This window comes from Lepisosteus oculatus, chromosome 5, assembly GCF_040954835.1.
Source record: "Lepisosteus oculatus isolate fLepOcu1 chromosome 5, fLepOcu1.hap2, whole genome shotgun sequence".
In the NCBI taxonomy this organism is placed as follows: domain Eukaryota; kingdom Metazoa; phylum Chordata; class Actinopteri; order Semionotiformes; family Lepisosteidae; genus Lepisosteus; species Lepisosteus oculatus.
The window spans coordinates 52,924,579-52,996,667 of record NC_090700.1 but is presented as its reverse complement, the minus strand read 5'-3'; the positions used below and the strand labels follow the sequence as shown (position 1 = coordinate 52,996,667).

General features: G+C 41.1%; 2 protein-coding genes across 7 annotated transcripts; one reads left to right on the top strand and one right to left on the bottom strand.

Annotated features, from left to right (window-relative positions):
• The first annotated feature begins 12,014 nt into the window (after positions 1-12,014).
• Positions 12,015-32,006, top strand: rgma (repulsive guidance molecule BMP co-receptor a). 2 transcript variants are annotated; one of them, XM_006628987.3, is made up of 4 exons: positions 12,015-12,695; positions 17,054-17,169; positions 24,354-24,856; positions 27,265-32,006. In XM_006628987.3, the coding sequence occupies exons 1-4, from the start codon at positions 12,682-12,684 to the stop codon at positions 27,985-27,987; spliced, it is 1,356 nt and encodes a 451-aa protein (XP_006629050.2). In that variant the 5' UTR covers positions 12,015-12,681; the 3' UTR covers positions 27,988-32,006. The 2 variants fall into 2 exon arrangements, with proteins under 2 accessions (XP_006629050.2, XP_015199219.2); XM_015343733.2 differs by lacking the exon at positions 12,015-12,695 and adding an exon at positions 14,966-15,079.
• A 4,493-nt stretch (positions 32,007-36,499) lies between these two features.
• Positions 36,500-70,579, bottom strand: chd2 (chromodomain helicase DNA binding protein 2). 5 transcript variants are annotated; one of them, XM_015343539.2, is made up of 39 exons: positions 70,026-70,579; positions 69,542-69,654; positions 61,850-62,072; positions 61,281-61,367; positions 60,234-60,295; positions 58,967-59,122; positions 58,221-58,367; positions 57,882-58,018; positions 57,256-57,481; positions 55,955-56,055; positions 55,491-55,538; positions 54,750-54,931; positions 54,041-54,165; positions 53,283-53,499; positions 52,957-53,046; positions 52,541-52,731; positions 51,965-52,153; positions 51,687-51,846; positions 51,409-51,561; positions 50,554-50,625; positions 49,707-49,856; positions 49,405-49,553; positions 48,786-48,882; positions 48,491-48,583; positions 47,892-48,062; positions 46,704-46,873; positions 46,543-46,584; positions 46,182-46,321; positions 45,537-45,675; positions 44,856-45,006; positions 44,392-44,514; positions 42,994-43,116; positions 42,642-42,782; positions 42,341-42,457; positions 41,820-41,998; positions 41,072-41,171; positions 40,695-40,899; positions 39,915-40,164; positions 36,500-39,184 (listed from the first exon to the last, which is right to left on the bottom strand). In XM_015343539.2, the coding sequence occupies exons 2-39, from the start codon at positions 69,601-69,603 to the stop codon at positions 38,881-38,883; spliced, it is 5,472 nt and encodes a 1,823-aa protein (XP_015199025.2). In that variant the 5' UTR covers positions 69,604-69,654; positions 70,026-70,579; the 3' UTR covers positions 36,500-38,880. The 5 variants fall into 5 exon arrangements, with proteins under 5 accessions (XP_015199025.2, XP_015199027.2, XP_015199029.2 ...); XM_015343541.2 differs by having other exon boundaries at positions 55,491-55,535; XM_015343543.2 differs by lacking the exon at positions 58,967-59,122.
• Between the last annotated feature and the right edge of the window lie 1,510 nt (positions 70,580-72,089).

The window sequence follows — 72,089 nt, the reverse complement described above, 5'->3', positions numbered from 1 at the left end:
GTTACACATTACATCAGGCAAATGCCCCTATTCATGGATTTTAAAGCTAGAAATACACCTCCACCTGACAACCCTGTGCATTATAAACAGAGCTCTAACTTGATGTCATGAACTCCACATTTTCACACCAGTCATGCACAACAATAAATACACATTTCAAAATATTTATGTTATTTTCCCACAACTTAGTCGAGAGCAATCAAAAGCAAGATACATCCAATAATCATGGACTATTAAATAAACATTTCCTCAGAGAGTGGATAATATTTATTCATTTATTAATAAGCACATGTATTGTGCATTTGCTTCTTGCCAATATTCCACAATGATAACACAGCATTGTATATACCTTACATGGGAATGGAAATTACTTCTGACTGTTTATAGAGTGAGAGAGGAGTTATAGAAAATACAATATTTTTTTAGAAATAAAGCTGTTTAAAAACATTTCTGAAGTGACAGAAAATTGGTTTCCTGTGACTGCTGAAACTTTAATTACCTACAGTAAATGCTGCAGTATTTCTTGAAATATCTCCATAGCAATCTCTAATAAAATATTAAGACAGGCTGCAATTTTTATCTCCGTAAGACTGACCTGCAGTCTCAAAGCACAGCCTTATCTGCAGAGGACAAGACAAATGAAACTATGGTAAGGCACAAATAATTGGTTTGCAGCTACAATAACTTTTGCTTTCCCTGAAGACATAGTGTCAAGATATCAGTAACAAAGGAGCACAAACCACAATTATAATGCCATTCAGTCCAAAATGCATTAAGGGATGTTCTTCTAGAAATGCATAAAAGTAATAAAGCATTAAAGATAAGTTATTTATTTGAAGGACTTGACAAAAAATGAAAATATTTTTTTTTCTTTAAGTAATAATAATAATAAACTTTATTTTATATAGCGCCTTTAAAGGTGGCTTCTCAAAGCGCTTTACAGGATGACAATAACAATAAAATAAGAAGACTACAACAATAAATAAGAAAATTTCACAAGACAGGACACAATTATAATTACAACAATACAACAATAACAATAGAGGAGACCGTGGAAGATGGTATTAAGAAGAGCAGAGGGGTGAAGAATGGAACCAGTTAAGTAAAGGCTTTACTGAAGAAGAAAGTTTTGAGTCTGGATTTGAAGGAGTTTAGAGAAGGTGACTCTCTAATATCCTTGGGTAAAGAGTTCCAGAGCTTGGGGGCATAGCAGGAGAAGGCCCTGTCGCCCATACAATGTAGACGGGCTTGGGGGACAGTAAGGAGGGCAGAATTTGAAGAGCGGAGGTTGCGAGGTGGGGAGTAGGGCGATAAAAGTTCAGACAGGTATTGAGGTGCCAAGCCATGTAAAGCCTTGTAGGTGAGCATGAGGATTTTAAAGTCTACGCGGAATTTGACCGGAAGCCAGTGCAAGGACTCCAGGATAGGAGTAATGTGAACACTTGTACTAGACCTGGTCAGGATTCTGGCTGCTGAATTTTGGACATACTGCAGCTTGTTCAGAGTAGATTTAGATACACCAGGGAGCAGAGCATTGCAGTAGTCAATTCGAGAGAATACAAATATGTTGATCAGCTTTTCAGCCACAGTTAATGATAGCATAGGGCGTAGTCTTGCGATATTTCTAAGGTGAAAAAAAGATGTTTTGACAGTATGCTGTACATGTGGGTCGAATGTTAAGCCAGAATCGAATATAACCCCAAGGTTTTTCAATTTTGATTGAAGCTCCAAGTAGCAAAATATAAATCTCTTATTTATTTTACCAATATGGCCAGACGTTTTTAGGTCAAAGTATTTGCAAAAGAGTTTTTTTTATCAGACAAAAATATGACCTTGAGATTTAATCTCAGCCTCTGATTGTGATGACTGTGACGAGGCTAAGGTAACCTCATGGGCGCAAACTGGAAGTTAGAAACCTTGGTGTTACTTTTATCCTTGTGTTGTCATTGGAATCGCATGTCAGGAATGTCACAAGAGTATCTTTCTTCCACCTGTGCATCACTGCTCATTTCATACCCTCGTTGTACCCATACTGTACAACTCTGAAATACACGTCTGGGATATTTTATAAGATAGTGAACCAGTATGTCCCAGGATCTGTGGTTTTTGCATCCTAACTAAAACTGCTCTGCAACAGCACTTAACCCCTGTCCTGAGTATGTTGTACTGGCTCCCAGTGAAACTTAGAGTGGACTTAAAGGTTCTCATGCTCTTATGGAAAGTACCAAATTGTCTAGCTCAACGTTATCCTAAAGACTGTAGCCCTTGCTTACTTACTGTAGAGTCTTACTTTTGCTTAACTGAAATTATATTTTTTATTCTATACTTAACTGTGATGGCATATTTCTCCTTGGTATTTGAGTGGATTTCCTCCTTGTGCTCTGGTTTCCTCCAGGAGTCCAAAAACATACCAGTGGGTTGAAGTTCAAGTAGGTACAGTAGCTGCATGAAGAAGGTTCCACAGCCGAAATGTTGTGTCTTATTCCGTTTTCCTCTCAGCATGGAATAAACCTTTACCTGTTCCTGGTGGGTTAACTGGTTCCTGGGAAATCTGACCCTGGTGTGAGTGTTTATGTACGTACTGTATGTGTGCCCTGTAATGGACTGACGTCCTGTCCGGGGTCTATCCCTCCTTTTGCCCGAAGTTTGCTGGGATGGGCTCGGCTCTCTTTAAACCCTGAATTGCAAGAAGCAGTTAGAAAACGGATGGGTGGATTTATACATTAGGAGAGTATGCATTTCTCTGGATAAATCTACAATACACAATCAAAAGATTAGGAAAAAAACAGGCTTTCACTCTAATAACAAAGCTTAAAATAAGCTTGCAGCTCAGTTTCTCCTATTTTTGCTACTAGCACTTTATTAATCTACATCTTCATTAAGAGATAGTAAAATCTAAGTGATGAGCAGATTTCAAAGAAAGATTGTATTGATGTTATCTGATACTCTTTTCTTCTTTAGGCCTGGTTAGGGGATTCAAAGTAAGTATTTGCTCACAGTGCCGAGATAATGGATTGCCAGAATCTCAAGGTAACCATCCCCTCCTCTCCCCTGAATATGAGCTGGGACACTGGAGATTTTAGTGCTGGATTGAGGCTACTGTGAGAAGTGAACATTTTCACTAGCAATGATGGCAAAAAAATGAGTTTTTTCCATAATAAACCACCTAGGCTTCTCAGGTTGGATTTATGGTGTGGCTTTAACGGAGGAAAATTTGAAAGTACATGGTAAATAAGCTCTGAAAGTAATTAATGGACTGTGAAGGATTGTTTGGCTACCCAAGTATAGTTTTCTGTCAGATTCAGTGGGGTCAAAATGCATTCCTGGTGAGGTTTGTGCCTGTTTCACCACACACACCTCATCTATGGAAGCTGTTTCCAAAAACAAACACAACAGCACTGAAGGTACATTTATCTTTATGCTCATTAAAGAGACTTGCTTGTGAATCCCCATGTTTCGTTTCCATTTTAACAGAGCGCATTTTATTTTTTGCATGCAATTATCACACAGTCATTAACTGCGTGATTTAAGCTGGAGCTGTCAGAGCTCTCAGGTATACCTGGTATTATTAAACTCCATTGAAGAAAAAATGAATAAATAAGTGATTTACAACCTCACACTGTATATCACCGTATAACTGAAAATCAGCTCCTAAACATTGTCATGGCTATATAAATACTCTTACAGAAAAGTAATTCCTAGGCCCACTGTCACCCATATTACATCTAAGTTATTAATATTTTATGTAGCAAACAATTTAATAATAAATCAAAGTAAACTGCTTAAGTTTATTACAGCTAGTAATATTTGCAGCATAAAGTGAAGTGAAAATGAATGCCAACATTTATGGGATAAATTCCCACTAAACAAAAAAAAATGGATCTGTGTTATTACTAAAACACTTCACTAAAAGCTGCAGATTGTACTGAGGAATTGAAAAACAGAAAAGGGGAACTTAGCCATTCAAAGTCTCATCTCTCTTCTGTTCTTAGACATATTCAAGACTTAGAAGTAAACATGTTCATAAGTATGATGTGATGTCTGCTAATGCATTCAAATAAATTAACAACCGGCTTTAGAATAATAAACACATTTGATAACATAGAAACCTTGTAAACAGTAAAGGTAGGAAACTTGAGGGGTTGGGGCAGCTATGTGTTCATCTTCCTATCTTCTGTTAAAATTCTGTTCTGTTCCCGTTGAAACCATTGGAGCACACTGCTTAGAATTATTGCATGAAGGTAGGCAAGTAATTAGTAAGAGCTGTTCTGTATTTATAGAGGCATGGATAGGCCAAGAATAATTACAACCCTAATTTCTGGCTGCATTTTCATATGTGTAGCTGTAATCACTGAGAAACTGCTGTTATAGATAGGGGCTAATGTATTATTCATTAAGTCTGTGTGTCTGGGGATTTTCTAGTTAAATATTTTGAGTAAGAGAGAAATTGTTTTACAGAAACAGGTGAAATTAATTTTAAAAAACAATCAAAATTGTTGTGCAGCTGACTTTCTCCGGTGCAGTATCCTAGATGAGCCTTCTTAGAAATACTCTCACTCCTTTCATTCAAAGCCTACATGAAATGATTTGTTACCAATCTTTGTTCCTTCTGGTTTCACTGGCAGTTTCCCATTCTAAATCTTGAATCAGTAACACTCCTAAAGCCCGCCTGAAATACCTATTGATGAAGACCTGTTCGGGTTACGTATTCAGAACCCTCAAAGGCACTGCCAGTGGACTGCTTCAGAATCGACACTGTCACACGAACCAGAGGACACAACTGGAAATTAATTGAAACTGCAGTTCAAGCTGAGAATAGGAGTTGCTTCTTTACGCAAAGGGTTGTGGGAGTCTGGAACATGCTGCCCAGCCACACTGTCCAAGATCATACCCTGGCTTCTTTCAAGAAATGGATGGAAGGGATCCTCAGCTTAATAAGCTACTAAAAAACAAACAAACTAGATGGACAGCATGCTTGCCCCTTCATTAGTAAAAAGTTCTTATATTTGAATTATTATTACAGTTTTTTACTGCCATTCTCTTGGAATGTCTTGACATTTTTCTCTCTTTTTAACCTAACAGATTAACATTCCAGACATTTGTGTGAAAGAAAAGCAATGCAAAAAAATCAGACCGCGTCCTTGTTACTGACCTCTGACTCTTTTGATGACAGCCGTTGTTTACAGTTGACAGTGCCCATATCCTGTTTCCATTAACCCTGAGCAGGGGTGAAAATGAGCTCCAGACTTGTCCTGCAAGGTGTCTGAATTGATAAACCTCTAAAGGTGCTGATTCAATTTACCATTGCAGCTAATGGTGCATATTAATGGTCCTTTAAAAAAACAAGTGAGTTTTACAGCCCAGTCAATTTTTGTCAATTAGATCAGGCTACTGTTTTCCATCATAGCCAAGGTGACACCAAAGAGCAAATTTGATTTTCATTCATATATTGGCGTTGTTTGATAGAGGAATAATAAACTGGTACAATGTGCCAAAGATAAAGTGGAGACAAGGGTATTTAAAGTGCTGGGATCTAGTTTATAAGCCCTATTATAGTTTAATTCATACATGCAGACAAGTGCTGATAAGGTCCAAGCTGTCTGGAAAGAGAAAAACAGAAAGGTTGTCCAGCCCTATGCCTTATCTGCTACATTGCACTTAATGCAAAGAAGATAAGATAATGCGTCTTTGAACACTAGAGCTATTTTATCCAGTGCTCCATGTGATCTTAATAGGTGTGAACAAATCAAGGATACTGCAATGCAGCTGTCGAAATTCATTTTCATATCCCCCAGTTTTTATGACCATGGTAGTCATGTCTGCCCTTTTTAACTACATCACAGACAAAGGTATTGGAAGCCTCAATTTCCAACAGTTATTCACTAATTTCTCCTGCAATAAATATTTTTAAACTCTCCTACTCTACAGTGTTTTCTCATCAAAGTTCATTGAATGTCTATTCTGGAATTCAGTCCTAGCTATCTGGGATACAGGTTATGAACCCTTACAGTATTTCCATGAAAAGCATTGGAGTTGCATAATCCTGTATCTCAAATGAATTGATGCACAAGAAAATGTAAACTTATCACACAGTGTCAGATACATGAAATAAGGAATCAAAATACACTGTTAGGTGTGACAAGTACTATTTCTTATGTCTTTGTATATAAATCTTTCACCAAATCTGCATTAACAGATACCAATGCAGGGGGTTAAAATTCTAATGTTCCAGTTTTAGGAACCATTTTAATAATTATTATTCCACGGCTCACTCCTCATTCCCCATCAATGCTCTGGATGTTACACACACTCTGGCCCGTTTTCACCTCGGATTTCTGCTATTGACACGCTGCAAATGATAAGTTCACAGGGCTGTCACAATCAAAGTAGTGGATTAAAAGAAACATAATGAGATTCTCTTTCTCCTGTATTCAGGGGCGATGACAAATTAAAGGAAATCACTGGGATCAGAAGGAGTCTTATTGATTTTTCTTTCCATTGTGGTAATAATAGTTACATGGCGCTGGTTGATTGTGTCTGATTTTGACACAATGAGAGCTCAGATGAAGAGAGGTCTGCACTGCTAGCTATTAAGCATTACAGTGCATGTTTGGCCTTCTGCTGCAGGCTCGAATTAAGGATTCCTCTGATCCAATAAAGCTTTTGGCACTGTAGTTAGAAAATGATGCAGAGTAACATTATTAGGCCATTGCATTTTTAGAAGTCACTTTGAGGAGATATAGTTAACTGACACATTTCTAAACTTAATATAACTTTAATGACTTGGATAAACTGACCATTCTGTACTCTATATTGTCAAGACGTTATATTTCATTGTGTAATTAAAATCCCAAAGCCTCTCTTGGGTGCACAGTGTTTGTCACTTCTTAATTGTTACATTGGTTTCCTACCTCACTCAATAAAGCATTGTTGTGATTATTATGGTGCTTCCAACAGTTCCTTGGAGAAGATTAAGGATACATTAATTGATAGTTTTAATAATATTCTATTGTGCCTTTGATCTGTTCCAGATCTTGTACTGTGAGCAGTATTCAATATGTATTGCTTTAACACAAATTCACCCCATATCACCACAAATACCTTACTAAAACTTGTAGACCACATTTAATTAGTCCTTCTCTAACCACAGTTTAGAAATGGGAGAGTGTTTCTCATACTGTTTCTAAATGGGTTGTGGATTGTTTTATTTTACTCTTTAGTAAACAAAGTATTAATTTAATTGCTTTAACAATTTAGCATTCCTCAAAATCGATCCAGTGGTTTTAATCCCTTAAGAGCCAGTGAGTGCACTGTATAGAATAAGCAGCTGTGAGGGTGCCAGGATTTTCTTTTAAAGATATTCAGTTATTTTTATTGATACAAGGGCAGCAGAGTTAACATTCACAAAACCCCTGTCAAAAACCTATCTAAAGATCTGCTCAAGTCCTAATCAGTTTTAGGATTAATAAATTGTTGAGGGTTTAAATTAAATCACATCTAATTATTTATTTTCAAAGATTTGCAGTTTTACTATGAATCTCCTATGAGTCATAGCAGCATTTATATTGTAGAAGGCAGAATATCAGACAAGATGATTTCTGTTAAGATCTCAGTGGATCAGCTTTAAGAGGCAAACTTTTCTTTCAGGTAATGTTTGATTCAGGCAATGGAACATTGTTTCAGATCTCGAGTGTGCGCAATGCAGAAGAAGAAGTTAGAAATATAAACTTTACCAGAGGCCACTTCACATTGTCTTCTATTATTTTAAAAGCATAACTAAATCAAAGGGACTTGCATTTCACTTGGCAGAGATGCAATGTGCTTTCAGAGCCTGTCATTGAAAAAGTCCACACTTTATTGAAGAGAACACCCCTTGCTATTTGCTATGAGCCACTGTTTTGATCAATTCAGTAGACCCTCATTATCTGTCTCTTTGATGTTGCGGCTGCACCAACCCCCCCACACCAACACACACACAGAATATCACACCCCTACTAAGAGAGAGGTAGGTCTGCAGAGCTCAGGTCTTATTTCTCCTGTGTCAATTGGCCTTCTGCTAACATATGAAGACCCTGCTTGTTTACCCCAGTGCTTGCGTACTCTCAGCTGTGTTTGAATCTGAGACACAGAATGCTGCACTTTTTAGCCATTATTTCTTCACACCAGGGTGTGAAGGAGCTCTTGCACAAGTGTGTTACTGTACAGTTTTCGTCAGCAGCAACACAGGTAGGAATGAGCACCCAGAGTTAACACAAAGCAATTTAAAGTGATAATAAAATTAATTACCATAGGGAACTATGGCAGTCTTGCAGGTAGTACATCATAAATTGTACAAAGGGTATGAAAATCTTTGCTTATGTTTCACTTTTCACTAGATGAAAAAAGATTTAAAATAATCAGGGACTGAGCTTTTTAGAGCAGCAATTCAACAAGCAGGACAACCAGTAAGTTTACATGAAAGTTTACCTTGGTAAATGTGCAATAGTTACACTGTGGCTTCCTAAGGATTTGACAGATCTTCACTGTGTCTTTCTCAACTAGACCATGGGATACTTTGACACATTAGAACAAACACTCCTTAGAAACAATGAGAATGGTATATTGTGGTGTTGTCATGGTTCGGTTTAGTAATGCACAGTGAAGGTTTGGAACCCAAACATATATATGTATATACAATACATTATATATAGGGTGGCACAGTGTTTAGCATTGCTGCCTTTGCAGTGCTGGGACGCTGGGTTCAATTCCTGGGTTGCTATCTGTGTGGAGTTTGCATGTTCTACCCATGTTTGTGTGAGTTTCCTTCTGGTGCTCCAATTTTCTTGCACTGTTGAAAGGCATATGGGTTGGTTAAATGGCTTCTGGGAAAACTGTGCACAGTGTGTACGTGTTTGTGTCTGTGTGTGTTCTGTGGTGGACTGGCGTCCTGTCCAGGGCGTGTTTGTGTCTGTGTGTGTCTTGTGATGGACTGGCGTCCTGTCCAGGGTGTGTTTGTGTCTGTGTGTGCCCTGTGATGGACTGGTGTCCTGTGTCTGTGTGTGTTTGTGTCCGTGTGTGCCCTGTGATGGACTGGCGTCCTGTCCAGGGTGTGTTTGTGTCTGTGTGTGCCTTGTGATGGACTGGCATCCTGTCCAGGGCGTTTGTGTCTGTGTGTGCCCTGTGGTGGACTGGCGTCCTGTCCAGGGTGTGTTTGTGTCTGTGTGTGCCCTGTGGTGGACTGGCGTCCTGTCCAGGGTGTGTTTGTGTCTGTGTGTGCCCTGTGATGGACTGGCGTCCTGTCCAGGGCGTGTTTGTGTCTGTGTGTGCCCTGTGATGGACTGGCGTCGTGTCCAGGGTGTGCCCTGCCTTGTGCCCATTGCTTGCGAGAATAGGCTCCAGCTCCCTGCGACACTGTACTGGACAAAGTTGTTAGAAAATGGATGTGTATTATATTTAGGTTTTTAACATTAAAGGAAAATTGAATCTACACTTGTTATACAGAAGCACAAATATCCCGCACATGAGGTGGATTCGACTTTAACATAATTTTATGGCATTTGTATCGCTGCAATCAAGACAGGAGACTTAGTAAAGAAAATAAAGGTATTGATTTTGGTCACAATAATAAAAGCGAGATTGACTAAATGTTACAGAGAGATAAAAATCAATTGCGCCACATAATAGTTTCATTCTACTTGTACAATAAAAAAGTTAGTAGATCAATAGCATTTAATGCAAACAATGCTGGTCAAAATGTTTTCTCAAAATCTTTTAAGCAAGGCAAAAACACATTGGCTTGATTTAAGCTTAACATAAAATAGAAAAGGTAAACAGCAAAATAAACCTGCCATCTATAATGCATGAAAGAATATTGTGTTTTTGAGTAACATAGTTGTTGACTTATTTTAACACATTTGTTTGACTGTTCTGCTGTAAAATAATCCTAGTCCCTGAAATGTATGTTTAGGATTTCTTTGTGTAGTAAGTGTTATCTTAATATCATAATATCTGTATCTATAATATCTGGAAGTGCCACACAACCTTCAATATGAAGAAAACTAAAAAGCTTATTTTATGTCCAGAATTACCTTATGTGAGTGCATAACAACCATCCTGAATTTGCTGCACTGGTGGCCTGTGATTTTCAGTTGACTTCAAAGACCTTTTCCTGACTTGCAGTGCCGTCAATGGTCTTACCCTATTGAAACGGCAAGAATTGCTGTGAAGTTATATTCCTTCATATAACTTGAGGTCACCTGATTCGAATTCCCTTTAAGCATGCCTTTTGTAGTGCAGCCCCTATCTCCTTTTATCATTCAGAGATTCTGAGCCCGTGGATGTTTACAAGCTAGGTCTGAAAACGATTTTTTTTTTACTGTCTCTGTTACTGTTCATGTTTTATTTTGTTAATTTGCCTTTTTTCCGTTTCCACGGCGACCCGGGTTGTTTTAAAGGCGCTTTGCTCCTGCTTCGTATTCTAAATGCAGGCTGGCTTTGCTAGCAGGATTGGAATTGAGTTCCAAATCTTCCTCTGAAGGATACTGGAATCTAGTGGTTTAGTCGCACATGAATGGGTTTTCCTATAGCATCTGAAACACCTGCACCGCGCCATTTCTTTCTAATTTGTAGAGCTGTAATCTGGATTATTCAAGTGAAACGCAGGCAGCGAGCTACAAAATTCGAGTTGGGATATGCGGCGGATCTTAATCTGTGTTGTGTAAATGAGCAGTAATCAGAGATTCGTGTTTTTTTTTCTTACTCTCATTCGCTAAGATTTGACAATTCAGGGCTATATTAGATAAAAGACCACAACCATATAAATTCAAGTACCCAGGGCTCCACAGTTAAACAAAACACCGACAAGCCTTCACGCCTGGCTTTCTGATCTCTGCAGTAAAATACGTCAATCGTTAAAAATCTCTTCTCCGGTAACACTGTAACACGAATGTATTATGTATGCTTCACCACCGAAAGATGAGAAAATAGGCTGACCGAGAACATGATCGTAACTCGCAGTTTAAAACACCTGTAGTTTGAAAGGCTAGCTCTTAAGAGACACGGGTCTTGGTAATATAAAATCGCTGTAGACTAACTGTTCCCCTTTGTGGTTTATCTTAATAGGATTTTTAAAAAAAAACTTTAAATAACTCAGAAGACAAAACAAATTCTTGCGAAGTTAATGTCGATAATTATTCATAACACTCAATTCTAACTTTTACAGTGAGTAACAAGGCAAGCCCAACAAATGGGAGACTGATACAGACAGGTAGCAAACTGTCTTGGAGAGCTGGGAGGGTGGGCCAGCGCTCCCAGCACGAATGACAGATCACCAGCTGTGACCGACCAGTTGGCTACATACCACCCCGCACACAGCCGGGAGCAACTGGCTTCTCCCTGCCCTGGGCAGCCGGCGGGCATAAGCCGCGATATTTCTCCTCACGAGTGCGGTTCACCTCGTTCAATAACGTTGCAAGAAAGTCCTCATTCTCACACTTAAAACCGGTTTGACTTAGATTTTTGCAGGGCAGTATGGTGGGGGTTAATGCCGCTGTCCCGGAAATCCCGGTCCCGGGTTCGAGTGCAGCCAGTTTGTATGTTCTCCCTCCACAACCCAAAAACCGTCATGTCAAGATTGCTCCCCATGTGTCTAAACCCTTCGATGGACTGGCATCCAGTCCGGGCTGTAAACTGCCTTCTGGCCGTGATCGGTCGGGCTACCTTCTGACCCATCTTGACCCAGTATTGGACTAAGCAATTGCTAAAAATGGGTGAATTTATTATTGCAATAACGACGTTATCGTTATCGACGACGATAGCAACACCAATAAAAGTTTTTAATTTCCGAAAGATCTCTGGACACACCTTGACCAAGCAATAAAGTGAGCTCGAAAACCATATTTATAAGTTCCAGAACAGCATTTCATTTAATGACTATCAATATACGATAACGGGTTCAGGCTATATGTGCAAATTGAATTGGATGATGATGGTTTTGTCGGCATCTGAGATTTTAGGTGTACATATTTGCCCTCCCTCTCTAGCTGGGGTGAACGCTGGCTGTCGTGCAGTTTATGAATCGCTGTACAGTCCTAGAGGCGACAAACAGCGCAGCTCGTTTCGTTTCGCGTGCTTCTCACACTAACTAACCATTTCCACAACAGCGAGGCGCAGAAACAAGCCAGCGGCAGCAGCCCTAGAGAAACCGCGCTGGTGCCCCGAGAGTAATACACCACAACGTCAAGGAACGACAGCAGTCTCCCCTGCTACAGATGAAGAGAAGGGGAACGCGAACTACACAGCTAAAAATAACTTCTTATATTTGACAAAAAAAAACACAACAGTGGTTTGTAAAAGCTCAAAGATAAACATTAAAGACCCACAACGAAGAAACTGGCGCTTGCCCATTTCTTAACTACAGCATCAGAGTTGACAAGATCTGTTTCCACAGCTATCGGCGACCGATCTTGAGAGAAATCTCTTCATTTCACACCCCTGAGCTGGAATATACGGGCGCTGCTGAAACCATGCAGGGAAGGTTACGGTATTTTCCACCCGGCTGAACAACGGAGTTTGTGCATTTGTTACAGCACACCTATTTTGACTTTTCTGGTGAAGATCTTCACTGGTGGCTCTCTCCTGCCAGCACCGTTTTCTCTTCGGTTCCGCGTCTGAGCTCAGTCCCACAACCGGCTGGAGAGCTCCATGCAGCCGCAACGGTAAGTCAGAGAGCTGGCCAGTGGTCGATGTCACCGACGGACACTAGATAACCCCCTGCACGCGTATGTCTGTTATTTAACGACATTCAAAATAACCGTCAAATATTACAGTGGCCTTTCGTGTGGAAAACGCGAAACTAGAGTCATTTGTGAAACATTTTAATCTGATATTCGGCTGTTACTTTTAGTGTCGTGCGTGTTTTCGGGGATGCCTCAATCTCGCTTCATTGCTGAAATCTTTTTGCGTCTTTTCCGTGAAAATTGATATTTGAAATTAATAGTATTTGATGCATGTCTTGTGGTGTTCATGGCTCATGCTAATCTAAATTATTTGAATGTGTGACATACTAATATAGGTGTTCGTGTGATTTTAATGGGTGGAAGAGTGCAGTATTTGAACAAAATACCGGAGACAAACGACCTGACTAGGACTACACTGAGAGTGTGATTAAATAATATATTACACTACTTTGTACAGACTGTCAGAGTAACTAAAGGCAAATATTTCATGGTAATAGTCTGCATTGCATTTATGTGTGAAAATTCTGATGTGTTTAACTGTAAAATATATGCACGGTATTGTCTTTTCAGCTTTTTATTTTAAAAACATAAACTTGACTACTTGATACGCTTTTGAAAAGAACATGCATTTCATATTTCAAGATTTAAAGCAGTAGCTGTAGTAAAGCTTCAATTGACACAAACCCCATTAACCAGACTGATATTAAGCACTTTGGAATCGCTGCTAAGAGTTTCTTTAGATAATTAGATAATTTTTCCAAAAAAGTAAAATGCGGTTTCTTTTTTTCCAAAAGCCATACACAACTGAATATTTGCGGTTGGAGGTGAGAGATGAAAGTTAGAAACTCGTGTGATGCCGCTCTGAGCGCTGCCTCTGGGTGTAATTGCATTTCAATTGCTCAGAGGTGGAATCAATCTCCCCAAATTGAGATTTTAATGGGAGATCTACTCGCTTTCGCTACAGGATGCCATGTGGATTTGTCATGGTGTAGGGTTGCATTTTCTGAAACAGTTGTAGAATTTTATCCAGCAAAGAGATGCTAAAAGCGCCACCTATTGGGGGGACCTTATAATCAATTATAGTATCGGAAATTTGTGAAATGTTGTTTTTTCGTTTGAGAGCTATTCCTCAATATTTAAATTGCGCTGACAATTTTATTTTAAGAGAACACTGGATGGGGTCGGTACAATCGCCATGTCACTTCTGCTGAAGATACAGCTGTCACAGATGCTTCGCTTAACAGTATCTCTCCAGAACTGATTCGTTTCATCAAAAAAGCAGGGTGGATCTGTCTTGATACTGTCATGGGTATTAACAGCTTCAATCAGACTGAACTATATGCCGATATTATCAATGACAACACGGTATTAGTCTTTTGGGTGGAAATCTGTAGAGGACCTGGATGAGTTGTTAATGTGATTATTACATAATTGCCCTATAAAAAACGATACCTGTTTATCTCTTTGGGTGGGAATGTTTTGTTTGTCTGTCTCGTTTGAATAGGGGATTGAGAATTGTCCGGGCTCTTCCGAGTTCTGTTGTAACGTGCATGTAATGTTGAGCAATTTTCTTTTGCACTGTTGCAGAAATGTATATTTTAGATAATCATTTCTATCCACACAGTTTTTTAAATCATGTTTTTTATCATAGCTTTCTATCTGTGGATTACGCTAAAGTGTATCCAATTTATGCATTGCGCACGGTATTGTTTTCCGGTGCTACTTTGCTGCGTAATTAATCATGTAAGTAAATTAATTAACAATAAAAGTAATTAACAAATTACTTATACATTTAAAAACTATGTCGGCAAACATTCATCGCACGTGCTAAAGAAAACTCGGTATTTTTCCATTTCTTCGTCTTCATTTACTGGATGATAAATAATATATTTGATATACATATACATGAAATGATTTCTCTCTTTAAAAAAATTATGTTGACTTGGTATGGTTATTTTCGTTTACGTTCAACTCTGCTTTATTTACATATTATTCTCTTAAAAGATTTTTCTTGGTCATTACTTTCTTAGACATATAAATAACTGGTCGCTGCACTTGGCAAAAGTTTTCCTGCTCATTCTAGGTGTGTCAGTATTCTAGAAAAATGGTAGTAAGACGCAAATAATACAGGAGTGTGCCAGTGACAGTAACAGTATCCCTTACTTATTCATGTATTAATATATACTAGGAAATACCTTTGTAATTTGGATTAAAATGTTTGATTAATCGACCGCATGATGCTTATTTCATTTAGATGTTTAAGCATTTGTCGCAGTCTACCTGCTAAAAACAAAGGCACAGACATGGAAGATAACAAGCAGGAATTATGTAACCAGACTGTTTGAGTATCTTCACTAGAAAATGTAAGTAGAAGTCATGCTTACTGACGTGTCCTTCTGTATTTGTCTCAGATTGTTTCAGATCTTCTTATATGTATATGTTAATGGAGAATACACCTGTCACTGTACTGTATATACTGTAGACCTTTCCGTAACAACGTCATTTTCGACGTTTCAAGTAGTAGTGCATCAGTGTGGAGTACAGATTTGCCCTAACTCCGGACGTCTAACCCGAAGTGTTCAAATCCTTTCCATCCTGTCGCATCCTGAAAAAGCTACTTTTCTCTGGTTGGCCCAGCTGAAATGTTTTGGTGTATAAAAGGGCGCAAACCATGTATAGTGACTGGAAACCATTTTATATAGAGAGACAGATGTGGTTGTCGTCTTTCTGATCAGTTGCATGTCAAAATATAACGTCATCTGGCCTGTCCTTTCCTTTTTACTGCGTTGGGATGTTTCGGTGTTACTTGGCTCGCGCTGGAGCTGACAGTATAGATTTCATGACTGATCTTCCTGAAGAGCCCGAAAGGTTATCCAATTCCCCAGCTGAAAAATGACCTACAATGAATTCAATTCAAATGTAAATTCCCTTCATAAACAGAGGAACTCAAACCTTTCATTTTATTTAAATAGATTAAAACGACTTCGACTTTCTTTATAGAATGAAGCTACTGAGTGTTTCAGAAAGAGGAAAAAAACAGACTTCAGAAATAGAACGACACACTGGAATTTATAGAAGGGATTTTCTAGCGTTCTGTCATCCGCCTCAATGTAGGTTTGCATTATTGATTCGATGCAGTGTATTAATTTTCACCAGATTAGTATTCCCATGTTTGATAAATGTATGCAGTTGTGATTCTGTTATTACATTTTTTGGAAGGGTGGATTGCATACCTACGGAGGGAATGTTAGTTCTCAGGCTTCTCGACTAGTCGTATTTACCAACCTGTCCTCGTTTTTAAGTAATAAATTCTAGTTATTATTGCAGTTCGAGCAAAAAGATTAAGGTACCTCAATCAGTGAGATACTGAATACACTGATGTTTGTGTCTTGAACCATCGGTATTTATCGGTATTTATCATAAATTATTATGTTACGTCGTTGTCAAAGCAACGATTCCAGGTAAATTCCAAGGTTCAGAAATATATGCTTAGACGTTTCTGGGGTTTTAACGCTCGCTTGTTACCTCTTGTCCCTGCTACTCGCTAGGGCCAGTCGGTGTTTAGTCGGTGTTCATTGGAAAATCAATGAGAATCATCTATAATTTCGAAAAACAAAATGTAAGTTGTTTGTGATAAAGCGTCTCGATGCGTCTGTTTGGGACAATGCTTACAAAAGATACGAGTAGCTGATGCCGAAGGTCTTGGGCTTCGTTCCTTTAAGAAAAACGAAGTTTCATTTAGGAAAAACGAAAGTCACAACATCACCACGTATCTGTAGCATTGCATGTCATAAAGCATCTACGACTGTTTAACCCAGTCACCTATATACCCCCATCTCACTTGGATAGACATACTTAAAATAAAACCTGTCGACCCTTGTGTTCTGTAACTCCTTGCTATTCTGCCTCGGAGTTGTAGGAAAGTGCGCGTTGAAAACTGCGTATCTGCAAGGTCGGGGTGTAACTTGAAACGAGACAAGGGCTGAGGGCGCAGACAGCGGCTTCTTATTGGTGGGAACGGGGCGGTAGGCTGCACCTTCTTGACACCGATGGGCTGGGAGATGGAGATCGATCGTCAGTTTCCCTGTTTGGTTCAGGAGCCGCTGATCACGGACTGAGCTGAGAGGATCGGGGGTGGGGAAAAAAAACCCTTTTCACGTTTTGCAAAATCCTCAGTTGCTATTGCTGGTCTTTTTGGTCCGGAGGGATGCTGTCACGCCGCTGTCCAGCCCTCGCCTGTGCCGTTTTGCTGCTCTGCTTTGGAGTTACGCGGCCAAGAGCGATGATCCAAGCGCGCTGCTAATTTCGATACTGGCCTCTCTTGTTGCCTTGACCAGGGAGAGGAGAGAGGTGCGATCGCGAGCTGGATGGATGGTTATGGGGAAAGCGGCAGGACCTGCGGCGATAGAAGTCGGCAAGATCCTCGTCGTGTTTCTTTACCTCTTTCCCGCAGGTAAGAGCGGAAACCCTCTTTCCTAGGAGCTTCAGCACAGCACCCCGCCGAGGCGCTGTGCGCACAGAGACTCGTGCGCGTCGCCACCATGCTGACGGGACGCAGCGGCAAAACGTTCTGCTGTCAAGAGTATGCGTTTCGCTCTGGGTACATGTGAAATTTGCTCGTTCTCATTTTTGTATTTTTTAAGAGCGATTACTACTTGTGAAACAACATCCCTAGGTGTTTTTTTTTTAATCATTTATCTGGTTTATTGAACGAGTAAGTTTTTATGAATGTTCTTCGGATTTTAAAGAGCTTTCTAAATCAAAATTGTAGATCTTCTAATGCGTTTTAAGATTTAGATGGATTTCAGGTTGTAGCGCTGCAAAAACGACTCGTCCCCCACACGTTAAAAAGCCGATAGGATGCTGTGCAACAAAATGCGAGCCGCCCCCCATGCGTTATAGAAGCATTGTTTCTGTTATGTTTTCATTTTTACTTTATACTTTATATAGTTTTAAATGTCACGTGTTCATAAAAATTCTCCTACGTGGCCGAATAGATACTTAAGACGAATTTGGTGTAAAACAAATCTTTGTAGGAGAACCAAACTTGAGGTCCCCTATTGATTTTGGTGCTGTAGTTATGTGCGAAAGGGCATGGTTAACGCCTTCAATAATATATGGGCCTGCGACTTGAGGGGCTGAGGAACGTGGACAGCTTTGAAATAAGACCCCTCTCCCCTCACCGTGATTCTACAAGCAAGTCGTTTCGCAAGTTAAAATAATGATGTTTTGGAGGGGAAATAACGTTTTTTTTTTTGTACAAAAAAATACCAAACCCCCTCTCGCTCCCATGTTTTGTCTTTGCACCCCTTTTCTGCAAAACAGAAGAGGAGGTGGGAATTTGGGAGAAGGGGAGTCATCTGTTTCCAATGAAGCTGTGCAGTTCCCAGTGCTGTCTGCGCATTCCTGGAGCACACCAGTCCTGTTTTGTTTGGGGGAGGGGAGGCGAGCTCCAAACTTTGGGGGGCGGAGGGGGGTGTTCTCGCTGTTTTTCTCAACTTTTTGTGAAACGCGCGTCGGATTTTTTCTCTTGCAACGCCAGACTGCATTAAGATTGGGGGTTTTAGGGCGTTTGTCCAGACCTCGAATCTGTTTCGGAATTGCTGAAGTCGGACAGCTGTGGTTGTGTCCTTGCGCTCGGAACTGAATGCGATCTTATGTGCCGAATACACGCACTGGTTCGGAAACACAATGTGTTTTATTTGTAGGAATTAAAAAATGTCTCGTTTTGCTTGATTAATTATCTGTATTAAGATACCAACGTTTTGTCTTAATGCAGTAATTCTGTAATGCGAAAATGGGCTGCGCATTTTCCCTTGTGCTTGGAAGAAAATGTATGTCTCTGAGAAAGTATTCCAATCTTCATAACTTTTGAACACTACGTAATTAAAATATAAAATATATCAAATTTTTTTGACATTGTAAACTCGAATGATTTTCTAAATAAGACTAATATCCGTTTCATTGCGTTTATCGAATCTCAAGTCTTTTTCGTGAAAAGAATAAGGTCGGCGTATAAACTAATAAAACCTCGGGGGTAATCTGAGTATTCCACCCGATGTAACATTCTTATGAATACATTAAAATTATCTTCAAATGTAGAATGAGGGGAAAAGTACGTGTCACTCTTCTGTCTTTTATTTGAGATTAAGACTAATTGATTGCTGACAGTCTGCTGGGTGATAAATGACTTAGACTGTAGCTGCGAGGCGGGGTGCGCTCTGAGCTCTAGAGTCACGCCAGGACTCCCTCCGTCTGCAAAGGCAAGACGAGCAACGACCAGCCCTCGGCTCTTTATACGCCACCCTTTCACTCCTGCATCGGTTGAGTACGGCCAGTACAGTGTAACACTGCGTAAATAACTTTAATAATTACCAAAGGTTTCCAAACCTAGCGGTGTTCCACACTCCATATAAAATTTAAAGCTCTATCCTGCACTTGTTACATTACAGAATTGAAAACTTTTCCTATAAGGGGTGAAGTGTAGATATGTCCCTGTTCATTTATAATTATTGCATATTACAAACTACAGTTTATGAACTGCCTTGGAGGCGATTTTTTTTCCTGCTGTCTTGGATAAGTAGCTGCTGTATTACTGCTATTTTAAAATAGCATGAATCACAATAATCAGTTTTGTTCACAGTTTTAAACACTTACAGGGGACATTTTTTTTCTATTCCATGGCCCTTTTGAGGAAAGTGAAATTCATCAAAGATTCTTTGGCCAGTCTCCACTTTTCAAGGAAGGACAGTTGATCACATTCTGTGTCTTTTGAGACGTCTGATGCTAATTGTCAGGGGGAGGGAAAAAACAAGACCTTGAAAAATACTCCTGAACATGATTCTACACGAACTCAAAGGTGTTGAAAAAATGTTTGGCAGAAACCTGCTCTGTCTTCTGCAAGCCTTTGTGAAGTATAAATGAGAAGAGTAGGCGAATTAAAGTAGGCTAAGGTGATAGTGACGATGGAGTGGCTTTTCTGCACATTGTGTAGACATACCAAACAAAACAGATGCCAGTGTTGAAAGTCAGTGTCTGATGGATTAACCCAAAGATTAGCTCAGCAAGTTCCTCCCATGAACAGGCAAGTTCTTTATGTCCCCCTATAAGCTTAAACCTCAAACCACACAGAACATATCATTTTAAGTTTTTGAATGCATTTTAAGGAAGTTGAAGGTTGTAACAAACAGGCTGCCAAATTGTCACCAGGCTCTTCAGAATGGTTTGTTTGATGCAGACTGCATAGAATTAGAAGTTACTCTGAAATCTATATCTGCTTTCTTTAAACAAATTAGGGCCTAAAATCAATATGATTATTGTAGCTATAAAAACATCAAGTCTTTTGAAAAAATCTGCTTATCTAGTCTAGAACAGGCTGTTTTTTTTTGCCATCTCTATCTTTAATGATTGATTCTGGTTAAGGGCTGACCTTGCTTACCTTTATTGTAATGTGTTTTCTGCCTTGCGGATGGTTTATAAGCAGATATCAGGTTTGATAGTAAAAGTGTTTTACGGATGACTTTCAGATAAGTTATTTTGTTTTCACAAAAAGGGTAAAAAACACATAAGAGTAAAAGTCTTGATGGAGCAGAGTTTTTTTGTCAGAGCATGTTTCTTTACACTTGGCCCTACAAATATTCACAGAGGTTAGTGTTAAAATAAACCCAGACTGGTTTGGTGAATGTAATTGGGCAATTTTTACTATAACTGTGTGAATCAATTTGTGCAGTTGTCCACACAAATCGGGACACATCTTGCTGTCTGTATGTATCTGTACACAAGACACATCTTGCTGTCTGTACAGGTATGTATCTGTATGGTGGCCACAACAAAATAAGTTGGATATTCAGACTACTCACACTGGCTTGTCGGGAACAGCTTAATCTGAACAAATCTCTCAGGAGCATTGCATTGCATTTTTCTTTCACAGCTCTGGGCTGTTGTAACAATGTTTTTAGGTGTTTTCTCTGGCTTTCCACAATGGTTTCTGAGTTTACCAAGCAAGTTGTACTTCTGACCGACTGATGTGCAGTGTGTCCCATACAAAGGTTTGTAAATGGAATGAATTGGTTGTTACCCTTGTTACATTCCATACAGGTAGTGAATAAAAAATGGAAACATGAACATAGTCACTTAAGGGAGAGTAGGGCCACCATCTGCAGCCATTATGGCCTGTAGGGCACTGTACTGCAGAGCCTACCAGCCTCTGGAGATCTGCAGAAGGGATGCAGCAGCCTTATTCCACGAGAAAGTCAATCGGCTCGTGTCTGGCTTGTGGGGGTGGGAAAACACTTTCTCAGGCATCATTTCAGAATATCTCATAAATGCTCAATTAAGGCCAGATCTGCTGACGGAGAAGGCCATGACAGATGGGAAAAATATCAGCGTCAGGGTCATCAAACCACACGTGTGCCGTGGATGGGGTCTTTGTCACCCTGTAAAATTCCCCTCCCAACAGGAACGAGACGCAGCAACATGAGGTGAAGATGGTCAATCCGTACCATTAAGGTACGGTCAGCATTGACCTTGTTTCCTAAGGGAATGGGGTCAGCCGGCCCATGTCAGGAAAATGTGCCACACAACATTACAGAACCAGCTGACTCTCCTCTGCTGGATCAGAGCACTCAGTTTTATACATTGACCACACTCATCCAGTGGTGAAGGATGAGTCTGATCATTTCTCTGCTGCTTTACCTGCTGTCATTTACCTGTGTTCTTGGCATCCCTGGACTTGCACAGATGTGCGCTGGCAGGTGTGATGGGCGGCTCGTGCTCTGCAGCCTGGCTGTGGTATATAACGCCCTGCTTTGCTCTCGGTGGACTGATTTTGATTGAGCTGCCTGCTAGCTCCCCAGATTTGCCTTCAGTGGATCTGCAGTTTTCCCACCTGTGGTGGTGGCTGAGTGCCGTGGAGTCAGTATTGACTCATGGTGACCCCGTGGGCAGTTCCCAAGTCACTTTCCATAGAGTTTTCATGGCAAGATTCGGAAGTAGATTGCCAGGCCTTTCCTCTGCACAGATAGTGCGAGCGTTGTTGCCGTTGTCACAGATATGCGATCCTCCACCACCGACACCGCCCCTTACTGCTTTCCACCTGTATTACCTTGCTGAAGCATCATGAACCACGAGGAGGTGCTGTAGCCCACTGTTGCCTCACCTTAGACACAGCAGCTCATGAACTACCTTGTGATCCCATTAGACCTTGGGAAACAGTCATTGAATTAAATACACGCTGTAAAATACAATATTGGTAGTTTCTTAATGCAATAATCTCGTTTACAGGAAATACTAGAAAGCACCAGCAACGATTAGACGGGAGAGAGTTTTGCATATTTGTACGATTTTTAAATTGGCAGATCACAATTCATTTAGGTTTATCATTTCTAACCAGGCTTCCATATTTAGTACCAGACTTCAGTACAGTTAGGAAATCATAGTCCATTAGAGTTTCCATCATCTAATGTTTACTATAACACTGTAATCAGATCGACCAGATTCCATTTTTGGTCTTGAAGGCACTTTAGCAGACAGCATGCATTCATATTGTCCCAAGGAGAGTGACCAAGGGGCAGTAGTATTTGGAGGAGTTTTGACGAAGAGAAAGAGAGAAGGAAGTTTTGTTGACAAAGCTGACAAAAAAGAATAAGCAGCAGGAATTCTGCTTTGTTTTGGAGGGATTTGTGTTGAATGGGAACTATGTTGTCTCCCATCCTCCCCCTTTCTCTACCCACCCAAAAGAAACTGCTGTTTCTGGTCAAGTAATTTAAGTCCTGGAGAATGTATGTTGAAAACGAAGTTTCCTTTAATTACAGCCTGTGCAGTGGGCAGGTAGATATCTTATAACCAGTGTGACCTATGGAGTGGCACAGCTGCTCTCCTGTTCTCTCTCAGAACCTGGAGGTAGAACTCAAACCGCAGAGGAAAGAAAGGGGGATCCTGTTTCTTTAAGAGGGCTTTCAGCTTTCTCCTCTCCCCCATGCATGGCTGGTGAAATCTGACCTAATCCCTTTACACTGGGGTAATTTATTGCTCTGTTGGTCTCTTCTCAATGGTAAATTACATTGTCTTCATTCAGAGCCTAAAGACTAACCCCCCATGCTTCCTACCAAACCAAATTCTTTCAAGCTACTTTTCTTCTTTTTCAGGAGACATTCTCCCTGCTTTCTTCACACCCTCTGGAGAGCATTCAAAGGGGTTGTAATGGCTTACTTTGTTATGCAAAGGAGTCCTTAATAACTAGCCTATTATTATGCGTGATTTCCCCAGATTAGCCCTTTTAAAGGGCTGTGTCTCAATATCTGGTTCTTTCTAATAAATGGTAATCATTGTTGTTTATTTTCTGTACTGATTTTACAGTTTGGGGAATTTGCATCCTAACTGGGAAACTCAATTTAAGACTTGGTTTAAAGGGCAGTCTTTTTTTCAATCATTAAAAAAACCCATCTAAGACCTAATACACATCATCTTGATGGGGGTTTTTGTGTTTTCTATAGTTGATAAAAAGACATTCAAATCTGTTGCCCTCATGTCTTTTAATGAACGGAAACAACCAAGAAAATGCTTTTGTAGATTTTCCATTATGGATCACAACTTCTCCCTTTATTCCATTAACATTGCTGTATCCTGGCTTTTGTTTTTAAGCCTGGAATCATGCCATTCCCAGTAAGATAATCGTACAGGCACAGCCAGCCAAAAGTGCATTACATGCTACATAATGAAAGCAATTCAAATTCTTATTGTACTAGGTCAATAGCTGTGTGACTGTAAATCAAGTCGATTTTTTCAGGATTTGGAGTGTTTTCTCCTTCTGTTTATTAATAAATGCCATTCTGGGGTTAACATTTACAGATTCACACGAATGCAGAGTGTATAACAACATTTCTAAATTAAACCAGAATGTTGCAGAACTGAAATGTTTAACTGTGTATGTAAGAATGCACATTACTAAGTTCTTGTAATTTTTTGTGGAAAAAATGTGAACATGCATAAGTGTTTCCTAATGCTTAGCCTGTATGTGGTTTGTGTTAAATTAAAACAGCATTCGCTCAACTTCAGATCTTTGGACAAGTTCCTTACATTTTAACTGAACTCTCGTCAGGGGGCTGGAATTGCATTCATCTATTGAAGACCAATCCAGTCCTCTAGAAACACAAGAATTCTGGTATTTGTTCAGTTGAAACAGAGAATGACTAAATTGTTCAGCTGGGTAAAATTAATGTTTTACTCAGTTGTCAAATCAAAAGTCTCAAAAGAACACAACATTGTGAAATCAAAAATACATAAAACTGGATCCTGGAGGTCTTCATTAACAAATATATTAGTTAAGCTCTGTAGGAAAAATGTTTCTGCATTGTGCATGTCATGGGACTCGGAAATATGAAGGAGTGAATCCTAACCTCGAATTAAATCAAGACTTCATCCATCTGCCAGTCTGAAATGTTCCATAGGGTAGATGGGGGGATGCCACTAACCAACAGAGCACCTCTGTTAGGTGTTGCATGGTTTAAAATTGTTTAAGTTGGGGGTCATAGCTTGGATGTACTGTAATCTTGACTGTAGCCTCTTGGCGATGCGACTGCGGGCTTGGTCGTGCTTGTCCGTGCTAACGGGGCTGCCTCCCTGCTCTCCTCCTCGCAGTGAGCCTGCAGTGTAAGATCCTGAAGTGCAACTCCGAGTTCTGGGCCTCCACCTCCAGCTCGGGCCCTGAGGAGGAGTTCTGCACGGCGCTGAGAGCCTCCAACACCTGCGTGCGCCGCACCGCGCGCACCTGCCGGGGGGACCTGGCCTACCACTCCGCCCAGCACGGCATCGAGGACCTCATGAGCCAGCACAACTGCTCCAAGGAAGGCCCCACCTCCCCGCCTCGCGCCCGGACACCCCCGCCCCCCCCGCCCGACAGCCAGGAGCACTCCGACGGCCCCGAGATCTGCCACTACGAGCGCAGCTTCCACCGGCACACCGCGCCCCCCAACTACACCCACTGTGGGTTTTTCGGGGACCCGCACCTCCGGACGTTCAGCGATGACTTTCAGACTTGTAAGGTGGAGGGGGCGTGGCCGCTGATCCACAACAAGTACCTGTCGGTGCAGGTCACTAACACGCCTGTCCTGCCAGGCTCCTCAGCTACGGCCACGAGCAAGGTGAGGCATGAGATGCAGTTAAGTGAACAGGGTTGAGCCCCTACACTGCCATGTCCCATGACATTAGAAAGTAAAGTACAGCCAACCTAATCTCGCTTTTGCTCCGTGTTTTTCAGCTATGTTAACAGACAGCCTCCTATTGTTATTGTTTCATTTTTATGGCTTTTTGACTTGAAACGCTGGCATTCCCTGATCCCCACCACCAGCCAAAGCTTGAATGACTTGTAGGAGCAAGCAGAGGTGGTGAATAAATGTCTCTTTCCCGTGCTGAAAGTCACACGGACCTGTATGAATGGAACCGAGGGAGCGTGCCTTTTGGATGTCTCCCTCGGAAACGAGAGATCAGCCCTTTAAACAGTCAGACTCGCAGTATTCGCCACATTAAAAGTGTCGTGACTTGATTTTATTACCTTGGTTGCCACAGGATGCCCAGCCTGGGGTGGTGTTTTTCATGTGCTTTTAGCTTAACATTTGGAATGGTTCTGTGACACATGAAAACATGATGAGCTTTCAAAGTGGAATGCCAGAATTTCTACAGTTTAAAATAAATCCTAATTTCAACAGACATCCTTCTTGTTTTTTCTTCCATCGTTGGAGGCAGTCAAGGTGGTAATGGTTTGGAGACTGATGTTGAACTCATATGGAAACTTTAGTTTAAATGAAGCCACCCTGCAACATTTTGGTAATTGTTATGCTGTTAATAGTCTATTGTGACTCCCCAGAACTTAAAGATTGTTTTTAATTATATCACAAGAGCTTTTTGTAAAATGTTTGGTGTAGAAATACAAAGTGCACCCCTCTCAACTGTTGTCCCACTTATTTTGCTTTCCATTGTGTTGGTATTTTAGCATATAACACAGTTGGCGACTTTGGTAATTATAAGATCTTTAAGGCAGTGTGGAATGCCGTTAATGGTGTTTTTCAACATTTCCCATATATATTTTTTGCAATGTTCTCCCCAAACAGAGCTTGCTTTTCATTCCTAGTTACCACCTAATCCAGTCCTTTCCACTCGGTGTCTTTTTAGAGCCCCTGCAGATCAGATTCAGACACTGCTTAGGAAAGGGAAGCCTTCACAAAACTCAATCCCACCCCCCCAACAGAATAAAAGTTTAGTCTGTATTAGTTACAATATAGGGCATATGAATTGCAAAGCAAGATGGGAAGCTTCTTGAGTCCAGGATGTTTGACTGGTTAATTACAGAGCAGTCAGGAGGTCCACATTCTCCCTCCTGCCCCGCGCAGAGATCAGAGCCAGGCTGCTGTCCTGAGGTCACATTTATGACAACAGCCCACAGCCCCACTAATGAAATTACAGAACAAGAAATCTGACAAACCCTGATTCAGTTGGCCTCGGCACTTGCTCTCACATGCTGGCGAGGCTGTAGTCCTAGTGTAGAGTCTGGTTCACGAGCAGGTTTGAATGTCTGAATGAATGGTCTTTGTTTCTGTAGACTGCAGTCTGATTTACCATGACTGGCCCCTGTTTTGTGGATTTGCTTGGTTTGGCTCCTGTAAAATTGAGTTGTTTCTAAAATTAGACCGTCACTTAAATACCATTAGGGGGTCTACACAGCACAAGTTACATCTGTTAGCAAAATGGTGTATCCTATCCAAGAAATTCGCAGTCGTCGCCACTCTATGAGTATTTGCTAAAAGAGAATTATAGCAAGAAAAAATTGTTTTAGTGGTGCTTTGATGAAATTGTCACAGATATTGGCTTAATTTATGCTCCTGTCAATTTTCCCACCTTCCTGATGTCTGACTTTCCTTTGATTTATTTTTCAAGACCCCCGGGAAATGTGCACTGGCAAGGAAATTGACTTAAAAGAGACAGTGGGAAAGCACTCTCGCTCGGTGTGGCAGATGACTCAAAAATGATGGCTCGCATCTTGATTTAACAAGGGGAGTCGCCCCACATCCAGCTGCATTGTCTTGTTTCAGCCTTTCGGTTGAGCTACAGTACAGTACTTGTGGAGGTAGCGCTTTAAGACAGCCATAAAAGCTGACTGAAGTGGGGCGCTAGTCTAGGCAGGTCTGTTTCATTAGTCTGCCGGTGACTCCTGAGGTTAAGCATTCTTTCTTGTTTCAAGCAATCATTCTCGGTGATAAATTGTGTGGCTCTTTTTCCTCTCTCATTAAATTCAGGAAACAACTGCTGTTTGAGAACTGTCCTGGTCACATAAAAAAAACTCATCCACTTTTAACGAGCTCAGCACCTTCCCCTCCCTGCCTTTCTCAGGGAAATGAACCCCCTGTAAGCCGTGTGAGATGGGCATTAATAAATCCAGTGGTCAATCCGGCTCTTTATGGCACTGGAGGATAGGGGGATGAGTGGCTTGATCTTGCATTCCCTTTGTTTTGCTAGCGCTTCATTGATTTTTTTTCCCCTTCCTCTTTTGAAACAGCTAACCATCATCTTCAAGAACTTCCAGGAGTGCGTCGATCAGAAGATGTATCACGCCGAGACGGACGAGCTGCCCGCCGCGTTCGCCGACGGCTCCAAGAACGGAGGCGACCGGCACGGGGCAAACACCCTGCGCATCGTGGACAAGGTGCCCGGGCAGCACGTGGAGATCCAGGCGCGCTACATCGGCACCACCATCGTGGTCCGGCAGGTCGGCCGCTACCTGACGTTCGCCGTCCGGATGCCAGAGGAGGTGGTGAACTCCGTGGAGGACAAGGACAATCAGGACCTGTACCTCTGCCTGCACGGCTGCCCCCTCAACCAGCGCATTGACTTCAGGACCTTCAGGGCCCGGGCGGCCGAGGGCCCCGGCGGCGGCGGCGGCGGTGGCGGCGGTAGGGCGCCCGTGCCAGCGCAGGGCTTCACGTACCAGTCGGCCACGGCCAAGTGCAAGGAGAGGCTCCCGGTGGAAGACCTGTACTTCCAGTCCTGCGTCTTCGACCTCCTGACCACCGGTGACGTCAACTTCACCATGGCAGCCTACTACGCCTTTGAGGACGTCAAAATGCTCCATTCGAACAAAGACAAGTTTCACATCTTTGACAGGACCTTAGAGGTGAATGAGAGTAATTCAGCCGCGAGGAAACCCTGTTCTTTATCGCTCTGTCTCCTTAACTTTTTAGCTTTGCTGTTGTGGATTCAGTGCAGCTCAGTGCATCTATAGTTGTTTTTTATGGCGTCATACCCAGTGCATGTTACAGATTGCAGCCACGAGAAACTCTTTTTCATACCATCGTACCTCAGCTCACTCCATAGATACGATTTTGTGTTTCAAACATCCGTGGCCCACTTGCAGACCAGGACAGCCACTCCTCAGTGGTATCTGTTGCATGGGGGAGGCAGATGAAAACCACACGAGCAGATGTGTGTGTTGGACTCATGGTAGCCATCAGACCATTGTCATTTAACCATCATCATCCATGGATTGTGAGAGGTGATCATCAAACTGGCATCGAGGAATAATGGTGGTTGTCTCGTTAAAAGTTACGAAGAGGAACCCTGGAGTCATTGGTTACAACTCGCGTTAAGCGTGAAATGAACTGGCGATGCTCATAAAATAACAAAAAATTGTGTTTCGCGTGTCATAAGAAATGCAGGATTTATATCCACTCTGGTCTTGCGGAGCTTGAAAGGGAATTACTGTTGGAATCGTGCGAACTTCCAGCCAAAAGAATGGCAGTCAGATCTCCCATTGTGACAGGCTTCTGAACTCTGAAGACACGAGTTCTAGGAGAAAGTCCACCACCGAGCAGCGATCAGATAAGCTAGCTGGGTTGTCCACAGTGGGAATTTATTGGTCGTAACTTGCTGCACTGTACGGTTCTCCGATATCCGTAAAGTGTTGCAGTATTATTTGTAGGAATAGCTAAAGGGAAGTGTTTTTATAACAAATAGAAATTGCCCCCAAGGTTCTAATTTAGCTGGGGTTTGGTGGCCCAGGGTCAGTGAGTGTTTCGTTGGCCTGCCAAGTGGTTTACTCAGGAGTGCACTGGCAGCCGAGCAGGAGAACTTCCTGTTTTGCTGTCTGCCAATCCTGATGTGAGAGCTCACTTCATTACATCTCCTGCAACTGTGGTGTTACACATAAACAGCAGGCTTTTTAGATTTATGAGTGTCAGACTTAATTTAGGTCATAAATAGGACTGAGTGCTTGTGGAAGGAGAGAGTGCCCTTTACAAACTAGAAAGTATGAAGAGAAGAAGTTGAATTCAGATTTGTGACAGTTTTGTAATGCATACGCCTACAGTCCTTCACTCTGTGATCAAATGTAACTGATAGGGTAAAATGTCATAGGAAATTCCTGTAAAAGCAGGACTCTTATACTGTGTTCCAAACAATCTTTGATATTTATTAACCCTGAGAAAATAATTGCCTGTTACACTTAAACCTTTATCAGCACATAATACAGAACAGTTTTTAAGAAAAAATAAAAGGAGGATAGAATTATGTTCTTTGCTCACTGGAGCTAAAGCACTTAATGTTTTGCTTCCAAGAAGATGACTTGGCCTAGTCTAAGGATACAAATTATCTCACTTAATATGTGATCTAAAAAAAACCTTTTTTCTAATGGGATGAAAAATTCAGGGAAGAGCACATTTAAAAAAAAAAAAATTAATTGTTTTAAATCAAGGTAGCCCTCAAAAAATATCAGTACAAAAGTAGTTTGTTGCCAAAGACTGAAATAGGCAATCGAGTTACTCCTCTTGTGAACCTGAAACATCCTGCTGTCATCCCCACAACCCCTGAGGACATTATATCAGGGCTGAAACTAAGGGACACAGCAACTCTATAGAGCTCACTTGAATGCAGCTCTCTCTCTTGACCTGCTCGCTCACAGCTAAGACCACTGACGGAGAGCAGCACCCTGTGCCACCTGCTTCCAAATAGCTCAGCCCTCTTCTCGGGAGAGTTTCGTGGTTAGCGAAGGCACCTGGGACTGAACAGAGCCCCCGACTGTACGAAGTGCTTAACGATGCTGCTAAAGATAATTAGTGGGGGTGGAAGTGTTGGGGTGGGGGGATATGCGGGAGGGGTCTAGGTGTTCTTCAGTTGGCTTCACTCATTGCTTTCAGTTGTCTGTGCTGCCATGTACAGAAGCGCAATGACACCTCCTGAAGCCCGGGCACTGCTGTCCAGCTTGCAGCTCAGACACTTGTGGCGATTGTGGCATCATTGCATTGTGTTCCAGTGGTTCTATCATCGTAATTTAATGCTGCTATGAAGCATATGTGTCTCTTTGTACCAAGGGGAGGTGGGCATGTGTGGATCTAAGCACCAAGTTATGCCCACGTTTAAACCTCCATAGCAGTAATAAGGCCTGTTCAAAAAGGCATCACAGAGCTGACTGCTTTAGGTTGTGTACATCTTAAGAATGTTTTTGCAATAAAAGCTGTATGACTTTCTTAATCATCAATCGTGCTAACAAGTCAGACTGTTTTGCCTGTGGCTCTTTTGCTGATATTCAGGACAGATTTGAACTTTTAGGACACCCCTGCACCTTCCCAATTAATGTCCAGTGTGTCAGCCTTGAGAAGGTCCAAATGTGTTCTCATTTCCCATTGGCCCTTACCAGTCATGGCCTCCTAATAATCCCCATCTATGAATTGGCTTCATTACTCTGCTCTCCTCCCCACTAATAGCTGATGTGTGGTGAGCGTTCTGGCGCACTATGGCTACCGTCGCATCATCCAGGTGGGGCTGCACATTGGTGGTGGTGGAGGTGATCCCCATTACCTGTAAAACGCTTTGAGTGGAGTGTCCAGAAAAGTGCTATATAACTGTAAGCAGTTATTATTATTATTTACTAATTTTGCCATTTTCTCTGTTATTATAGCTAGCAGTCTTGCAGAGGCAAAACATCTGCATTTTAATAGCATTCCTTTTTTTGGTGTAACGATCCGCTCGTCATATTTGTCATTGATCTGTTTCAGCCTGTCTGCTAAGCACCGTCAAATTGCACCTCACGATCCTTTGAGTTTTCAATGCACTGAATCCCAAATCCACACATCTTTAGCAACTCTTTGAATAACATCATATATCTTTTCACCTTTACCAGCAGTTGTGCTGTTACATAGAGTGCATGTGTGAAAGACTGCAGTGGTAATCCATTGCTTGTGGAATTGGACATTCATTGATTTAGCCATTTAATTACCTGGCTTGAAGCTAAAGCCACGTTATTTCCTAGCCTCAGACATTCTGTAAGGGAATTCTGCCTCACACAGCAGTCTGAGTGGTGCCTCATTATTGCTATGGAGGAGGGAACTGGTACACTCTGTACAACAGCCTTGCTTTTAAAATAACAGAAAAGAAAGGTGATTGTATCATTAAATTTTGTGTTACTGGATGTAATTTATATTGTCTATATGATAAATGGTTCTCCATGTTGAACACGTGTGATTGTACATAAAGCTGTAAGTTGTTTGGTTGTTAAATACTGTGTTTACCTGTTGTGTTAAAATTTTGATTCTACAACACTTTCCTTTATGAGGGAGGGAGGGGAGTTTGGTGAATGTGACCTTTTTAATTTTTGAAAAAGGGGGATGTAAAGAAACAGATATATCACAGTACTGAGAGACCTAGCACACCTCCTAGTCCAGTCCGAGGTCTAGACTTTCTGAATGAGGAAAGCCTGATTCCAGAAACTTCTTCTCTGCTCATTGATTAGTGTTTGGTTTCTTTTTCAGGAACAAAACAAGTTATTTGTGACCGATTTTTGTTTTGACTCTAAAACAACTATTTTCTTAAACCACTGTCAATCATAACTAGATATCAGACGAGGTTTCAGAATCTTCCTAGATGCTTAACTAATTTTATTTCACTAAAGCGAAGCAAAATAAAACATCTCTTAGTGGGGAAAAATGAGTAAACCCAGCTGTATTACTGAAATGTTTGGTCCAACAATACTGTGATACTCCTGTTTTTATTGTTTTAAAAAAGCACTTTAATTTTTTTCTTTTACTTAGCTGTAGTTTGATTGGAACTTGATTGTGAATAGAGGCCATGGGCCTGACATGTCAAGGAAAGGGAATGAAATCTAGCCAATGAAAAGCAGATGGGGGGGGAGGGAGATACCTGAAAGATCAAACTCTGTTTGTAGGACAAAAGCGGTTTGTCACCGCCTGTACATAGTGTAAATTATTTATTGAGAAAATTAAAGTTTGTTTTGTTTCTTTGGTTTTTGGACACCTGCCTCTTGTATTTGATGCTTCTTTCTTTTCTTGGTGGGGGGTTGTCAGAACAGTGAGAGCATTTTGGTGTTCTCTAAAGCTTGGGAAAATGAAAAAGTCCCCATTGAAAAGACTTGAAAAAGCAGCCAAGGAGAATATGCCGAAGAAACAACTTGGGTGAAAAAGTTTTTCCTCTTATCCTACTTTACAACTACTATATGTGACTGTACTTAGAGCAGTTGCTGCTACTTTTCTGTTATCTTCTGCAGTTTAGAAAAGTTATTTTATGGAGCAAATATGAAGGGATTTTTCTTTTGCCTTGGTTTTTGGGTGGTGGAAGGAGAAAGATGCCGACAGCATAGCCTTTCTTTTCGGAGGCTGAGCTTGTGTTATTCTCAGACAAAGCAGCGCACAGGTCCCTCCCTGGAGTCCGAGAGGGCCGCTCCACCAGTAAACAACATACTCTCAGCAGACCCCCCAGGTCTCTTAGCAACCGTGTCGCACTCGTTTCCCAGCTGATGATAAAATCTCAGCGAAGCTTTTCTCTTATTCTGGCTTTCCAATTATTACTGCGCGGCGAGCAACACCTGCTGCTCCCAGTAGACATTAAGAAGGAGCGCAGTCTCTCAAGTGTGGAAATGAAAGATCCAGATATCCTAAAAGTCTTTTCACGGCGCATTGCAGGCGCTAAGACGACGGGCTCGGTCCATCGGGTCCGGCTCCTTGGCTCTCGCAGTGATTCAGATGGCCCTTCGATGGCTGCCGGGCTAAAGGAATGGCAGATCAGAGGGTCAGATTTTTACGTAACAACGAGCCTGAAGTTTTGATCCTCAATCTGAAGAATTAGGTTTCCAGAGCGGATAGTGTGTACTGTAGCTGACGCATTCTTGTGCAGGTACGGAGGGATATTAGCAAGTCTGTAGTGGAGCAGATAGAGATTATAAAAGCTGGATGAGATGGGGCATTTTTTAGGAGTGTGGTTAACGCTTGGCAGAAGTTGAAAATCGTGACATGCATGAGGAGCAAGAAAAAAAAACAACCTGATCCCAGTTCCTGATGAAGAGCAAAACGACGTGTTCATTATTGGATAAGTAGTAGAATATCGGGATTTGTCATTGTGTACAGTATATAGCACCTTTCGTAACACCATCTCAAGATATTTTACATTAAACAGCAATAGAAACTACGTGAATACAGTACAATAATTCCTATGCATAAAATTGAGATATGGAAAAGCTTTTGAAAATGCTAATTTGCTTGATCAAATCAGATTCCGAATCACTTACAAATGCTGAAAACATGCATTTAGTGAATTTACAATTTATCTTGAAAATAATGCTTACATTTTCTTTGTCTAGTTTGTTTCGGGAGACTGAAAACCACTTTACACATTTAGAATCCTGTAAATGCTTGCTTCCTTTAACCAGTCTGCACAATTTTTGAACTACTGTTGTTCAATTTTTCTTTTTTGAAAATTGAGATACATATTCTAATCAATACATTTGATTTTCAATACAATACATAAAGGTTCTGAGACATTTCGCATACTCTTGTCGATATTTAGATGTAAGTTATGCTTATTAAAAAAAATAAATAGGAACATAAAAGCAAACACAGTTAATCCATATTTTTTAAAAAATGGTGTCGAGACTGGATTATTTCATTCATACGCAACAAATAAAAAAGTATGTCTGTCAATTTGCTAGTGATGAACCTAGTTGAAGCTGTTCTGAATTTTCAATTTTTAAAGATTAAAATAGAAATTCTATATTTGTAACAACCATTCCTTAGAATATGTCAAGTGGAACCTTTAATTTAAAGTCCAATAATACCCTTTATTAAAGTCATATAAAACTAATATTTTTTAAGAGTTCCAATGATGAAACTCTTTATTGTCAGGTTATTGTGCTACCAAACTGCAACCCAATGGTGACTAGCATATGTTCATCATTTTCTGAGAAACTCCATAACTTACATTAAATGCTTTGCCCATCAGATTGAAGGCACAGGAGAGCAATGCACATACGGATTATGTTTTAAAGAAACCAGTATTATAAAGTTCTATCTCAGGGGTCTCTAACCCTGGTTCTGAAATGCCCCAATCCAGTTAGTCTTAAAATTCACTGGGTTTAAAAGCCCTTGAGGCCTGAAGAGTACTCAGGTTTATATCTAAAAGATGTTTAAATCACTAAATTTAACAATCCAATGTTTAACAGAACTGTTCCATTCCTTAGAAACTGACAATTCAGTGTCTACACACCCTGCCTGATTGGGGATCTCCAAGTTTGGAGCTCCCTGACCTATATGTTTCAGAAAATGTAGGGTTTAATCAGAAATTCTTGGGATTTACTTTTTATCTAGATTATTCAATTGCTAAATATGTAATTATTGCTATGAATGAGTCCTATTACAAAGTAAGAATTGGAAAACTAATACATTGAAGTGTTGTAGCATTGCAGAAGAAACAATCAAAATGTTGTTGAATCCTGCCCTCGTGTGTCCATTTTTAGACATTGCACTATTTTTACAATGCGTTACCGTTACCGGTATAATTAAGCGCTGATGTTATACTTCTTAATTCAAAGCAAGTTAGGCTCTTTTGTTTGCTTTGGTAAACATTAGTATGGTTTCCTGCAGAGCTAATTTAAAATTGTAAAAACAATCCTTTTGCGCCTACCACCCAGCTTTGCGAAGGCTATTTGTCACGGTCATTGGTCGCTATCCAGTCTGTTTTTGTTTCCCTGAACCTTTTAAATATTTAACATTTGAACAATTCGGATGTAGCGCCTCTGACTGAAGAAAAGAACGTCAACTCCCTGGCTTTTCTCTGACACATTGCTCAAACTACAAGAGAAAATGATTATATATGCCTAGTTAAAATCATTGCAACCAGCAGCTGTATCACCCTACGACTCACGAGCGGCAGCCCGCTGAAGCTCAACAGGTGTGAGCCTGGCTAGTACCTGGATGGGAGACTCCTGGGAAAGCCAAGGCCGCTGCTAGTGGAGCCAGTAGGGGGCGCTCACCCTGCTGTCTGTGTGGGACCTAATATTCCACTATAGTGACGGGGACACTATGCTGTAAAAATGGTGCCATGCTTTGGATGAGATCATTTAAAATCCCAGGGCATTTCTGGAAAAGTGGGGGTGTTACCCAGGCTAATTCCCCCATGGCATTTAGCAATTACAGCCTCCTAATTATCCCCATCTATGAACTGGCTTTATCACTCTGCTCTCCTCCCCAGTGAAAGCTGGCCTGTGGGGAGTGTACTGGTGCACTTTGGCTGCCGTCGCATCATCCAGGTGGGGCTGCATACTGGTGGGGGTGTAGTGGATCCCCATACCTGTAAAGCGATTTGAGAGGAGTGTCCAAAAAGGCGCCATATAAGTGAAAGCAACTATTATTATTATTAATGGTCTGAAAGCTTGGTATTATTTAAAGGAAAACATCAATGATGCGTTGTAGTGCCCTCTAGCGGACGAAGGGAAGGACGCGCACAGCGATCTTGAAAAGAAAAGTGGTCAAGAACCTCACTTCCGTGTCACTCGCGTGAACAGTCCCGTCTTCCAGGCCTTCTTTTCCAGAGACGGGCCACTCCAATGAATGAGGTACATGTTCAGCTAAGAGAACTATGATTCTCGAGTGCTAAAGAGCAAATGGACTTGGATCCTAAAATAACTCTATACTACCTCATCACCATGAACGACTGATCATGTTGATAGTTTTTCACATTTTTTAAAACACTTCTGTATTTGATAGCTATCCACAAAACCAGGAATGGAAACCTCCGATAAAATCCACTTCTCATCAGGTACATTTGTTAAATGAAATCATTTAGAGATCAAGAGCTTAAGTGTTTTTCACCCCCCAAGGAACAGAGCTCTCTTAGTCTGTCTGATCTACAGGCCACTGATGACTTATAAGCCTGGTTACTACAGTCTAAGTATTATAGGTAGGCATTAAGGTCAATGTGACAACATTTTCCTTTGAATTACAAGATACACATCATGTATTCCCATGCAGGGCCCTATATTCCATCTACAGGAGTGATGTATACCAGTGTCTTCAGGGGAACAGGTGAAGACAGTTCAGCCAGATCCCCTCCTGAAACTCAGAAAACACCCCCAGCTCACCCTGCGTCCTGCCTGCCACAAATCCACTGCACATCTCGCAATCAAAGGACATTCCTGAATACTTTTAAACACATTTTCTTTTATAGTGTTAAAATAAAAAAAAATATATAGTGGTTCTTTCCTCAAGGTATTTCTTCATCTAAACCTCTGCCATTAAACAGAAATGTAAGGCAAAATAAGCAGTCTTGGAGATTTAACAGAAAATGTACTAATTAAACTAAAAATGTTTGTGAATTAACATTCATTAGAAAATCATACAAACACAATTTGCTGCCTTTAAACAGTTGACAAGAATGCAAAAAATACACACTTGCAGTAACACATCTTTAGAAAACAAAATCCCAAGAACTCTTTTTAATAAATCAAAGGACAATGATTTACAATGTAGGAAAATTTAATACATATAGGACTATAAACAACATATTTACAGCAAAACTCACTTGAACAGTGGCCTTTTCACAAATATAAATTATTTTATCTTCTTCAAAGATATTTTAAAGAATAATACACATCTGTGTAATTCTGGAAAAGAAAAAAATAAGAAAGAAGGATCTATTGGCAAAGACTTGTTTTCATTTCCTACAATAGGATTTTCCCATGATCTTCTGCCGAGAAGATGTAGTATGCTGATTCTTCTGTGCAAATGCAAGAGTTTTTACCAGGTCTGGGAAGAGCTATCCTGTAGAATTCATGTTCAAGACTCTCCATTCCTAAATCTTTGGAAAACTGCAGAAACAAGGTGGTATCTACAAGGTTTTGCTTAATCCTTTGAAGTTTGTCACATAGCCGTTGTCGAAAATGTTTCCATATGAATGAAAATGTTACCACGACTATACATATTGTATCATTTCTGTATTGTGACTATATGATTAGAACACACTAAAGACAATATACCACAGGATATAAGGCACAGCTGGAAAAGCACACTACAACTTCAAACACGCAACACATAACCTGGTCAGGGCTGTATGTAATATGGCACTTCAATTTACTTAAGGTTAGCAATTGCCTATTCCTTTTACCTCAACTTCAGAACAACTTTTCCTATCTGTGCTTCATCCAAGCTTTGACCAGGTTGTTTGATTTTCAATACTGAAAAATGCAGCCAGCACAAACAAAATGGCAATCTTGTTACTTTTTCTTGGAAGATCAAATGTTTTTTTTAATAGCATTACGATTAAGTTCTGTAAATCTCAAAATATCCCTCACCTTGAGGATGATTTTAAATTCTAATGCTTTGTGAGTTGATACTTTACAGAAATACCTGCAATAGTTAAATTACAACCATGTTACATACCAATGTAACAAACACTGTGCTCACTCGTGTGAGAGGAACTGAACAAAGTACCTTGGTTCTTTTGACCACGGTATGCAAAGATATCATAATGGCTCATCTTTTACATACCTGAGAAATTAACTGGGTATAAAAACAGCTTATCAGTAGAATGCAGAAGAGCATTGTCTGTTATTTTATAATAAATGCGCTCTTGTGAGTGTATATATAATATATACACCAAACATTATAGTGCGAGATCTTTTTTTAAAAAAATATTGTAACTGGTCCTGAAATAAGTTCTCTTCAGATTTATAGTGTCTATTACTTTCTGGTAACTGGTCTGCGTTAACCACAAATACTGGTTAGTTAGTATATGCTTGTTAAACTTAACGTTCATTAACAAGCTTGGGCTTACAACATTGAATTTCTAAATTGATCAGAATGAAGAAATAGTAGCTTAATAACAAGAAAGTGCAGAAAATGCGTAAGAGTTCTGAGGTCAGCCATAGGAAAAAGTCACTTTCCAGAGGATGGAAAGTAACTCAGATAATTAAATAAAAAGAAAATGATTTTTTTTTTCTTGAAATAAAGGACAGAGGCAGTGCATATTACAACTTTTGTCGATCAATATTTTTCCTCACTAGTCTATAAATAAGGTGCATATCGTAAACAGTATGTATGAAATGAAAAACACTGCATCTGCCTTTAGCAAAACACATACTTATACATTCTGTATACGTACTTCTTCAACACATCCTTAAATCAAACTGTAACGAGTTCCCAATCTTTTCCTTCCCCATTCAGCTGACCTCAACATTACAAACACCTATACTGGAAGGCTGGACAAACAATTTGGTGCCTCCAAGCCTGATCATTTACATAACATGTATGGAAAAGAAACACAAGAAAACAGCTCTAGGAAACCTGTTAACTGTATAAGAAAGACAGCAGTGACGTCCAACCTAACGCCATCTAAAAGTCGAGAGCCAAGAGCTTGAGGCACTTTCATATTCTGCACCCAGCCCACGAATAAAGGCAAATCCACCATCTCCCGAACAGTCCATGGGCCTAACCACACGTTGCCATCCTTCTTGGTCTTAGCAAATACACAGAGCTTGCGTCTTTAAGATGTTCCTGACCATGGTAAGAGTTTTTGATCTGCTGCGCAGTAAGCAGCACAAGCCAGTGACTGAACCCAGGCACAGGCTGTTTAAACATCCCCCTCTTAAGCTTCGTCTGTGCCCGTCACGTACCCAGTTACTGTTATCTGAAAGCGTTGAAAACTTAAGGGGGGGTGTTTGCTGGTAAAGAACAATGGTTGTGTCTGTCTCTCAGGTCAGCAAAGGAAGCTGACCGCTCCACAGCAAAGGAAAGTCTGATTTGAAAGTCAAACCGTGACTGGCATTAAACTTAGCAGCATGTATCTTTCCCTCCATTATGCTGTTTCAGTTCCTTAAGTTTAGTCAATCCCGCAGCCCTCTTTATGTCTTTCTGGCATTCCAGCTGAAATCAGGGGTGTTTTTCTGGTCTCCGGTCCTTTCGGGCGGCGAGCGCGAGTCGTGTGGAGATTTCTGGGACGGAGGGGAGCGGGGGTCCATCAGGGCGGAGGTGATGTGAGGAGGCTTGTCAGGGTGGAAGGGGCGGTAGTGGTCGGGCACCCCGGCACCGTGATTGCCCTGAGCCCTGTGGTCAGGCATCCTTCTGAAGTCCTGCGGGTGGCCACCGGCCTGGTGGTAGTTCTGGGGCCGAAATTCATCCGAGCGCCTTCGCTTTGGGTCAGGATGCCTGCAACAAAACAGCCCTGCAGTTACAGCTCCCTTTTCCAAGCAAATCTACTTTTGCACTGTCAGAGCCACTACCATGACATGGACTCAGCCAGTTCCAGAGAGATACAGACTCCGAATTTCAAGGCGGCAACAACCGGGCAAAATGTTCTCTTTTTCCATCTGTCTGACCTGCCCTTGCAAGAGTTCACAAGCAACTCGGTAGAACCCCCAAGATCCCAAATAATCACAAGAACAAAGACCGATTACAAATTTGGAAAAGTTACAGCCGTCCTTCACAAATTTTTGCACCTGAGCATTTCAGTAATACACATTACCATGAAAAGCTTTAACAACGACATAGACATGAAAAATACAGAATAAATCGGCAAACACAGAACAGACCCAGCTGCCTAACCTTACCGTTTTTGACATTTCCGTGTACAAAAAGGTGTCGTTTTTGTACAGACGTGCATGACTGTCAATATGGAAAGCCTTCTGCCCAGCTGTTTTTAAGTGAGATTGGTCTTCACTCCCAAGACAGGAGGACCACAGATTTAAATATCCCTCACAAATACTTGACAAAAGCAACAGGCTTGTTGAGCCCAGGCAGGCTGGTCTGCTCGTGCTCCGCAGAGCTCAGGACACATCGCAGAATGACAGCAGCAACCAAGGACTACTGACGATCAGCTCCTATCATTACACAGGAAAAAATAAACCTTTTAAAAATGGCTGCTCCACCGCTCACTCACCTGTCATAATAGTCCCGGTGCCCCCTGTGGTCGCGGTCGTTGCCATACTGCTCGTACGGCCGCTTGCGAGGGGAGCCCCCCATGCGGTAGCTGCCGGAGCTCCTGTAGGGGTCCCCGTGAGGGCGCCGGTCCCCATAGTGGTGATCCTTGTAGCGATGCTGGTCGTAGGGGTGATGCCGGTCGCCCGACCACGACGGGTTGCTGTTTCCAGGGTAGCTGTACTTCCGATCTCGCTGCCAGTCTCCCCGGTCTGTTGAACAAAACCAAGATCTGACTGCCAGCGTTCCAGCTGCTTTGGAACCAGAGGAGAATCCCTGCTCCTGCCATTTCTAGTCACGTGCAACCATTCCGGATAACAGAGTGCGTTACTCTTCTCCAGATGAGGCAGGCGATGTCCCGACTACATCAGCTCACGGGGCCAGAGCTTACCCTGAGAGCGGACCCCCCTTGCCGGACAGGATGCTGGTCCGTCATAGTGACTCAGCGATGCTGGTCTGCGATCAGACACCAGGTGGGGCAGAGTATTTAGAACCTAAAACCCACCAGTTTCCAGATCAGAGATTTACCCACTTTGCTACGCTGCCCCTGTAACTCTGCAATTCGAGGACCAGTAAACAATTCAGAATCACCACTGTTCAACAAAGGAGAGCTGGTGAAGGATTAACATGAAAGGTGATCATTCTTGGAATGAAGCATACCACAGGCTTGAGATTAAAAACAAACTACAATCCTCTCTCAAATTCAGAGGTTGCAGATGCCCTGTGAGAACGGGCGAATCACCTGCGCTTCCGAAGTGCCTCTTGCTGGGCGGGTTGTAGGGGTCCCGGTGGTGCCCGTGAAGGGGGGGCTGCAGAGACGGGTGGGACAGAGCCAGGTGCTGCTTCTGGGAGGGCTGGGAGCCCATGGAGTCCCGGCTGGAGCTAGAGGGCTCCGGCCTGAAGGGCTTTTTACTGCTCGAGGAGTCTTCCTTTTTCTTCTGCTCCTTCTGATGCAAGCAGAGAGCGGGAAAGGAACAGAGGCAGGAGAGTCAGACCAGGTGGCTTTTCTCCCCTCTCATCGGTTTTAACTATACTTCACGGCATAGATGTGCACGTAAGAAACAGATGGAAACCCAAAAAAAAGAAGAGACTAGCAAATTTGGCTGCATCTTGTCTCACCTCTTCCTCCTGCGATCGTTTCTTCTGCGCCATCTTGTAGAGCTTGTGAAGCTTCCTGGCATCAAACTCAGTGAACTTAGACACAAAAATCCACAGGTTCCTGCAATCCACATCGAGGAGACCCATTAGTGAAGACTGTAAAACTGAGCCTACAATGTCCTGCGATGCAGAGACCTACTGAGTCCTCCTCACTGATTCAGAGAAGTCCAAAAGTGTGCATCTGCAAGCAGAAACTAGACCAAAGACCTCACTGTGGAAGAAAATCCACTCAATGCAATAATACACTAGAATGGGTTGTTAAGACTGCAAATTAGAGAAAGAAGTGACACAGTAAAGATTTGCACACAATAGCAATAGAGCCACAGTGAATGAGAAAAGTGCGGATCATTCAAAGTTACACAATGAAATCCGATGTGCTGTGACTCATGGGACTGTGGAAAATAAAATATGACTCCAATGCCTAAGCAAAACCAGCCATCATTACCTCAGCATTATAAAACAGGGGTAGCCAAACACAGTTCCAAACTACTGAGTACAGGACATGTTTATGGCACTACATTTGGATCATTACTGCTCTTTAATCATTCTGTTTGAGTCACAGTATTGGAGCACAATAAAAGTATTCACTAACAAATTTACAAACCGTAATAGGACACTTTCCATCTAACGCAAGGCTCTATGGTGTATCATGGTTCTCCATCCTCAAAATACCCCTTTTGCTTGTAATAGCAGCTGGATTAAGCCTCACCTCCTCCACGTCTTCACGTGCTCTGGGTCGGTGTAAGCTTTAAGGCATTCTGTGATGCGGTCTCCGATCTTCAGCAGGCAGGTGCGTGTGTGCTGGAGCTGCTCCTGAACAGACAGGCCCTCGTCAGGCTTGTCCAGCTGTTTCAGGGCCTTCTTCACCGGCCGCATTCGCTCCTTACACTGCGAAGAGGCAGGCAGAGGCACAGCGCGTCCTAAATGGTTTGCACTGCGAGTCACCCCGAAACGAGCAGGGAACTAGAAGCTAACCTATGGTAAGAACAATTCAGCTGCAAAGGGCAAGGCTGCTCATGTTTCTCTCATCATCATCTTAAGCCTGTTTGCTGTAAGCGTGCCTCTTAACTCATTTGATCAAACTGCTCCATTTCTCCCTGCGGTAGTAAGAAACAGCCTTAGTGCAGTAGAACTGTCCAGGACGTCCTCTGCATTAGCCATGCAGGTTGCTGTCTTGTGAACCTCCACCCAAGCACTGAGACCATGCTGGCCGAGAGGAGAGGTACTCACAATGCTGAAGGTCTCCTGGTCCAGCTCGTCATCCTCCTCCCCAATGGGCACAGGCTCGTTGCCCGCAGTGATGTGCACAGGCCCCTGAGACTTCTTCCCTTTCACTCCTGACTTGGTCTGAATGAAGGAAATGGGGGGAGGTCACAGAACAATTCACTGCTGGCTGAACGATAACTGAAGGCTGGCAGCAGGAGGTACAACTACCACTTTGTAAATATATTCTTCATTAAGTATGATGATGCACCTGTGTTTGATATGTGCCTATTGACAGCATACAAGAAAAAAATCACCAAAAAACTACCTTTTCTTTTTTCGGCTTCGAGCGTTTTTTGTCTTTGTCCCCATCCTTTTCTTTTTTGGGAGTTCCCTGTTTTTCTTTGTTTTCTTTATTATCTTTCTTCTTCTGCTTCTTCTTTGAAGCGGTCTTTTCAGTGCCATCATCCTAGCAGAATGAAAACGACATCACTACACGCACACAGTACAGGTCAGGTCCCGAAACACGACCCACCGAGAGGCCAGAGGAGAGCTCAACACTGTTTATTCATCTCTGCTGTACAGCTCTAGACTTCCTTCTAACTTTGCGTCCCCAAAGTTATCACTGTCCCCATGAGCCACGCTGAGCTGTAACTCCACCGCTGTCTGCTCTGACGCACCTTGACCTCCCCCTCCTCAGACGGGTTGTCAGAGAGCCGAGGTGAGGAGATTTCATTTCCATGCTCATCTTTGGGGGCCTTGTTCTCCTTCTTCACCCTTGGCTTCCTCTTCTTTACTTTGGCCTGGTGGGAAAAGCATGTTAGCGGCCGTTAGTAACGGTCTAGAGGGGGAAAAAAAACTTTCCATTAGTCTTAGTGCATACAGAAGTTCCTGTTTATGAAATTTGTATTGGTCTAAAAAATAAAAAATATATACAAAACTCCGTAAGACTTTATCTTGTGAGATGCATTCACTCAGGGTCGTTACATCTGAGGCAGAAACCGATTATTGAGTCTTTTACCACGATGGCAGCTAGTCAGGCCTGCTATTGAGATTAACACAGAAAATCTAGTATCAGGAGCGCTGTAACAAACCAGTTCACGCAGCACTAATAATTCTACCCATCGTTTACATGACCTAACTCCCAGCAACACTATAGCCCAGCAGGTTTTATTGGTCTCTTGAAAACACTAACACTTTAATAATATGGAAAAGCTGTTTAACTGTAGTTAAGCGGTTAAATCAGTAACTTTTGGAGCCGGAATGGCAGCGTGGAGACACAGCTGCCCTCCAGGACCAGTACTGAACACCCCTGGTATTCATGAACACCTACGTCATTTCTGCTGGGCTGACAGCTTGACCCTTTCCAAATATAACCTTTTCTATTTTTTTCATCTGGTTCTGTTTATGAGACAAAAAAAGGATTATTCCAAATAAGGTGGAAGAGGTTAGAGCCTGCAAGGTGCAAAGCACAGCAGAAGGCAATTTCGTGCTGAAAAGCAAAAAAAAAACTGAAAATGTTTCAGCTGTAGCTCCTTCCAAGATGTTAGGGATTTTTTTAACTCTTCAGCAGGAATTGATACCAGAAATAATGCTACTTGTTTTACTAACAATTTTAAACAAGTCTTTAATTTTTTTCACCCACTGTATACCTGAAGGAAGTTTAAATGTCAAGTTTATTAATGGAAATTACCCATTATTATTATTATGCTATAGCCTCCTGACGTGTGTTTTTCACTTGAACCCAGCACCCTCACAAGGGGAAGAATGGAAAAGTGCAGACGGACTCCTCTGACCCACCATGTTCGAGCCGCTCGCTGCGCCCTCTCCGCCAGCGCCCAGGGGGCCACAGGGCCCCCCCGTGACAACGAGAGCTGTCCCTACCCTACTCTCGGCCGCAGTGAGCCAGCTGCGCACTGCCACTTGAGAAACCCACAGCTAGTGCCAGGGCCCAGGCTCGAACTCGTGACACCCGAGGCCCGAACCTGCGAAGTCAGAATCGCGGGGCCTCCCAGGGAAGGGAACTGGGGCGGCCCCGCTCGCCAACACCAAATGAGGTCAGAGCAGTCATTCCTCACCTCCTCCCCTGCTTTGGAAGCATCCTTGTTCTCCAGCTCCTTCTTCAGCAGCTTGAGGAGGTAATCGGCCCTTGACTGCAGCTGCTTTCCTTGTGGCTTCTTTTCAGGATCATCTGGAAGAATCTAAACATTGAAAAAGAAACATCATTGAAAAATGTAAGGCCGCCAGTGTAGTTCAGGAAGAAATTCTGATTGCTATACTCTATCTGAAATTCAAACTGTTTTCTAGAACTTAAAAATATGACAGCACGTAGGTGTAATACACTTAATGTATATTAAAAAAAAAATCCATGTACAATACATCTCCTGGACATTTAAGAAAATCAAGCAGATATCCTTGGCACAATTCTTGATTAACTATCGTAACAGAGTCCTTTGACTCCCTTAATTATCTTCCATTACTTGTTAGCCAATTGGGAATGGCGTAAAAAATAATTTATTTTGTAATGAAAAGCCTCACATACCTTACTGGACAGCTTGAGATCTGGGTCGGTCTTGATGAGATCCCAGTTGCTGTAACCGTGCTCATAAATGCCCAGTAAAAGCTGAGTGTCCTCCTCCACACCCCACTCCACATCAAAGTGGGACGCCTTGACACGACACGTCAGCTGAAACCTAGAGCAGGAACAATCCCAGTGCTATCAAAATCCCCAAACGCACTGAATTGAACCAGATCAAGACCGGCAGCAATGCAAAATCCTTGCAAATAGAGGAGACACTGAAACATGAGGAAAATCATGGACAGAAAGCAGGAGACTGTGGTTGGTGCTCTAGCTGACTCTGCGAGATTCTTTAAGAAACAGGTTGATGGAAGGCCTGGATCATTATGCCACTAGTAACCAAACAAACAAGATAGGTCAAAGGTTTTCTTCTTGTGTCCTTGTGTACCCTAGCCTCATATCCTGCAGGTACACTCCCAAAACCTATTTTCTATTCACTTCTATTCAGTTACCAGTGGTAAAAGATGTGGGAAAGCAAAGATTAAAGACTGCAATATTCTTTCTCGAATGCCATGAAGTTTAAAAAACCTACCACCAAGATGAACCAACACATTTTCTGTAAATTATGGGTCACCAACAGGTCGTCAGAGATTCTTCAGAAAGATTACAATGGAATTAATCTTAAATGAAAGATGAATGTCTTACTTTTTCCTTTCCTCGGGTTCAGCAGGTATGGCTTTGTGCAATGGCTCAAACTCCTCCTCATGCTGAATGATGGATTTGGCATTGACCTGGACTCCTGAAATTTTAATGGTAATACCCCTCCGCTTCCCTGGGCCTTTAGCTACGGAAAGATGGAAATACATGCTTATACCGCAGTTAAAATATAATGTGAAGTCAAAAGAGGATGAAAAATCTTTAGACGTTAATCTGTTCCAAAGAAAGACATTTAAAAAACTAGAATGATAGTTATGTACATTTAAAAAAATATCTTCAGTCAGGAAAGCCTGGTAAATGATCAAAATATTCTTCGGTACTGTATATTCCAAAGCTAATAACCTAGTAACTAATCTTAAATTGGCTCAAAAGTACAGCAGCAGTGTTAGCCCTGGGATTTGAACCCAAAATCAGTTATGAGTCCAGAATCCTGACCATTACTCCACACTGCTCTCTACAGGTGAGTAGTCCTGGCCTACCTGAGAGGAAGTGCTGCCTCCTTAAGTGAAGCACCTTGATAGAAGGTTTGACAACACTGGCCAACGCAGAACACAGAAGGCTTCAGATTGCTTTAACCCTGGAAAGCGAGATGTGATTTGATGACAAGGGTTCATTAGTCAGACTGGCTCTTACCCTCGCTAGGGTTTTCCTTCAGCTGCTCTTCGTGCTCCTGTACAGCTGCTGCACAGCTGTTATGAATAAGCTCCCCCAAACGCTTCAGGTCAGCAATAGACTTGTCCACCAACTCAGCATCACGAGCAATGGCCTCCAGTCTAGAAAGAGAGTCACTTGAATTAGACACAAACAAAGGCTAAAATGTAATAATGGCAAAATTGTATTTCCCATTAGGATTTAAATGTACATGTTAATTAAAACAGAATTCCATGCTGAACTGGGCCTACTACTCTAAATGTCAAAGCAAAGCCAGACGTAATGACATTCTAGCTGTTAAATTACCCAGAAAAAAATAGCTTTGTGCATTTCCCATACTCGCCTTTCAAGAGGAGCTCCGAATTTCTTGTAAGCCTTGATGAACCTGACAAAGAAAAAGCAAAAGTAAAACACTCCTTCTTCATTTACTTCTATCTCGATCTTTACTCCGCCCTGCTGTCGTTCAGCGAGCGTTGCGAAAGAAGCGAGGCGCGCGGCCCGCACCTGCGGATCTCGGTGTCCGTGAACCCCTCCACGTTGTTCTTCCGGGCGCGGGGTCTGCCCCTCCTCTTCGGCCGTTTGTCATCGTCGCTGTCGTCCGTTTCGCTCTCTGATCCAGAAGACCTTTGTTTCAGCTTGGTACCGATGTCAGAATCGCTGTCGTTCGCTTGAGCCTAAAACAAATCACAGCAGTGGGCAAGTTTAATGATGATAAATGTACGACTTTTAAACTCCTTCCCAGGCACAGGGTGAAGTAATCAAGCACACTAAGAGCCTCACCGTCATGTGATGATAAACAACAGTCTGAGAAGACGAGACCCATACTTGTCCTATGTGTCACATGAAACTTTAAAAAAAATTAGAGGTAACTGTCACAGCCCGTCTTCATTAACATACTTGTAATTTAGAGAATTATTGTGTATGCTTCCTTTTAATACTACTACTGGCATGAGTTAGGTAGGTACTGTTGGAGAAATGTTTCTGCTTCCCTTTAAAAGACAGTCAGGAGTCTGTCTCAGAAGTTAAAAGAACTATTTATTTCACGTGCATGGGAGAGAAACACACAGAGATGCTCGGGGCATTTTTCTCAAAGCGATTAAACAGTCCTTAAATAATTTTCTGTTATCTCTGCTGATCAGACTGGCAGCAGGATCCAGGATCACGCTCATCTTCCCCTTCCCTATTTGCCAGAGATAACTTCTTTTAACACAACTGGTTACTCGTACACGTGTTCCAATATAACAGTATATAATTACATAGCAGCCCTTGAGTCCAGCATTCTTCCACTCCAGTTCAAACCAGTTCTGTATGTCCACCTTTTAAAATACTTTATACAAAATTTACAAAGACCCTCCCAGCAGTACCTAAGCAGTGGTTATGGCTCTAGAGGCATTGCTGAAAGACTATGTGTTCAGCACCCCATAACACTTCTGTAGTGCCCTTCAGCAAACTACTGACTGCTTTAATCCACCAGCTGAAGGCTAACCTGCAATGGACTAGCAACCCAGCTGGGTTCGAGGGTTAGTGTTTGACTCCCTCTTCACTTAAGGCCACAGAAACTCCCATAAACTCTGGCTGTCCAAGCCATTAGGACTGTAAGGGCCTAGCCTTAAGCCCCGGCTGGCAATGCCATCTGTGTGGAATCCTACTGACCACAGTCAGCAGCAGCAGCACCTGGCACTTCCTGCTCACCTTCTTGGTGGAGCTCCGGCTCCTGGGCAGCATGTACATGTCTATTTCCTTCTGCTTCTGCTCCTCCTCCATCTTGCGCCTCTGGTCCTCGGGGATGATGTCGTCCCAGTCTGTGGAGGGCTTCTCCTCCAGCTCAGGGGCCGTCTCTTCCATTGTGGAAAAATTGGCCACCTGAGGAAAAGATGGCAGACCAGGGCCAAGTTAACAAAAAAGAAAAACAGAGCTTTAACAACCAGAGCTTTGCAATTTTTAATCTAGCAACTACATTAAACAAGCAGAGGTTAAATCCACACAGAAAAGAAAAAAGAAGAAACAATGCTTCAGCTCTTGAGTCTTCTTCAGGTGTCAGAAAAATTTAATTTAATACCTCTAAAATATGCCACACCATAATCTTTATTAAGCTTTATACTGTGGTTGAGATTTAATTGGAAATTCGAAAGAAAATTAGCTTAGCCTTAAAACACTGATGCAAAATTAACATTCTCAAACAGTATAGTATAACGCAGCTACGCAGCCGATTTCCATGAATCGTGCCTGGTTATGATTTGTCGGGAAAAATCTACTGCACAGAAGCTTATCCACCTTATTTTCTTTAATACCTTAAACTGTGAGAGCAGCTCATCTGTGGCATTCACTGCTTGGTCACTCTCTCTGGTCTCAGCCAAGCGCAAGATCTCCTCTATGTCCATTTCCTGAAAGTCAGATTGTTAAGAACTGTTCAGAAATTTAAAAATAATAATAATAATAATAATAATAATAATACACATTTCAATACTAGCTGATCGGTTAAAACCCATAGTGGCACGTAGCACCCAAATTTCTTGTGTGGCCTTCAGTAAGCCTCCATACGTGGTTTAGCATGGTGGTTGTAGTAGCATATAGAGACAAACCCACCTGTGGCTCAGACTCTTCCCCCTCTGGCTCCTTGAAAAGATCCTGTGCTCCAAATTTCAAAATGGCATTCAGCTCTTCCTTGTTAAATGGATTTGAACTGTAAAATGAAGACATGACAAACCTTTAGATTTTCTGGAATTTCAGATCATAAAAACAGTTCCAACTGATAGTTAGGAAGTCCATTAAGATAACAGTTTTCAACCAAGGTCCTGTGTCATCTCTTTCACTTTGGCATAGCTCACTTTCTCAGACTAATTTTATTTTTTAATTATTCTATCCACTTGATTTTACCTTGCTAAAACTGGTTTCATGCCCTCAGTCCTTGGCTTTAATGATACCAGATCTAACCACTGCCAAGAAATTTAGAAAACACAACCAGATCTCTCCCCATACTTGCTTCTTAGCCTGCTGCTTCCTATAGCTGTCTGAACTGCTCTCACACCTCTGGACACATTAGGTCACATCAGGCAAACAATGAATGCAGCTGAGACAGAGGTGGGACTGCTGTTTCATCGCTCATCCCCAGAATAAGACACCCAAGCAACATTTATTTACAAAAGTAGGAGTCAAGCTTTTGACAGCAACGAATATAAACTATACAGATGGATCCTTCTCTTACTTTGAATTTCCCGAGTTGTTGTCCAACACCGTGCGTCCAGTAGTGTCCATTCTTTGGATGACCAGATGGTCTAAAACCATCTTTTTCTTGGCTCTTTCAATGATGTCTTCCTCTACTGTCCCCTTCGTTACCAGCCGATAAATATTTACCTAGAAATAGATACAGTTCTGAGCATTCGCATCTCCTTCAGTACCGACCAGGGGGCAACAGCACCTGGTGAAGCTGGGCTGCAGCAGCCACACACAGCTGTGTGCAATGGGAATCACCCGGCAAAGTGGAAGGGAAAGGAAGCCAGGCGGTACCTGTTTCTTCTGGCCGATCCTGTGCGCCCGGGCCTGAGCCTGCAGGTCGTTCTGGGGGTTCCAGTCAGAGTCAAAGATGACCACGGTGTCAGCAGAGGCCAGGTTAATGCCCAGGCCACCAGCTCGAGTGGACAACAGGAAGCAGAAGTCCTGTGGAAGAAGGGGGAGTCTGCTAATTCCATACCGCAAGTTTATTATCTAAGACACTGATTCAATCCACCTTTCAAAACTGAATTACAAACGGCACACTTTCCCTAACACTGCATTCTTCCTATCGACCGAGCATCTCCTCTGAGTGAATTAAATATTCTGTGGCATGCTCTTGAGCGCTGAATAAAAGAGACTCTGCCTTATGGATTCACTCTTTATAATCTGCGATACCTTGCACTTAAAATGTTGGTTTCTCTTTCATATATTTCATATCTGTTCATATGAACCTTCACAAACCTTATGCAATAATGAAAATGTTTACATTTATTTTGTACATTAATTCTTAAGATAATGTTGTATCACGTTATTAATTAGAAATATTAGAAATATGTGATTGTCAAAATGAATTTACATAACCATATATATTAAGCGTTGTTCTGAGTTGACCCTACTCTTCATTTAATGCACAATTTGTATTAGCTGAGGATTTCTAATGGCATGTTTACATTAGCCTTGCATTACAGCATTCAAGGCAATGTACACCCTGAAAAGAAATTTAATATTTACATTTTACAGTGCCTTTTTTTCTTGCATTTAGTAAATCACGTCTTGTCTGCCCAGAGTAGTTATAAAATGCAAGTCACTGTAACCCCTCTTAGACAGCTGAAAGATCTACCCCAGCAAACTGCATACATACCTCCGAGCCTTCAGCATTAAAGTGATCAAGTGCTTGTTTTCGGATTTCTCCTTTTATCGACCCATCTAGGCGCTGAAACAAAACAAGCCAGGATTCGTACTCACTTCTCTGCTTCCTTACATTGAACCTGTGGCAGCTTTTCTGTTTTTAAATCACCTGCTAATGCACAAAACAATACATCTCTAAACTTCTGTTTAACATATACCCCCTGAAAGCTTTTTTTTTTATACTGGCTAATTATTTTCAAAGCTTTTGCAACAACAAGTTCCTAACTCCTGCTATTCAATTTTCTGAAATAACAAGCTGCAGTCTTCTAGTACCCAGCCAGTTCCTATTAAAAATAACCTCAGAGTAAAAATAACCACAGAGACTATCACTCTAACTCCAACAAGCATGCTTGTACAGCAACCAACTCTGACATGTGATAGCTTTGGTACTTCAGGGAACATCTGAAGAATTGATCTAATAGAAATTACATGACAAATCTACTGCTGCTTTGAAAATATCCATGTCCTGCTTCTAACGAAGTGAAACGTACATACATACATTATATGACAATAAAATAGTTTATATATATATAGAAACACCAAAGTCCTGAAAGGAAATGATTTCCATAACACGCTGCAAAAAACATTTATCCACCTAACTTGAAGCTTGATACTAAATGACCTAGCTCCAGACATATCTAACTGTTATAATAAAGAAATTGATTTCTAAAATACCCAAAACAAGCACACCACTTTTAAGTCTCGTGTGCATTCACTGATCATCTTGTCCCCAAGCCTCCCTTCCTGAAGGTGTCTGATCCCCATCCTCTCACAACGCCTGCCCCCTGGGGACAGGAACTCTTCGTACCTGGAAGGGGTAGTGCTTGATGGCCAGGTACTCTGCCAAGATGTCCAGCATCCGAACCATCTGGGAGAAGATGAGGACGCGGTTGCCTCTCTCCCGCAGCCTCGTCAGGAGCTTGTCAAGGAGCACCAGCTTCCCGCTGCAGCGGACCAGGCACTGAGCGGCAGAGAGAAACAAACTCGAGGTCAGGGCGATCCGGCTCCAAACTTAGGCACAGGCTATTCAAGATATTAGAAACTCATAGAATCACTAAGGGGAGAAAAAGAAGGCGACAACCCTACCTGCAGACGTTCCTGCTGGGATGTATATTCGTCTTCCTGCTGCCTGATCAGGTAGCAGTGGTTACAGCACTTCTTCAGCTCCATGACGATGTTCAGGAAACCCGACGTGCTGCCCCTCGCGCCTTTGGAGAGAGCCCTGTAATTCCTGGTCAGGATCCACCTGTCAAAGCCAATGACACACAGGAAGGGTGGGGGGGGGTAAAAAGATCATTAACTCCACGTAGCATTATGGGCAGTGGCAGGCATGAAAACCACTCTTCGGCCAGAGCAAGCCATACTTGTAATACTGCTTCTGCTGGGCTGACATCTCCACCCTCAGGATCTGCTCCACCTTCGCCGGTAAGGACTTCTCCACGTCCTTCTTGACCCGGCGCAAGAGGAAAGGCTCCAGGACTTTGTGGAGACTCTGGTAGCCATTATCCCTCCCTTTTCCATGCTCATCCTCAAAGTCCTCCCACGAATCAAACCTGGCAGCAAAACAAGAAAAAATCAGCTGGGGAAAACCTCGAGCTTGCCATCCTGACCCATCTCCTAACCGAGTTTCTGAGCGATCCATTCTTTCAGGACAGAAGCCTGTTTAAGTTTACAGAGCACTGAGTTTCCATTTCCAGCTGAAATCCTGTAAATCCTTGTGAAACGCAAAGAAAAGTAACCTTGAAGGGAGTTTCAGAAAAAAACACTTTGCCTCAATAGGATGTTTTATTTCTGAAAACACCAGCTTTCAGTTGACATTATATCCTAAGCTTTTACCTCACCTCTTCCCAGACTTCTCTTCATTTCTTATTTAAGGAACTGGGCTCCGGTTTCTCACTTGCAAACTCAGAAACAGGCTCCATCAGCTAATGAAGACTTACTTTTCAGGCATGAGAAAGTGCAGCAGTGACCAGAGCTCCTTTAACGAGTTCTGCAGCGGCGTCCCTGTGATGAGAAGCCGATGGTTGGACCGGAAGTCGATCAAGGTTTTGTACAGCAGGGAGTCGTCATTCTTCAGTCTGTGGGCTTCATCAACTCCCAGGAAGGCCCAGTTTATGCTACCCAGCACAGCCTGCGGAGGAATACCACCAGGTCTGTTTTCTTCACATAGTTAACCTCTCAATGGAAATTTAAAGTTGTTTTGTGGGATGGTTTACACTGTCCCTTCTATATCATAGCAGGCTGAAAAATACACAGGAATTCACCAAAAGCTGTGGGAAAAGAGCACCACAGACTGTGCCAGGCAGCACTGCGCTTAGCTGATTTCAGTGGCAATCTACCAGGTGTTGTGACATACCTTGTCCTTCAGTAGAATTTCATACGTGGTTAAAAGTGCATTGAACCTCAGTCTCTTTGTCTGCGGGTGTATCCATTCATAGTCACGGATCTGAATAGAAAAAAATCAACAAGAGATATATAGAGATATATAAAGAAACCTTTTACCTGTTTATGCCTACCAAAAGGGTGCAGTAAATTCTTAGGCATGGCTGAGATATATATCAAGTCTAAGTCACACTGTCACCAGTGAGGCCAGAAAATATTGGCTGTGTTCTAAAACAGAAACGAAAACAGCAGTAGACTGCAGCCGGCGTACTGGAAGAACAAGCCCAGGCAGAGTCGTACCGTTTTCCTGCTCATGACATCCCCGAGGTACACCACTACATTCATGTCCGGCGCCCAGATGTCAAACTCCCTCTGCCAGGAGGTCAGGGTGGACAGAGGCACCACCAGCAGGAAGGGACCATACAGCTGGTGCTGGTGGAACAGGTAGGACAGGAAGGAGATGGTCTGAATCGTTTTCCCCAGCCCCATCTCATCAGCCAGGATCACACTGTTGCACCTGGAAATCAGAGAAAAAATCATATCGTGGTCCGAGCCCTTTCAGATTAGATTAAATGTTTTAGTTCCTCTCAGGCATGCGACTGTGTCCTTACACAATTACTGATACTTGCAACAATCTTTTACCCAGACGTGAATCTAGGCAATCAAAGAAAATGGTGAAAAAAAACATTTAAAACAAAGCCTCTAAAACAACACAAAAATGAGGAAAACAGTCAAAATATATCATGTGTGCATTTATCAGATTTCTTTACACAAGGCAGGGATTACAAGTGTAATGTACAATGCTTCACAAAAAGAATACAGAGTGAAAGCAACATAACGCAAGGCACTGAAAAGCAAACACAGCTGCCCCTCTTTATTCTGTGCCCTGGAATGTACAGCATTAAGCCTTACTTCATAAAGCCTGTTTAACACCAGAAGGGCCCACTGACAGCTTATAGGGTATCAGCAAAAGACTGTGACAATGCTCTCACGTTTACAAAGCAATCTGAGGAGCCATGATAGTAAGCAAACTTAAAACTTATTGGTTTTTTTTTTACCTGCACCACGAGTGAGCCAGCCAGTTCAACCCATCTAACTGGTAATCTCTAAGCTCCAGGTTCTCTCCTCCGATGTAGGATGGCTGCTTCTTCAATGTAACAAACCGTGGCCTCTGTTTCAACACCTGGATTAGAAATGTAAACCCTTTGTATTAACTGCATATAGTGGGATGGTATTATGCATGGAAGTTACATAATAAGGATGATGTTTTGCAAAGGTAGTGTTGAAGGAAGATAAAAATATTATATAGCAAGTTCAGATAATTTTTCCTCCATCTAGTGAGCAAAACATAAGACAAGGCCACTTTGGCTTGGGCCATCCAATCGAAAAATTCAAAACTCCTTGCTTGATGGTTAGCATATACTGACACAAGGAAGAGAACTCTTGCCAACAAAAGCAACTGGATTGCTATTTGCAACACACAGGTGGCTCTAGAGTTTTCATTTGGTCTGTACCTAGTCTTGCTCTGTCTCTCTCCTGCCCTGGGTTAATCTTTAAACTGCACACAGACTATGATTGGAAATTGTTAGACAATGTGGCAAAAAATGGTCATTAAGCATTCAAGCTTAAATGGATGCCAGTGTACTGGAATACCAGCACGCCATTATGGACATGACACCAACCCTAGTAATTCAGTGACTGGGATTGGATATAACAAGTCTGAAAAGCAACCAACCTTAAACTATATATTCAGGACCTTTCACTCACTTTGCAGTCTTTAGAAGGGATAGTTTTGCAGCTGTTCCTGCTGTTAAAGCTGTCTATACAATGCTGGAACTTTTTTCCAATAAGGGCTCCATCTTCCCAGCTACACTCCACATAAGGAAGCCCCATCCATTTGCACAGGTACTCTGGCTCATTGGAGGAGGAGGAGGTCTTGTGGCTGTGGGCTGTGAAAAAATCATTTTCCGTTCAGAAAAGGAAGTGCAACTTTTTTGCTGCAAAAAGCTGCTGTCAGTAAACAAACAGTATTTCCAATACCTAAGGTTTTATGCCTTTTTAAGAACTAAAAAAATGTAACTGTCCGCTTTGTTTTCAGCCTTTTAGACCATTTAGGAAATAGTATTTCACATTACTATGCAAAGCAACAACACACACAGATTTACTTTCTTGAAATATTATACATTTCTTATGTGCTGGACATAGACAGCCGACTACATTCTATACTCCTGCCCTCGCTTCAGGTGCCCCGGCAACTTCACCGATTCGGATGATGCCAGCCGCGACTGGCTGAGGCACCTGACTGTGACAATATGACTATGTAACTTCTGCATGTTAAGCTCATACGAATAAAAAAAAAAGTTAGATGTAATGTATTTCACAACATGCATTATCTTTAACCGAGCACGTGTTATTGTTTAACTGCAGTTCTAATCACAGTCTGTCTTACTCAAGTCTTACATGAACAGATGGGTATCAAAATGTCAACTGATCTGAAAGAGAGCTTACATGGGAAATCTGAGTGGCACTGTGATGATTTCCCAGTCTTCACTGCTGCTTGAGAGAAAAGAAGATAAGAGCTTAACCTTTAAAAAAAAACATAGACATGCACTGCAGTAACATCTCTGAAAGGGACTATTAACTAGCATTAAAAACAGTTTTAAGGTACTTTTCAAAACTTGGAACAGAATTGTAATGTCAAGCTTTTTACAGACAGTTCAGATATTTAACTATAGTGTATTGATAAAAACAACAAATTAAGACGATTGCTTGGCAGGAGCTACCATTGACATGCCTTGCTAATCCAGAAAACTAGACACAAAGGATATGTCTTTAAAACAGTACCCTAAAAGGGCTCTGCTGTTACACACCCCACTATGGGAAGTTCCCGCATGTAAGCAACATGACTAAATAGTGACCTTCTGTAAGGTGCCATACATTATAGACCCCTTCACGCTTCTTCCACCCCTTACCGATTACTCGCTCCACTATTTGGAACTGCTTATTCAAGTCTGTAGTCAGCTCCTGCTGGCAGTTATAATACTCCACATCTTCTGGGCTAGCTTTGGACAACCTGAAAAAGAATCATAATACAAACAGATATCAGGGAGATCTCAGCCACTTCTAATAAAACACAAGGTACTGCGGTAACACATCCAGTGTTTTATGTTAAGGATGTTTGTATGAATAACGAAAAGCAAATCTCCCAAACTGTCAGCCTTCATAGGGGTGAAGGGTGCAGTACGGGCTCTTGTCCAACTCCGTTGTTTTGTCGGTCCAACATAAGTGAGAACAACAAGCAACTGCAAATTAAAGTCTTTCAACAATTAAAGTGGGAACTGCAGACCCAATTCTCAGACGGGTTATTAAATCTCGGTAACTAACTTAATTGTCGGTATTTCAAAATTTTACAAATTCAGAACCAAACACAAAACCGTGAACTTTGTGAAAGCACTGTATAGTTGATATGTTGTCAAAGGTCTGCGAGAATTGTGACATGATGCAGACCTTCCTGCTCACAAGTCACTGTAGTAATGTAATGGGACGTACGAGCGAATAAGTACAGGTTGTGCAGGGGACATTCCACCTTAGAAATGTGCTAATGTGATCTGCAAGCAGAGTTAAGAAGGAACTAGTATTTGTCAGAAGAACTGTATTCTGCAATATATGTACTGGACTAAAACAGATGTAATTTCCAATTCTAATCAGAGGAGGGAACCGTTCTAATAGACTTTTTGCTAAAGCAGAATATCCACCATGTCACAACACACTCTTCTTCTTACCTAAGAGTTTGGCTCTGGAGACTGTTTTCCAAGTCAAATTTTACAGACGCCACTTTTCACTTTGAAGCCATGTCAATGTTTACCATTTTATACTCCTACCCTATTCTATGCCCCTCTGCTCATCTAACATGAACATAATATTTTCCTATAATGAATACAATGTATTCTACTATAAACTGAAAAAGATATTGATGAAATAAGACCCTATAAATAAAAACTCAAAGGGACTATAAACAGTGGTAGTTATCGAAGGAACCATTGCGTGGCTGTAAGTAGTTTCCACTTAAGTATATGCCACCATATACATTTAGGCAAACTGGAATTGTTTAATTTACCATGTTTTCAGATGAAGTCGAATGTGTTTTTAAGTGTTATGAACCCTGGTAGTGCCTATACTTTGCACTTGTCAACCACAATTTCTGACAAGCACAGGCATTTCATTTTTCTGTGTGCACATATGAATGGTCCAAAGACCTACAATAACAACATACCAATAGTTTATTTCTTCATTCTTTTTTTTGAAGTTTTCCAGCTTCTTCAGGCCCTTAACTTTCTGCTGTGTGAGCGAGTCTATGCTCTCCCAGGTGTTGTGGATGTAGGACCAGCCTTTCCACTTAATGAGATACTGAGTTTCGCCCTCATCCTTCTCCAGGTCGAAGTCTGCACATGGATTTCCGTTCGCCTCCACGGCATATACTGTCGTTGAGGCACCCGTGACTGCATGAAGGGGTTAACAGGGGAAAAACATCATCTTACTGAGTTGTTGCACTTTGATGATATCTACACTATTAGAACACATAAGCAGTTGCTTATATCAAATTTACCTTCCTATGACAAAGAAATCATGACCAGGTTTATAGATTCAATATTACATATAGATATCTTTCCTCTTAACCGGGCCTGAGTTCAAAGTGTTTTGCTACTACGGGGGGGAATTATGAGAAAACACTATATTTCGTGCCACTTATCCTTACAAGGTTACCTGCCAGAAAAAAATCATACACCTAACCCTTAATTATATGTTCTAAAAAAATACAACCATACATTCATAAATGGCCTATCAGCCATCAGTACCTTCCAAAATAACCGGGATGCTGTTTGTTACAGGTATCAATACCTCCTTTTTTTCCAGTTCTGACATCCATGACTTTTTCAATGGTCTCGCTGTCATCCGGCTGCTCTTCTGCTCCCTCCCCAGCCATTTCAATCAGGTCATCGGAGTCAGTCTCAAAGTCATCCTCGTCCTCCTTGTAGCTGTGAGAAGAAACATCCTGATGCTGTACTGGGGACCGGGCAGCACAGGGATCACGAGTGACACAAGCTCCTTGAGAAGCATCACATCGTTCCAACATATCTCACAGCACAACTTGATAACGTCCTCTCAGGGTCTACTGCACACCTGGGACGGCGAAGACACAAAGCCCCACAACGGCTCATCAGAAATACTTCTGCCCACCTGACGTTTTTGGCTGCCTGCCGTCGTGTTTGTCTCTTGGGGGTGTCGTCGTCCTCCTCCTCCTCATCTTCATCGGACGACTCCTGTTTCTTTCGTTTCTTGCCCCGCTGGGACTGTTGCTTTTTGGCTGAGGTCCTGGTCTGTGATCTAAAGAAAGAAAGGCGGGCAAAAAAACATTTCCACCCTTCAAGTATTCTGTATGGTTCAGTAATGTCTCATTTTCGGAGTTCTAAATCAAGCAAGACAATACATTATGACCACGTTCTAAACTTCCTGCCTGATAGTAAGTGGCCTTAAGACAGCTTTTAGCTTCTTCTAGTTGTAATTTAGTACTTATATATTGAACCAATGTCCATTGCAGAGTTAAGCCTGCAAACATTTTACGATAAAAGATGAATCAGAAATCTTCTACAGGATATTAATTTAAGTCTTAACAAATGTTAAAAATAGAGAAAACTACTTTATTGCTTACCTTGGGATTCTGCACTGTTTTACAACAATTTTACAACAAATTTTAATACCATAAATACTAACTAAAAAGTGTTTCACAAAGCATCAGGTGTACTGCAAAAAACCAAGGTAATGTTTGAGACCTTTATTGACTACTGTTTATTTTGTGATGGGTGAATTATATCACCTCAGTAGCTCTTGTTTTTGGGAAGGAATGAAACATCCTCTCACGCCTGCTCCTTCAGAGTGTGAAAAGTGCCGAGCTGTCTAAAGGCCAGGCCTCGCTACACCCTTACCTTCTGGCTGGTGGGCGTCTGGATCTAACTTTTTTCTCTTCCTGCTCACTCTCTGAACTGCTGGAATCCACCTCCTCCTCCTCATCATCATCATCATCACCACCATCATCATCATCATCTTCTTCGTCATTAGAGTCATCATCTTTCCAGGTATTTCTTTCAACAAAGAAATACCACAGTTTCACCCCTTTAAAAAAGCCTGATCACTCTAACCTGCCCCTTCCAGGGCACAGTGCAGATGTTTCGGGGTCGTCACCATCACTTGCCCCACACTGTCTCTTTGACTCCAGCATTTATAATGACTCAGATCAGAGGAGGGAAGCTACTCCACTTATCACTCTCAACCGCTTGCTGGACTTGCTTCCTTGACATCTCTTCCTCCTCCTTAACAAGAGAATTCATGCAAACATTCGGAACAAGACGATGTCAGAGACACACAACAGAACTACATCTCTGGCAAAGGCAGAGCTGGAGAGAGCTCTTCTGCACTGTGTTGCCTGTGCCTACGTAAATCAGCCTTTCGACTTTGTGTCGAAGAATCTACAAACTTTCTCTTTCGTGATAAAGCATCTCCTGTTCTCCCACTTGCAATGATGGATCTTCCATACTGCACTTTTATCAGCTGTGTACAAGACGTGAGATATGGCAGTTCAACGTATACATTTATTCTAGAATAAATATGAAGTAACAATGCATATTGCTCCACTTTCTATACAAATATATTACTGTAGGAATTCTTTTAAGAGCTTACAGCTGCAAACCATCCATCAAACTAAAACTAATGGCACCTGACAAGATCCCAACTCTGTGAACTGCCTCATTTATTCTTCAAAGGGAACAACAAAAAATGAAATGTTACTGGATTCATAAAGTACAATTATAATATTCTGTTTAAGAATGGTTGATTTTAGTAATGTATGCTAGGTGGATGGATTAAGAAAAATGTGATACTTTTGGAATGTACTTTAATGTAACAAAAGAAGGCTCCGACTTCTAACGAGAAGCACTAAGAATTCTCTAGCATGTTTTCAAATAATTGTAATGATTTCAAACTTGTTTAGTGAAAACAGGATAATTTTCCATTACATCTTTTATGGACATCTATCTGTCCAGCAAATAAATAAAAGTGGTTTTGAGTTTTCGTAATTCATCACATAAATCAAAACTTCAAAAAGGTGTGCAAGTTTTAATCCAGCACTGTTTTTGAAAAGCGCTCACAAATACTTTTTTTATTACATCTTTAGTTCTTTACTCCTAGCATACTCACTCTTTCTTCTTCTGCCGCAGTCCTTTTCTTTTACCACTTTCATTTTCAGATTCACTGCTACCCTGCAGAATCATTAAACAGAGAATGCACTATTTAAGAAAAACGCACACATTTTTTTTCAAATGCACGATCATTAAAAGCTGGAAAAATCAAAACAAATGCCACTTATGAAATACCCCTTCTTAAAGGCAACAATAGCTGCAAAAATAGGTACAAGCACAATAACACACACACATCTGAACCGTCATACAGGCATTCTTGTAATCCATCCATTATAAATATACTGTATGGTGATAAAAAGGCACACCATTTTGTCCAAATAATGTTACATTTACATAGGAATGAAAAAACAGAAGGCACTGATGGGTTTAGGAGTATGGAACAAGCTACTCTCCCATGATGTTCAAGCCAAGTGACTGGCTGCTGTCAGAAGAGATCTTTGGATCAATCTACTACTACCACAAGAGCCCAATGGCTTCCTCTCATTTGTAATCTTTCTTATCAATGTGTCAGTGTGCAAAACTTGTCAGATGTGCCTTACGTTATTCAATAACAAAACAAATAAAACAGTTTCCTCTATCACCTCCCGAGAACAAACTTGGAAAGAACTCCAAATATTCTCTAATGACCATCGTCTTTCCCCACTGCAATGCCTTTCAAAGACCACAAGAGAATGCATCGTTTTCTTTTGCAACCTGTGTGTGTATTTCATCCTTTATTAACTTCCATCCAGCACGACAAAACACCATATCTTAAGTAAAAATGACATACTAAGCCATTTTCTTTTTGGAATACCACAAAAAGGTATGGGGTAAAAAATAAAATCAAGTGAGTTAAGTGTCAATTTATCAGTTCATACTGGGATTTCAAGGTAGAACTTTATTACTGATTTGTTTATGTTTTCATATGTGCGTCACGTTTAATACTTCTTTAATGCTACAAATTAGAAGCCAAACAGCCACAATAACCTGGGTCATTTTTAAGCCTTTTCTTTTATCATATGGGGCTAATTTTTGGCTGCCCTGAGTGCAGTTTCTCCCAGCTTACCTCAGCTCCAAAATTAAGTCGAGCAGGCTCTTGTCTGCTCCGGTTCGATCTCCTGACCCCATAAACATCTGGATGTTCTTCCCACATCTGTAAACATAAACAGACCATAAGATGGCCTGCTGCCCTCCCACTAATTTATTCTCTCCATTTGTATCCTATACATTTTCAATTAAAAAGATTAAAATTTGTGGCAAAAGGGATAACTTTTTGTATCCAACATTCATTTGGATTTTTGTACTATAAAGGAGGGAGGGTACATAGCGCAAAGTTCTACGTTGAAATGTCTTCAAAGTATTTGCAATATGCTGTCCGTTAAATATTTTGGAAGAGATGCAGGGATGTGCTACTGAACCGCTCTTTTCAGAGCATGCAACTCACTCAAAATGACCGTTTTGGAAACTCCTGAAGATGTGGTTTTCCGCACTAGAACAGCTCTGTTCAGGTAACGGGGGGGTTTACACACCCCCCTGCCTCTGTGTGGAACAGAAGTGCTCGGGATGGCTCATGTGCTTTTAACTGGCAGCTCACAGGATAGCTGGCGTTTGAGCAGGGCTACAATAACCAGGTACCTTCTTGACATCGGCTAATCTGTCCTTCCTGCTGACAGGCTTATCCTTGACCTCGGAGGTGGCCTGCTGGGATTTGGATCCCGTCGATTCGCTCTCGGACTCGGACTGGCTCTCGGACTCGGAGCTGCTGTTGGAGTCGCTGCCCCGCTCGCTGCCCCGCTCGCTCTCGGACTGACTGCCCGACTCCGAGGCCGAGTGGTTCGATTCCTCGGAAGCGGAGTTGCTACAAGGTCAAACGAACGTGATGTTAAACCCTCATACGATTCTAACTGTCATGAGCAAGATGGATACACTTTTCTTGTGGGGAAAAAAAAAAACATACGCCTTCAAGCTGCGCAGAGTGTTTTTGGCAGCTCTTTATCCTGCAGAGAGAACCAGAATCGCACAAATGTGCATCACATTTAAATTCTTTTTTCACTGGCTTCACTGGTGCGTAAGTGAGGCAAGTATAGCTGATAGTCTGGGGAATCCTTATCACAAGCACATGACTGCTAATCAACAAAGGCAAAGAAAACCTAGATGTGAGCACTACAATAGTTTTACTGTACTCTTTTCCCCAGTACGCGTTTGTCCACAACATTCACACTCTTGCTTGCTTACTTCAGGCAGACACCCTAATGCGTCCCAGTGTCTTCTCTATTTCAAAAGCCTTGTTTAAAAGCCTTTAGTAGCTGATGTACTCAAGTTGGGCTTTGTTGAGGTGGTCTGTCCCAAATAGAAAAGTGAATCCTCCAGGAACCGACCTGCATTTTAGACATACTCCATTTTTAAAGCACTTGTGTTGCTCAGGCAAGGGGCAAGGGGTATCAGGAGGAACAGAGAGCGTGGTGGGAAAGGATGAAGGCAAGGACAGCTGCTGCTGAAGAGGGTCTTGCCCTTACTGCGCAACACATCTGCAGGAACCACCTGACCTGATTTGCCGAGTCTTTCTCCATTCTTGGTTGGAGAGCAGGAAATGTTTCCAAAAACAGGAGAAAAAAAGTTTTACTAAAAATACTGCTCCAGAAAAAACTACAGTATCTTTAATGTAAGCACAGGTTCACTATCTGTGAGGCTTTTCTAAGCCTGAGCCCATTCAGATCGAAAGTCAGTACACAAAGGGGTAAGTCCACAAACATATTTAGCATCTTCACCATCCAAAAATTACATAATTGCGGGTCTTTTAACGAAAAATATTTTAAAAGACTACCTAAACCTTAATTCCATTTCCAATCATTCTTAAGAAACTTTTACAAATAAAAATGTCTCTCCCTGTTTAAATATCATGTTTTCTGCAGACAGGGGGCAGCAACACCGCTCATCTGGGAGTTGAAAAGCCTTCCAGGATTTTCCTTATACTTGGGAATCTGCCACATTTGTCAACCATTTTAGGCCTCTTTACTCCACCATCTTAAAATGCCTTGCACCATCCACAAAACCACAGTGCCAAAGCAAATCTCCGCCATCAGCAAAAACAATGACAGAGCAACACATGGGGGTGATGGTATCAGATGCTGGCCTCCATATCCACCTCACAAACGAGAAAGTGTATTTTCTAAACGCTTTTTGAAGACCTGGCAAGTCTTTCAAAAGAAAATCAGCCTATTTTACACATTTTTTTCTTCTCCAGAAGCAAGTGTTCTACAAAAGTTTACAGAATTAAGCTCTTACAGAGACCCCATTTACTCCAACTACTAAATAGTCCCAGTGGAGTATTACAGTGCACAACTTCTGGGATAATCATGAAACGTCTAATTCTTCTTTAGGTTCATAAAGAGAGAACAAGCGACCCAATCTTAATAGCATAACTGGTGAAATAGGGCATAGGGCAGTCTGTAAAATGTACATACCTAGAAATTGAATCTAAAATTTGCTTACACAGTTAATGAAACAGTACACTATTATATCTAACCATGCTCAATAAGTAATCAGCTTATCTCCATTAAATGATCAAATAAATTATTAATGTCTTCTCATGGCATGTTTTAGATCTGAAATTTCTTTTTTGACTGGTCTTGTTGGAGCAGTACAAGACTCCTAGGAGAGAAAACTGTTTTTTTCCCAGTTAACCTCTCAAGAGATCAATTCACTACACAAATAGTAAATGTTTAACCTAATTAACCAGATCTACAGGTCCCTGTTTCTAAGAAAAAATCCTGGTATTTTTATTATATTTTAAAAGACTATCTGAAGTTCATGATTTGTTTTGTGAACCAATATTATAAATAAACAGCAAAGATCGCAAAACCTTGGCATTCAAACTAACAAGGCCACAGAGAAATGTCCAGCAGACAACATCTGTAATGCACTTCTAAATTTAATGGCTTAAAATTTTTTTTTACATTCTGAATACTAAAAGAGGTCTTACAAGTGCACTTTAAGTTACAGGTTCATGATCTATACATTGATAGACACCAATTGTAACATGGTTTAATTATTTAGCTCTCCCATCTACATTGTGCCTTCAAATCCATGATCAATGAGCATAGCACAGCTAAGACTGCAATACTGTTTCACTCAAAATGGACATTAACTTTACTTTAAATCGTTTTAAGGTGAGATGGGCAGGTTACCCATACCCCCAAGGTATAGGTAGTTCGCACAATGTGGAAAATATACCTTCGAGGCGTAGTTTACTTGCACAATGTGGAAAATATTCACCCAGTAGGACTGATTAGACCTCAAATGTGTGTGATGACCTATGTTACCTTGTGAAAAAAAGATACATGCATCTGCAGTAAAGCACAAACTCAGGGACAGGAAGGGAAAGGAAGGGGAGATGCATTATAAACCGAGACCAGGAGGCACTTACACAAAGGGTACTGAGAGTGAGACAAGCCAACAGCCTGCCTTCCTTCAAAACACAGCTGGGTGAGATTCTAGGATCAATTAGCTATGAGCAAACAAAACAAATAGACTGGAAGGCCTCCTGTCATTGATACACTTTTTTGTTCTTATGCGCTGTGATAGTAACAATCGTGGCTTGAAAAAAGCTAAGACTAAATACATATTAATATAAAAGTAATAATTTAAGCTACAAACAACAGCAGGCATGTGGAAAATCCTGTTAACTTATCCACTTAACATGCAAAACAACAATGAGTTCCAGAGTGGTTCCAGGTTCCTATAACATTTCAGAAAAATACCTTATCAAGGGAAAAACAGGCAAGTATTCCTTAAAGATGACTTGTCGAAAACAAGACATTTCTTTTTGATTACTCATTGTGGTTGAGAATTAAAAAAACATCTGACATTCTAAATGCTGTTTGTGGTCTTGGGCAGACTGGTTTTACAAATTACTAAATAATGTCAGATTTAAGAAGATTCTACAAATTCCATTAACTGAAGAACTTTGTGAAGAGCAATGTGTTGCATGGTACTTATCACCTAAAGGTTAACAGTTGCTTAACCATGATACTCAACAGTTTCAGCTTTAAGATAGGATCAACCATAAGGCAGACTGCTGACCATTTACATCTGGTATGTAATGTTACATCTGATCACATTTAATCTGCCACTTGAAACAGTCATGTCTCCTTCTTATATCTGCAAAAATCAATCAGCTTTGTCAGAGGTATACAAGATAAGATCACACTTTATTGGCCATATACAATTTCTTGTATTAGGAATTTGTCTTTTTCCCAACTTGCTCTCCATGAGACACAGACAGGAAGCTTGGGGTCAGAGAGCAGAGTCAACCATTTACTGTATACGGCACTCCTAAAGCAGTTGGGGTTAAGGGCCTTGCTCAGGGGCCCAACGGAGTAGGATTCCTCTGCCGGCTGCAGGAAATGAACCGGCAACCTTCCAGCCACAGGTGCAGATCCTTAGCCACAGAGCCACCACACAACCCCACCACCCCATATGTTTGAGAAGCGATATGCTAAAGAAGCTAATAGATTATTAAATACATTTTCAATATATTATATATTCTAGCAGTCCTTGATTTGAGGCTTCGCTCTTTATTAACAACAAATGGCACAAGAACAAATGTAGGATAATGTTTCAAATGTGGGACAGATGGTGCACTGTCTCTGCAAAAAAGCGAGTACACTGTCAGGTAAAGTCTTCATCCCTCACATTACTCACCATCTAGAGCAAAGGCACACTGTTACGCTTTCTCCCTCACAAAGAAATAACAGCATTTACAAAGCCTCTTTCCGGGGAGTGACAGTGTGCACAACCATACTCTACAGGTGTCCGTCTTGGGATTTTTCTCTGGAAACAGGAAGTGAGCACATAGTTCTGCTACCACGCATAATCGGGGATGTTCATGTTTCAACACACCACGTCGTTTGTTGTATTACTTCAAAAAATATTTTCAAAATACTGCTCTCCTCGTCCACAAATGAGGCAATACAATTTCTCAATACTCACCTGATATCTTCCATTAAGGGGCACTGTTGACATTTAGGACTATAGGTAGCGATTTTAGATATTTGCATTTTCAGTGCATCGGGAAACTACTTTCTTTTCTAACTAAAATGCAGCCTCCAAAACCAGAACATTTATCTTTTTTTAACAGCTGTGGTGTTTCTGTGATGTATTTGCATGTTTCTAAAGAGACACTGCTATTCTGTTTACCCTTTCTGAAACAGTGCCCCTCAATCCCACCAAATTGCTTCTCCATTTTCAAGGCCTTAAATGGTCAAACAGGGAACAGCTGACTAAACATGACATATCTGCTGAGGAATCCAACATTACCAGCTGTGCAACAGGTTTTGCAAACCAGTTGTCACAGTATTTTCACAAAATATATTTACTTTTTAAAATTATTTTAACTAAACTTAATTAAATATTAATTTTATTAAACTAGATCATAAGGAATTTAAAAGTGTTCAAAACCTCTTTATATAAAAAAAACTAAATTATAACCATGATACTGCCTAAACAGTTCACCCAATTTCCTACTCCACATTGAGTAATTTAGTAAAAACTGGTAAATGGGATTTAAAATAATGTTGAAATAATAATGTGATAATAATGAAAAAATAATGTTCATGGTTTTAAACGTGAAAAATGTACATAAAAGAAATGAAAAAATAATTATAAAAGCCAGGGTCGCTAGTACATATTTGTGCTAGTGTCTGTGAATTGTTTTAATAAACACTAGCAGGAAAAGCAAGGCCTTTAATGTTGTCTCTAAAGATTAAGATGTTTTAAAAATTGTGTTCATTCATAGTGCATTTGTTGGTCAAAATCTAAAAGACAATAATAACATTATAAAATTAAAAAAAGAAAAACATCAAAGGATTTCTAATTTCTTGCAAGGCATTTCAACCAGCAGGGGTAGCTGCGTTAGCTGACAAAGCAGGAAAGGCTACACACAATGGGATGAGTGACGTAACAGGAGGGTGGGCACATCCCTCCAATTCAGAATTTGCTATAGGCCGTTGTGTTGCTATGCCCACAGCTAACCAATCTCTGTTCAAAACATACACTTCTGACCTTTGAACCACATCCTGTTCAAGCTTCCTGTAGTTCTAAGTACACACTGTGTAATGCAGCATGTCTGCCTAGCTATGCGGCACAAAGCAAGAGCCATTTTGTGACTTTGAAGTGGACGTGCAGCAATCTATTGCGAAAAAAGATGCACATTTGGACCAAAACCGAACACTTACTTTCTCTGGCAACCAAAAAAAGTTCATTGTTGCCAGGAGGGAGGTCATCCTTACCTCTTATGTGAAGGGAGATCTGTGTGTGGTTGGAAAAGCATTGAACAACTGGCATTATTTTATTTTAAACAGTCAGCACCTATAAAATGGCTGCCACAATAGAATTGGACCATATAAAAATGAAACCTTAACCCTTCACTTGACTTCTTGACTTCTGAAACCTCAGCTTTCCCCAAACTTAAGGTAGTGCCTGTTAAAAATGCAAACACTAAATACCAGCTTTTAAATACTTCACAGAAGCTGTATATTAACATGCAACCAAGTGAGAGAAATAATTCCTATACCTTGCAGTAATGCATGGTTCACATTGTACAAGCTGATCAATGTAGTTTTTAAAAGCAGTGAATGCAGAGGAGGTTATTGTATCATTGAGTTAGGAGAATAATACAGCTTCAAAACAATAGTAGTTTCAAAACTTTTGCCTATATTTGCTAAAAAAACATGCATTCAACACCAAATATCTGACTTCAAAGTGGGTTCTCTCCTACACCAATATGAAACAAAATAACCGGATAGTGGGAAATGAGTTTAGAATTAATTTGTTTGTACTACAAGTGTCAAAGTAAACAGAAAACAAAATGAATTCCTTAGGTCTCTTAAACTGAAGTTAAATTAGTTTAAATTACACAAAGCCTGCCACACAAAAAATCACTTTTGATAGTTACAAAGACAAATGTGTGCAGGTAAAGTGGTTGTGCATTTCATTTACATGAAAATAAAAGCTATGAAACCTGATTTAATACTAGGTGTTACACTAAACTCTGCTGGTGTTTGAGAACTGAAGCCTCAAGTAACCTAGCATAAATACCAGAATGTCCAAACTTTCAAGTGGAAATACATCTTGAAGGGACAATACTGTGACCAGGGGAAAAAACACTTAGACGCACCTACCTTGCACTTTCACAAAAACAACTTTTGCAAAGCATGTCACAAGAAACAACTATATGTATCCATAATATAAGAGAACTGTATAGGTGCACTGTAGATGCAATCTTACATAAGTACACATATATAATTAGAAAACAAAACATTTTGATTATTTTAAACCATTATGGTACGGTTGAGAAAATGAAACTAGTTGCATGACGTAAAATCATTAAGATTCGTAAACTGTTGATATTTTTGTTGCAGCATTTCACAACATTTTGACAATAAGCAATCATGTACTTTTTGGTCACAGAATTATAAGAGCTGAGTGCTTGGTTGGGAAGCAATGTTTTTGAAAGAGAGAGACAGATCAACATTGTTTCACGTTTTAAAACCATCTCAATCAACTGTGCACATGTTGAAAGTGAAACAATGGCTCAGAGCAAAGAGAATAAAAAATGTGAACAAACATCGTTTTAAATTCATTTTATTTACTTTTAATACTTTTAGTTTAGTCCATTACAAACAATCTTCAATGCTATATATTTTAACCATTAACCGATTATTTAAGTGTAAATTGCCAAATTATTTAAACTAATACAGATTATTCTTCCATCTGTCATCCCAAAAAAATGTATACACAACAGTTTAACGTGCTTCAAAGCGAGCCAGTCAAACACATGAACAAGTACTATTAGGTATTCGGTATTACGTGTCGTTAAATAAAAGCCCAATCAAATACTAAAATTGATATTTTCTAAGACACACAAACAAATGAAGTCCCAATAAAATGTTTTAAATGGGAAACTGCATTGTATGTAAAATGGTGCAATGCAGCAACGACAAAACAGACAAGGTCATTTTGTGCTGTCACAAACGGAAAAAATACTGAAAGAAATCGCCCAAAAAAACCACACGACTTCATCGGGTTAGTATACATTTGGGTACCCGATGCTTTAAATGGGCCCTAAAATCAAGTCTTAAGTTTAAGAAATTGCTAGCAAAAATTAGGGTGTGGCAATTTAAGAATCCCAAGGTCATTTATCTAAAACCTAAATTAATCACAGAAACCGAACACTATATATTGGCACAGGTGAGCATCCAGGCTTGACAACGTAAACAATCAAGGCAGATGTCAAAAGAAATGGAGAAAAAAAATGAAAGATCGTACCTTGATGCATTACTTTGGGTCGAACCGTCGTCTTCTCGCTTGCTGTTCTTATTCTTCATCATTTTATATATCCTGTACACTTGTTTTTGATGCTCTCGTGTCCTGGTATTTTACTGTCAAAAGTTAAAAGAAGGGTAAGGATCCCTTGTTAAGTTCCATTTGCGTGCATTCGCCAGCAGGACAGCAGTCTTGACGCTGCGACGACATGACTGAAAAAGAACACCACTGTCTCGAAAAACATATCGCATATCGAAAAACAACTACAAAACCTTTAAAACGTTAAAAGAAAAGGTAAATAAAAGACACCTGCTCAACTAGGCACCATATAAAACACCCCCCCCATTTCTTTACCCAAAAAAAAACCCGTGCACGTCTACACAATGTATTACAACTGCGTCATCAGACAAAAGGGGAGACGTTTCAAAAATGCATTTTAAAAAACAAACCAAAAAATAACAGATGAAAAGCGTGATTCTATACATACCTATTCCATGTACAGACAGGTAGATTGCAGTGTTGCTTCCCACTCGTCAATGAAGTTCTTTATTCCGTAACTGGGGTCCGCAAACGGAAATATTTAGTTTTCAGCATATATCGCTTAACGGATGTTTTTTAAAACAAAAATAAAAATTACATGCTATCGGAAAAGAAAATTAATTAAATAAAGAGGCGTAGAAGCACCCTAGGCAGAGCGCACTAAAAATGGTGGTGCGTCATGGCTGCCTGTGCTTAAGCTGGAAAACAACGACTCGCACATAGTGTACTGTAATTCTCCTCTCGATAAAGCCACACAAATTAAACAAAAAAGCTTTGCTAAATCACAAATGTAACAACTCGAAAGCGATCTAGATTCGCTAATAAAGTCTCCCAATGGCCCCTGCGGCGGCCTAAAAGTTGCTAAAAGTTACACAAAGTGTTGGAGAGGCTCGGCGATTCTCAATGCGCTCTCCTCTCCAAGGCTCAGCCGCCATCTAGATCTCCTTCCCAGCTCTGAGAGCTCTGCCTTTGATTGACGCTCTTTCCATTTACCCCAGGACTCAGGTGATGTACCAAAGACCCACCCCTTTCATTTTATACAAAAAACACCCAATTTAAACAAGTCTTTCCTCACAACTACCACTTTTACCCCACACCAGCATCTGGTCACTGAAAACCAAGATGCCTTGAAGGTAAAAAGAAGTGGTACCTTTTAAATAAGACTAAATTTGGGTAAATTTTAATCTCGGGGGCAGCCATAACTTCCTGTTCAGACAGGAAATGAGCCAACTGGAGCCATTTTATAAAAGCAACACAAAAGAGCTTGGACACCATTACAATCACCTTCACAACTGGTTTAACTCTTTGCATTTGATTGCTTTGTAATTTGTATGGATTCTTTTTGAGGCATATTGAAATGAGCAAAATAAAAACAAAACAGCTTGGTTAACCATTTGGGAAACTGGACATTTTGTGCATGGAATTCCCTTAAACAGGGGTGGTTTCTGAAGGACATTATCCCCATTTGGAACAAAAGGACACCCCCCAACCAATACTGGGGCAACAGTAGGTGGTCAACACACAAAGACACCCAAGGGGGTCTTGGGGACACATTCAGGGTCCATTCACAACACTGAGACCCCATGGCACTCTAACTGGACCACTCAACACCATTGGATTTAGCATTCTTCTGCAAATACTACACAACACTTAGTATCAGCTTACTAATGCACAGGGTGCTCAATATCTTAATGGAGTGGATATGATAATCATCAGATTTAATAAATCACAACTAAATTTATAAAGTTAATTTAACATGAGTCAATGGAGACTTTCAGCACACAAGGCTTTTGTATAGTACATAATGGATGGTGCCATTCAAGAATAAAATTGAGCAAAGCCAAGGATCAGCTTGGTGACCAGTTCATTGTTTCATGTTCTAAACCAGGTCCTGGCTTGGGGACATCCAGGTCTTCCACACCCTTTAAATAACAGAAGCCATTCCTCCCCCAAAGATGTCATGGAGGGTGGGAGAAAACCCAAAGGATCATTTCCATTAAAACCCACCATTTTTGCAATGTCCAATTAAACCAAAGACCACACAAATGTATCCCAACTCAATTAAAAGGCTAGATCTTGATATACCATGTTCAAATAAGGCACATTAAGGCACATCAAAAGCAAAAACAGAACTTTTAAAAAGTAACACATGCCCATTTATGTATAATCAGCAACCTGAGCACCACAAAAAAAATGCCAAAGAAATGCAAGTATTAATTGAAAATTTTATTTAACTCCATAAGCACTCCAAATATATAACTGACAATTTAAAAAAATACACAGTTCAAATTTGGGAAAATCCAAGGTAGTACAATCATAGCCATGCACATTTATTCCAGGGCAGACATTTGAGGTCAAGGTAAAACATATGCAAAGTATTTTCAAACTGGTTTCCAATTAAGTCAATTTTCTTTCAAAAAAAGTCCAAGCAAAGGAAAGGATAAAGTCCATTTTAGTTCAAGGAATCAGCCTTCCCAAATGACACAGTAATCCCAAATCACAGAAAGGAGGC

Bases quoted from the DNA above. Each gene is read 5' to 3' on its own strand.
- rgma (XM_006628987.3), top strand. The intron at 17,170-24,353 runs GTAAGAGCGGAA...TCCTCCTCGCAG, and splicing joins TCTTTACCTCTTTCCCGCAG to TGAGCCTGCAGTGTAAGATC. The intron at 24,857-27,264 runs GTGAGGCATGAG...CTTTTGAAACAG, and splicing joins CAGCTACGGCCACGAGCAAG to CTAACCATCATCTTCAAGAA.
- chd2 (XM_015343539.2), bottom strand. From the start codon at position 69,603: ATGATGAAGAATAAGAACAGCAAGCGAGAAGACGACGGTTCGACCCAA. The intron at 58,368-58,966 runs GTAAGGGTGTAG...TTCTTTCTTTAG, and splicing joins AGACGCCCACCAGCCAGAAG to ATCACAGACCAGGACCTCAG. The intron at 51,562-51,686 runs GTAGGGTTGTCG...TCTGCCGCTCAG, and splicing joins CCCAGCAGGAACGTCTGCAG to TGCCTGGTCCGCTGCAGCGG.